The sequence below is a fragment of the Lolium rigidum genome, chromosome 6 (assembly GCF_022539505.1).
Source record: "Lolium rigidum isolate FL_2022 chromosome 6, APGP_CSIRO_Lrig_0.1, whole genome shotgun sequence".
Taxonomy (NCBI): Eukaryota; Viridiplantae; Streptophyta; class Magnoliopsida; order Poales; family Poaceae; genus Lolium; species Lolium rigidum.
In genome coordinates, this window is record NC_061513.1 from 179,747,351 (window position 1) to 179,819,439 (window position 72,089).

The 72,089-nt window shown below is 43.6% G+C and overlaps 3 protein-coding genes across 4 annotated transcripts; all 3 read left to right on the plus strand.

The window, feature by feature from the left end:
- The first annotated feature begins 10,673 nt into the window (after positions 1–10,673).
- Positions 10,674–16,786, plus strand: LOC124659739 (developmentally-regulated G-protein 1). Its single transcript, XM_047197557.1, has 12 exons — positions 10,674–10,799; positions 10,902–11,032; positions 11,688–11,755; positions 12,035–12,111; positions 12,706–12,886; positions 12,996–13,052; positions 14,492–14,566; positions 15,416–15,535; positions 15,608–15,778; positions 15,878–15,991; positions 16,089–16,259; positions 16,353–16,786. Exons 2-12 carry the CDS (start codon positions 10,963–10,965, stop codon positions 16,446–16,448), a joined length of 1,200 nt encoding a protein of 399 aa, XP_047053513.1. The 5' UTR covers positions 10,674–10,799; positions 10,902–10,962; the 3' UTR covers positions 16,449–16,786.
- Positions 16,787–16,973: 187 nt separating this feature from the next.
- On the plus strand, positions 16,974–20,438 carry LOC124659741 (reticulocalbin-2-like). The gene is made up of 7 exons (XM_047197558.1): positions 16,974–17,623; positions 17,771–17,870; positions 17,968–18,033; positions 18,796–18,960; positions 19,069–19,165; positions 19,719–19,856; positions 19,963–20,438. The coding sequence occupies exons 1-6, from the start codon at positions 16,996–16,998 to the stop codon at positions 19,836–19,838; spliced, it is 1,176 nt and encodes a 391-aa protein (XP_047053514.1). The 5' UTR covers positions 16,974–16,995; the 3' UTR covers positions 19,839–19,856; positions 19,963–20,438.
- A 1,856-nt stretch (positions 20,439–22,294) lies between these two features.
- Positions 22,295–25,797, plus strand: LOC124661394 (50S ribosomal protein L34, chloroplastic-like). Of its 2 annotated transcripts, XM_047199252.1 has the most exons (3): positions 22,295–22,576; positions 25,228–25,521; positions 25,755–25,797. In XM_047199252.1, the coding sequence occupies exons 1-2, from the start codon at positions 22,333–22,335 to the stop codon at positions 25,479–25,481; spliced, it is 498 nt and encodes a 165-aa protein (XP_047055208.1). In that variant the 5' UTR covers positions 22,295–22,332; the 3' UTR covers positions 25,482–25,521; positions 25,755–25,797. The 2 variants fall into 2 exon arrangements, with proteins under 2 accessions (XP_047055208.1, XP_047055207.1); XM_047199251.1 differs by lacking the exon at positions 25,755–25,797 and having other exon boundaries at positions 25,228–25,695.
- Positions 25,798–72,089: the final 46,292 nt, after the last annotated feature.

Consider the following 72,089-nt stretch of genomic DNA (forward strand, 5'->3'; position numbering starts at 1 on the left):
CAAAGAACCCTAGAGAGCAAGTATCTTGATGAATACAAGGGGCAACAAGATTTGGCTCGGTAGAACAGTAGATCAGGGCCTCCTCTAACTTTTCCCAGGAGGGATTTATGTTTGGGTGGAGGAGGAGGGAGATCTGAGGCTTTTGGTGTTTCTATCAATGGAGTATGAGAGAGAGAGAGAGAGCTCAAGAACAGCTTGTAGTGTAGTGCTTAACTGTTCAGAGGTAGGAGAAGGGGTATTTATAGTGTCACTTGAAATTTGGCCGTTGCAACTTGTCCACCTCAGCATTTCTTCGAGGAACCCGGTCAACCGGGCCTGTGGTCGGGCCACCCGGTGCACGGGCCGGTCCAACCGGGCCACATACCGGATCGTCCGGTCCAGACCGGAACTGGCGCCGGACCGTGACCGGGGCCAAACTTGTCGCGCAGTACATGGCCCTCGGTTGCCACCAGAGCTGAGGCCGGTCCGCGTTGGGACAGCCGATCCACAACCCAGTCAGACCGGGCGTGGGACCGGACGATGCCGGTCCAAACCGGGCGGCCAGCCAGGCAGGCACCGGGCGAAGGGAAAAGTTCCCTGGGCTGTTGATGTCTACGTTCCCCCTCCTTTCCTGTAGACAGTGTTGGGCCTCCAAGTGCAGAGGTTTGTAGAACAGCAGCAAGTTTCCCTTAAGTGGATACCCAAGGTTTATCGAACTCAGGGAGGAAGAGGTCAAAGATATCCCTCTCATGCAACCACCGCAACCACAAAGCAAGAAGTCTCTTGTGTCCCCAACACACCTAATAGGTGCACTAGTTCGGCGAAGAGATAGTGAAATACAGGTGGTATAAATAAGTATGAGCAAGTAGCAACGGTGCCGGAAAATAGCTTGCCGGCGTGTAGTTGATGGTGGTAGTATTGCAGCAGTAGTAACACAAGAAACAAGTAAACAAGCAGTAGTAACTCAGCAGTATTTAGGAACAAGGCCTAGGGATTACACTTTCACTAGTGGACACTCTCAACATTGATCACATAACAGAATAGATAAATGCATACTCTACACTTTTGTTGGATGATGAACACATTGCGTAGGATTACACGAACCCTCAATGCCGGAGTTAACAAGCTCCACAATAATGCTCATATTTTAGTAACCTTTAGTGTAAGATAGATCAAGAGACTAAACCAAGTACTAGCATAGCATGCACACTGTCACCTTCATGCATATGTAGGAGGAATAGATCACATCAATATTATCATAGCAATAGTTAACTTCGCAATCTCCAAGAGATCATGATCATAGCATAAACCAAGTACTAACACGGTGCACGCACTCGTCACCTTTACACACGTGTAGGAGGAATAAAACTACTTTAATAACACATCACTAGAGTAGCACATAGATAGTAGTGATACAAACTCATATGAATCTCAATGAGATCATTGTATTGAAGTACATGGAAGAGAGATGAACCACATAGCTACCGGTACAGCCCCGAGCCTCGATGGAGAACTACTCCCTCCTCATGGGAGCAACGAGCGGTGATGAAGATGGCGGTGGAGATGGCAGCGGTGTCGATGGAGAAGCCTTCCGGGGCACTTCCCCGCTCCGGCAGGGTGCCGGAACAGAGATCCTGTCCCCGGATCTTGGCTTCGCGATGGCGGCGGCTCCGGCAGGTTTCGTGGGTTTCGTCAATTGGTCTCGGGTTTTCTGATCCGGGGGCTCTTTATAGGCGGAGAGGCGGCGCAGGAAGGTCACTGGGGTGCCCTCACCACCAGGTGGCGCGGCCGGGCCCTGGCCCGCGCCCGTGTGTGGTGTGGGGCCCCCTGGCCCATCTCTCGGCAGCTCTCGGGTGTTCTGGATGGTTCCGGGAAAAATAGGAACCTGGGCGTTGATTTCGTCCGATTCCGAGAATATTTCGTTACTAGGATTTCTGAAACCAAAAACAGTAGAAAACAGGAACTGGCACTTCGGCATCTTGTTAATAGGTTAGTTCCAGAAAATGCACGAATATGACATAAAGTGTGCATAAAACATGTAGATAACATCAATAATGTGGCATGGAACACAAGAAATTATCGATACGTTGGAGACGTATCAGCATCCCCAAGCTTAGTTCTCGCTCGTCCCGAGCAGGTAAAACGATAACAAGGATAATTTCCGGAGTGACATGCCATCATAATCTTGATCATACTATTTGTAAAGCATATGTAGTGAATGCAGCGATCAAAACAATGTGTATGACATGAGTAAACAACCGAATCATAAAGCAAAGACTTTTCATGAATAGCACTTCAAGACAAGCATCAATAAGTCTTGCATAAGAGTTAACTCATAAAGCAATAATTCAAAGTAAAGGTATTGAAGCAACACAAAAGAAGATTAAGTTTCAGCGGTTGCTTTCAACTTGTAACATGTATATCTCATGGATATTGTCAACATAGAGTAATATAATAAGTGCAATAAGCAAGTATGTAGGAATCAATGCACAGTTCACACAAGTGTTTGCTTCTTGAGGTGGAGAGAAATAGGTGAACTGACTCAACATTGAAAGTAAAAGAATGGTCCTTCAAAGAGGAAAGCATCGATTGCTATATTTGTGCTAGAGCTTTGATTTTGAAAACATGAAACAATTTTGTCAACGGTAGTAATAAAGCATATGCATCATGTAAATTATATCTTATAAGTTGAAAGCCTCATGCATAGTGTACCAATAGTGCCCGCACCTTGTCCTAATTAGCTTGGGTTAACACTGATCATCATTGCATAACATATGTTTCAACCAAGTGTCACAAAGGGGTACCTCTATGCTGCATGTACAAGGGTCTAAGGAGAAAGTTCGCATTGGATTTCTCGCTTTTGATCATTCTTCAACTTAGACACCCATACCGGGACAACATAGACAACAGATAATGGACTCCTCTTTTAATGCTTAAGCATTCAACAACAGTTAATATTCTCATAAGAGATTGAGGTTTTATGTCCAAACTGAAACTTCCACCATGATTCATGGCTTTAGTTAGCGGCCCAATGTTCTTCTCTAACAGTATGCATACTCAAACCATTTGATTGTGAAAACCGCCCTTACTTCAGACAAGACGAACATGCATAGCAACTCACATGATATTCAACAAAGATAAAAAGTTGATGGCGTCCCCAGGAGCATGGTTATCGCACAACAAGCAACTTAATAAGAGGTAAAGTGCATAATTACATATTCAATACCACAATAGTTTTTAAGCTATTTGTCCCATGAGCTATATATTGCAAAGGTGAATGATGGAATTTTAAAGGTAGCACTCAAGCAATTTACTTTGGAATGGCGGGAAAATACCATGTAGTATAGGTAGGTATGGTGGACACAAATGGCATAGTGGTTGGCTCAAGTATTTTGGATGCATGAGAAGTATTCCCTCTCGATACAAGGTTTAGGCTAGCAAGGCTTATTTGAAACAAACACAAGGATGAACCGGTGCAGCAAAACTCACATAAAAGACATATTGTAAACATTATAAGACTCTACACCGTCTTCCTTGTTGTTCAAACTCAATACTAGAAATTATCTAGACCTTAGAGAAACCAAATATGCAAACCAAATTTTAGCATGCTCTATGTATTTCTTCATTAATGGGTGCAAAGCATATGATGCAAGAGCTTAAACATGAGCACAACAATTGCCAAGTATCACATTACCCAAGACATTATAGAAATTACTACATGTATCATTTTCCAATTCCAACCATATAACAATTTAACGAAGAGGAAACTTCGCCATGAATATTATGAGCTAAGAACACATGTGTTCATATGAACCAGCGGAGCGTGTCTCTCTCCCACACAAGCATGATGTAATCCAATTTATTCAAACAAAAACAAAAACAAAAGCACACAGACGCTCCAAGTAAAGCACATAAGATGTGGCCGAATAAAAATGTAGTTTAGGGGAGGAACCTGATAATTCGTCGATGAAGAAGGGGATGCCTTGGGCATCCCCAAGCTTAGACGCTTGAGTCTTCTTGATATATGCAGGGATGAACCACCGGGTGCATCCCCAAGCTTAGAGCTTTCACTCTCCTTGATCATAGTATATCATCCTCCTCTCTTGACCCTTGAAAACTTCCTCCACACCAAACTCGAAACAACTCATTAGAGGGTTAGTGGACAATAAAAATTAACATGTTCAGAGGTGACACAATCATTTTTAACACTTCTGGACATTGCATAAAGCTACTGGACATTAATGGATCAAAGAAATTCATCCAACATAGCAAAAGAGGCAATGCGAAATAAAAGGCAGAATCTGTCAAAACAGAACAGTCCGTAAAGATGGATTTTATTAGGCCACCAGACTTGCTCAAACGAAAATGCTCAAATTTAATGAAAGTTGCGTACATATCTGAGGATCACTCACGTAAATTTGCATAATTTTCTGAGTTACCTACAGAGAATTAGACCCAGATTCGTGACAAGCAAAGAAATCTGTTTCTGCGCAGTAATCCAAATCTAGTACTTACTTTACTATCAAAGACTTTACTTGGCACAACAAAACACAAAACTAAGATAAGGAGAGGTTGCTACAGTAGTAAACAACTTCCAAGACACAAATATAAAACAAAGTACTGTAGCAAAATAACACATGGGTTATCTCCCAAGAAGTTCTTTCTTTTTAGCCATTAAGATGGGCTCAAGCAGCTTTAATGATGCACTCGCAAGAAATAGTATTTGAAGCAAAAGAGAGCATCAAGAGGCAAATTCAAAACACATTTAAGTCTAACATGCTTCCTATGCATAAGAATCTTGTAAATAAACAAGTTCATGAAGAGCAAAGTAACAAGCATAGGAAGATAAAACAAGTGTAGCTTCAAAAATTTCAGCACATAGAGAGGCATTTTAGTAACATGAAAATTTCTACAACTATATTTTCCTCTCTCATAATAATATCCAGTGGTATCATGAGCAAACTCAACAATATAACTATCACATAAAGCATTCTTATCATGAGTCTCATGCATAAAATAGTTACTCTCCACATAGGCATAGTCAATTTTATTAGTTGTAGTGGGAGCAAATTCAACAAAGTAGCTATCATTATTATTCTCATCATCAAATATAGGAGGCATATTGTAATCATAATCAAATTCACTCTCCATAGTAGGTGGCACCAAAAGACCACTATCATTATAATCATCATAAATAGGAGGCAAAGTATCATCAAAGAAAATTTTCTCCTCAATGCTTGGGGGACTAAAAATATCATGAAAACCAGCTTCCCCAAGCTTAGAACTTTCTATATCATTGTCAACAATGGTGTTCAAAGCGTTCATACTAATATTACTACCAAGCATGCAAAGAAGATTTTATAGGTTTTTTAATTTTCGCATCAAACAATCCAAGTTTTAGATCGTGAAATAGAATAAGAAGCTCACTCTTGTACATTATGCCAAACTAGTGTAAACAAGAAACAACAAGATGCAATTGCAGGATCTAAAGGAAATAGCTTTGAGCACACACACAACGGCGCCGGAAAAATACTTTACCCGGGACCGTAGTATGAGTGCCTTTTTACCTTTCCTCCCCGGCAACGGCGCCGTAAAAGTGCTTGATGTCTACGTTCCCCCTCCTTTCCTGTAGACGAGTGTTGGGCCTCCAAGTGCGAGAGGTTTGTAGAACAGCAGACAAGTTTCCCTTAAGTGGATACCCAAGGTTTATCGAACTCGGGGAGGAAGAGGTCAAAGATATCCCTCTCATGCAACCCCGCAACCACAAAGCAAGAAGTCTCTTGTGTCCCCAACACACCTAATAGGTGCACTAGTTCGGCGAAGAGATAGTGAAATACAGGTGGTATAAATAAGTATGAGCAAGAGCAACGGTGCCGTGAAAATAGCTTGCCGGCGTGTAGTTGATGGTGGTAGTATTGCGAGCAGTAGTAACACAAGTAAAACAAGTAAACAAGCAAGTAGTAACTCAGCAGTATTTAGGAACAAGGCCTAGGGATTACACTTTCACTAGTGGACACTCTCAACATTGATCACATAACAGAATAGATAAATGCATACTCTACACTTTTGTTGGATGATGAACACATTGCGTAGGATTACACGAACCCTCAATGCCGGAGTTAACAAGCTCCACAATAATGCTCATATTTTAGTAACCTTTAGTGTAAGATAGATCAACAGACTAAACCAAGTACTAGCATAGCATGCACACTCGTCACCTTCATGCATATGTAGGAGGAATAGATCACATCAATATTATCATAGCAATAGTTAACTTCGCAATCTCCAAGAGATCATGATCATAGCATAAACCAAGTACTAACACGGTGCACGCACTATCACCTTTACACACGTGTAGGAGGAATAAAACTACTTTAATAACACATCACTAGAGTAGCACATAGATAGTAGTGATACAAACTCATATGAATCTCAATGAGATCATTGTATTGAAGTACATGGAAGAGAGATGAACCACATAGCTACCGGTACAGCCCCGAGCCTCAATGGAGAACTACTCCCTCCTCATGGGAGCAACGAGCGGTGATGAAGATGGCGGTGGAGATGGCAGCGGTGTCGATGGAGAAGCCTTCCGGGGCACTTCCCCGCTCCGGCAGGGTGCCGGAACAGAGATCCTGTCCCCCGGATCTTGGCTTCGCGATGGCGGCGGCTCCGGCAGGTTTACGTGGGTTTCGTCAATTGGTCTCGGGTTTTCCGATCCAGGGGCTCTTTATAGGCGGAGAGGCGGCGCAGGAAGGTCACCGGGGTGCCCTCACCACCGGGTGGCGCGGCCGGGCCCCGGCACGCGCCCGGGTGTGGTGTGGGGCCCCCCGGCCCATCTCTCGGCAGCTCTCGAGTGTTCCGGATGGTTCCGGGAAAAATAGGAACCCGGGCGTTGATTTCGTCCGATTCCGAGAATATTTTGTTACTAGGATTTCTGAAACCAAAAACAGCGGAAAACGAGAACCGGCACTTCGGCATCTTGTTAATAGGTTAGTTCCGAGAAAATGCACGAATATGACATAAAGTGTGCATAAAACATGTAGATAACATCAATAATGTGGCATGGAACACAAGAAATTATCGATATGTTGGAGACGTATCAGCTGTGCCCGGTGTGCACCGGTCCAGGAGCCGGTCGGCGCGGGGCTAGCCGGTGCCACGACCGATCTGACCAGGCATGTGACCGGTCATGTGCTAAGTAGACCTTCTTCATTTTTGTCGAAATGGGGGGTCTCCCTTTACCTTCTTGTTCCATTGATACACCGGTGCTAAGTAGACCTTCTTCATTTTTGTCGAAGTGGGGGGTCTCCCTTTACCTTCTTGTTCCATTGATACACCATTATGCCTATTTGGCTAATACATGGAAATAATCTCATAGACATGTATTAGACCAAATACTCTAGCAACGGTGTCATGGTTACCAAAATAATGGATAAGGGTAAAATACCCCTACAGAAAGGATAAGAGACCTGCTAAGAAGGATCTTAGGCCCTCCACTACAAGGAAAGGTACGTATTTACCTTCTAGACCACATTTTTCGCCTCAAGATGCTACTACTCCTGCTACTAAAAAGAAAGCTATTGTTCAAACTAGTTCACCGTTATCTATCATGTCAACTAGTAATGAAAAATATTTGTTGGATGTTGACAAGGATAAAGAGGTCACACCTGATTTATCTAAGTCTATGTCTGATGAACATATGGAATCTGAATTTGAAGATAATGAACTTTACAATGAAAATGTTAAATCTCTGAGTCCTAAAATATCAAATGCTAAAGAAGATGGTATCTTTACTGAAGTTTTTATGAATGTTGAGCTAGATGATTTGGATGAATTTGAAGCTAGCTTGAGTTCTTGCTTACATGATTTATTTCCTAATGCTAGAAAAACTGAAGCACTTGTGATATACATTAAAGATAAAGACTATGAATTTAATGTTGAGCCTGCGAATTTAATGTAGAGAGAGATGAATCTATTAATTTTAATGGTAGAGAGGATGAACTTCCTTGGGAACACTTAATAAGTCTCTCTGAGCTAGCAAATGTGTTTGGTAATACCGAAATATTCTCGGGACTCCAAGGAATCTACGATATTCGACTCAGCTATTTACACCCTATACATGAGTACTTCATAGGCATCCACATGCTCGGGGGCTACTCCCATCGGGAGCGCTGGCCGCACACCCGTTAAAAGGTTGGAAGCCCCGTCGATAATAATCATCCAAGAAAGAACATACCGAAGGTTCTAATAATCCAGGTTCGAGCCCGAGGTCTCGAATCTGTGTAGGGTAACATTGTTTTGCTCCGACAGTTAACCAGTCTCGATCTATCGAGTGAAACTGGGCTCGTTACTATATCCCTTACGTACGCTCAATTCTTCGGCGTCTCTCGAGCCTATACCTTTTTTGAAGACCTGGTAGATTTAAAAGCATCGCATGATGGGAAGGATTTGAAAACATCGACATCAACATCAGATTTCCCGAGTAGTACAACTTGAGTCTACGCACGGTTGCAAGCACCCGTCCATAGACTCGGGGGCTACTCCCATCGGGAGTGCTGGTCGCGCACCTAATAAAAAAAGACTTCAACTCTACATCAAGCACAAGATTCAACATTCTTCGGATGATGACAACTTTAGTCCCTGGCAGTCACTCGGGGGCTACTGATGTGGGCATTACCCTTCGAGTACCCGACATTGGCCTACCACCTCTGGCCAAACAAGGGGCACATGAGATTCACCGCAGCCCAAGATGGACCAATACATCGGTTGCAACGGTGGAAAGATAGAAGGAGACGGATTTTTTTTTGCACAAGGGAAGGGCCTAGAAGGCCCCGGAGAACATCTCATTCCATACGTGGCAGGTAAAAGTTACAAAGAGGACCTTGTACATCTCTTGCCCGGAGAAACCAAATATTTGAAGAAAGGCCCTCTAGATTTACAGAAAGCACCCTAGAACTAATGAAGAAACCGCGATCAGGTCCCTGGGTGCCGCCGCCACCAATCGCCGACGTCCTCAAGGCGTCACCGCCGAGGATCCGGAGCAGAGCGCTCGACAGCTCCATTTCCGACGAGAAGACGATGCCACTGGCCACCTTCAGATCACCGGGGATGGACCACTTGATGAAGAGAAGGCGCCGAGCTCCAGCAGCCTCGTCGATGAAGGCCTCCGCAGTGGAGGTTTAAGTATCGCCGCCATGCCGACAAAAGATCGCAGGAGCCATGATGACTCGCGCGTGGTTGAGCTCGAAAAAGTAGCACCTCGCAGGCAGGAGCATGCGTCGTCCAGAGATCACCGCTCCACCTCCATCTCTATCAGCACCTCCATGGCGAGACAGCGAAGGAGAGAGGGGACAGATCAACTCCATCCGGCCACACACCCAGACTAACATGGATCTCATCGGAGAAGCGAGCCACAAGCATCTGACTAACTCCCCCTCGCCTCCAAGGCCGGCCAGGAGAAGGTCGTCATGCCAGCTTACCAAGAAATCACCGTTCTCCTCCTCGCCGCCACGGCCGGCCGGGAGAACAGCTTCTTCATGGCCTCGAAGCAACCTGCAGAGATCCGCCGCCACCTTATTGGAGAAGATGGCTCTGCTCCTCCTCCCGCCCTTCTCCGACCGCCGGAGACCAAGCAGAAGCAGCAGCTGCCCTACAAGGCCATGGATCTGGTGGAGATCCAGGCCGCCACCATCACTACCGGGCATACGCCCAAAACGCGGCATAACGCCGAAGAACACGAAGAAACCTAGCAGATCTACTCCTAGACTACTCCGGCGCCCATCCAAGACCTACTCCGACCGGCTATTCCGGCGGAGCGGCGCTCGGCGGCCCGGTCAACGGCGAGGAACCCTCAAAGCTACTGTAGCTGGACGAGAGCTGTGGAGGGGGGAAATGCCTTGCTAACACTCACATCAAAGGAGACGGATTTTTGATGGACAAGGCAATGATACATCAAATAAGGAAATGATAGATTAGATGTTGTTGTAACATAGTCGAATTCGTGCAAGACTCTCGGGACCTGGCCTCCTACATAAAGGCCAGTAGAGGGCATGTTGGATCCTACCCTCCCAATCGCATACACCAAACCCTAGAAACCTTACTTCTCGGCGAGATCACCACCACGCGGTCTATCGGCTGCACCATTGTAATCGATTTCATCCCATAATCAAGATCAAACAAGCAGTAGCAAGGGTTTGGTATTCGACGTCTTGTGCTAACCTTCAGAATTCCGTCAACCCTAAGCCCGTTATGGTGGATATTGCCGAGGGCCCCCCTCATCACTTACATTTTTACGTAATTTTTTTTTACGAAGCGTAGTACATAGGCAGATGCTGACAAAGATGTACATACATACACTAACACCAATGAAGGCAAACACATACATTCTACCATATGAACACACGGCACACTGGAGAGACTGAATCTAAGAAAGTGTATAAATTGATAACCTTTCTCATAGGAAAATAGTTATGTCAGTAGCAGTAAAACCGATTATGAACGGTGATTAATTATTTTTTCCGCGCACCAGGAATGCAAAAAATCTGACTATGAGCCGGGTGCGTGTCTTGGAAATATAGACGTGCAGGATTAAATCAAGGCCATCCAATCCAGCAGAGGTTATCGAAATGCGATCCCTGTCCCGAACCACCCTTTGTCATCGCAAACCCAAATTCGCCTCACCCGTGCCGTGCTCCTCTTCCGGCCCAAAGCCCCCGCGCCGCCGAAACCCCTCTCTACTCCTCCTCGCACACCTCGGAGCCCCGCTACTGGACTGGCCGCGGATTGGAGATCCGTCCCCGCCGCGCTTCCTTCCGCCGGTGAGGAAGCCCTAGCTTGCTTCTACTGTTCTCCTTCTTCCCATGGCCTTTTATTCGCTGCGAGCAATAGAATCCAACAGATCTTCCTTCTTCTCGTGTAAGATCGATCTCAGTCTCAGTCTGTCTACTCGGGGAGCAAGCTGCGTACCTCACGAGGTGAAAGATGGGTATCCTCGAGAGGATCAAGGAGATTGAGGCCGAGATGGCTCGGACGCAGAAGAATAAAGCAACAGGTTGTTGTGTTGCCTTCACCGCCCCTTGAAATCATTGCCATTCACTGCCTGTTGTTTGTTCATTTCTAGTTTTGGTGGAATTGTTCTACTGTAACTGGTCCACTTATCTCGTGATGAATGCAAGATGCTGGTTTGGACTTTGGACCACCAGTTGCTAATTTGATTTGCTTTCTATGTTCTCGGACCTCTGATAGAAAATATAGTCATACATTTTGTTCTGCAGCTACAATTTCTTATCATATGCCTGTTCAATGTCATAGACATACATGTAAACTGGACCGGCTGTATGCTTCTTTGTGCATCCATTCGTGAAACTATAACGATTCTAAATTTCCAGAGAAATGGTTTTACCATACTGTATATACACAAAGTTACAAGCTGGTGCGGCTTTTGCTGCACTATGTATGCCATCAGATGTCTGCCATAAAATTTCTACAAAACATTAGCTAGCGAGGAACTGCATGCACATTCATATGCGCGCAATTTATGTCCTCAGTCTGCAACTTCTAAGTTTTCACTAATAAGGTTGTCTAAGACACGACTATCTGTGGTTTATCCTGATTTTGCAATGGGTCATTGTGGTTTGTTATGTTATTATATGTTAAAGGTTCTTTTCCATATTGTAGGCACTAAACTTTCTTTGTTTGTGACACAGAATATCATCTTGGACAACTCAAGGCAAAAATTGCAAAACTGAGGACACAATTATTGGAGCCTCCAAAGGTATTCATAAGTTATAGCGCTGATGATCATACAAAACTATTGTTTTCTTTATTCTTAGTCAATTCTCACTAAATTCTTTCTCTCCTGTCGACTTCAAAGATATTTATTATCACTCTGTTCCATAATATAAGCCGTTTTGACGAACTAAATTTTAGTTTGTCAAAATGGCTTATATTATGGAACGGAGGTAGTTTTATACTCCAAAAAGGAGAATGGACTTCACTTGTAAGTTACTTGAGTTTGTGTGGTCACATCAGCTATCTCACTTTGTTGATATAGGGTGCCAGCGCAGGAGGAGAAGGTTTTGAAGTCACAAAGTTTGGCCATGGTCGTGTTGCGCTTATAGGGTTTCCCAGGTCTCTTTCTTATGCCTACAAGCTGATTACTATGGCTTTAGGTCTCAAGCCTTTCAGTTTGTAGCAGTGGATTTTTAACATTTTGTGCTTTATTATAATTAATAGGAGAATCGTTTGCGTATCCAGATACATCATTTGTTTCCTTGCATTCTTGCCCTGTGCCTATCTGTCAATCTAATTCAACTGTCGGCTTACATATGATGGAGATTTGATGTCTGAATTATCTGATGACCCAACTCATGCTATAGTATATGCGCCTCTATCTTCTTCCCTTGCAAAAATGCTACTCCCTCCGTCCATAAATAAGTGACTCAACTTTGTCTAGATGCAGATGTATCTAGATGTATTTTAGTTATAGATACCTCCGTATCTACAAAAAGTTGAGTCACTTTTTTTGGATGGAGGGAGTACAATATATGCCTTACTTTTGTATTACCCAATATTAATCTCATGCCCTTATGTATGTGGTTGCTAACTTAAGATGAAAGTTTCTTGCTTCTTTGTATTGCAATGCATATAAGGCTCAATGTAGATATCAGCTCAGGTATATAATTTCAATATGGCTCATCATGTGTTTGAGAATTCTTATTGCAGTGTTGGAAAGTCAACTCTTTTGACTATGCTGACTGGGACACATTCTGAGGCTGCATCATATGAGTTCACAACCCTCACTTGCATTCCTGGTATTATCCACTACAATGATACCAAAATCCAGCTTCTTGATCTTCCTGGTATCATTGAAGGAGCCTCGGAAGGCAAGGGGCGTGGAAGACAGGTAAGTACTCTTTTTGGTTTAACTATTGTGATACATCATACATGCTTAAGATATAGGCATAAATACTTGAGGATATACTTTTGATGTTACATCTTGTTGCTGTTTTCAGGTTATTGCTGTTGCCAAGTCATCAGATCTTGTGCTTATGGTTTTGGATGCCTCAAAAGTACGTAGTGCGGCCGTATTAGCTTTGCTTCATTGCTTGCACATCCCTATTTGCTCCAGTTTCAGAAAATATGAAGTTTTCTAAGTGCATTGAATAGTTTATTATTAGAAAGAAGGGGGAATGGTAAGAGAATGAATCAATGAATATATCAATTTATGTCTTGGACTCTGTTGTTTTTTGGTACTGTGTTTCATGCTTCTTCGACAGAATAGGCATCAAAGTTTCCATCTAATCCCTTCAGCTACCATGTTGTAAAGTAATATTGTGCGGGAGAATTTTTTAGTCTACAAAAATTGATAATCTGAAGGAGAATTGGAGACAAGATAAAGAAAACGGTTTAAATAAGTGATGGCTAGAAAATTAAGACAAAAAGAGGGGATAGTCTTAAGAGAAAATCGCAATGGAGCTCTTGAAACTATCACCGCTTTCTCATTGCTCTCCCTTGCCGTTAGACTAACAGAAATGAGTAACTTAGGAATCTAACAGTGAAAGGATTTATGTTTGAAACAAAGGCAACTGACAAGTTTAGAGAATCCTAACACAGAAAAAACAAGTTAAGAGAGGCAATTGAGAAGGTTTAGGGAGTCCTAACACAGAGAAACAAGTCGAGAGAGGCAATTAAGAAGGTTTAGGGAGTCCTAACACAAGAAGCAAGTTGAGAGAGGCAATTGAGAAGGTGGTGATCATTCAAGGAGTTCTAATGCAACTTTTTGTAGTCTTAAAAAGTGATAAGATCAGGAACCCAAAATGTTAAAAGGGACACTATGGTATTGCTAGCACAGACTTGGCTGATTAATATTAACCACGCGTCCTCACTGATATCGCGCCCTTGCCTGCCCGTGCTGAACCAAGTCCTCCCCAAACTCTTTCGCCCCATAGCTGTTAGCTGTCAAGAAAAATACGATGTCAATCTGTTACAATCTGAAAAATTTACGGCTCGTCCATGACTGCAAGACGGGTGTTGTGTGGAAGGGGCAGAAATGGAAGAAAGCAAAGCACAAAAAAAAACACTTGTAACATAATGGGAGTTAGTGGAAAAGCCAATACACTTTAGATATTGGGAAGGAGGGAGTGATTGGGATGCATGTTCTCAATTAGATTTTTCGTTGTGTCTAGAGCAAAAGCCTGTAATATTTAATAGCATGTTAAATTCCCAGTTCAGTTAAATTCATCATGTTTGTATATCTGCTGAAATATTGCCAAATTCTAGAATAGAGTTTATTTGCCATATTTATTAGATAAGTAATGGTACAGGTACTTGAAACTTCTCAAAATCTTTATGTAGATGAAGAGTTTGGGTGCTAATGTTCTTTAAAAAACTATATGAAATAAAATCTATATAGGTGAAGCTTTCTCTTGTTATGGGATGATTGCACATGACCAGGCTTTACCTGAGTTCCAAATGCTTTATTTGATTTTTGTTCTATATTTCTTTTCAGAGTGAAGGGCATCGCCAAATATTAACTAGAGAACTGGAAGCTGTTGGTCTCCGCCTTAACAAAAGGCCTCCTCAGGTATACATTAGTTTGGTCACGTGGTGTGATTGTGAAATAGGACAAGCCCAAGAAGACATAAAACAACTATCCAAAAAGATAATCTATGCAACATTGAAGTTATTTGTTGTGCTCAACTCAATTTTCACATAGATCTGATTATCTGATTGGATGTATAATTGAGCTTTAATCCAAAAATTGAATTGACTCTTTTTTGTGTGTGTGGGTGATGGGAAAGTCTTTCCAAGCACAAAGCTCAAGGAATGCGCAAAGTTTGTATGTCTAATGCGTACACCTTCCTCCTTGTATCCTTGATACAACAGGGACATCTGTTAATTCGCGAACTTCAGAATCGATTATTATTTAGAAAAAAGTACACTGTTTAAAGGAGTTGCAAGCATGTATTCAAATGATCGTACATAAAGCTCATAATGTATCATCAACAAACTCTGATTTTATTTGCTGAAGTTATCCCATCTTTTATTAGAAATGACAGTGTATTTATTATAAATGTGTACAAAACTTACACAAAATTTAGTTGGATTGTGGAGATGAAGGAAGAGTAGGCTAAAAAAGCGGTTGGGGCATAGTACGGACAGTTGTTGAGGTTCTGGATCGCCTTTTTTAAACATCCAACACAACTAGTTAGGTATGTGATAATTTTTTGTTACTGTTTAACCTGAAGTATGTTACTCGACTAACCAGCTGTATGAGTTAGTCTTACGACACGTCCAATAGCTTTCTCCTAATTAAGGTCTGAGAGTCTCGGTAGTTTCTGTTAATCACTTTCTGCTGATTACAAAGAACTTTATATATGCACTCATTCTTTCTTTTTCTTGGATGATGAATCACTTCTTTGTGTACAAACAGATATACTTCAAGAGGAAGAAGACTGGTGGGATTAGTTTCAACAGCACGGCTCCTTTAACTCATATTGATGAAAAACTCTGCTATCAGATATTGCATGAGTATAAAATTCATAATGCAGAGGTCCGTGCGTGTGTGCTAGCGTGTCATGTGCTCGCCTTTTCAATTAACTCAAATCATTTGGCTTACTTTTAGGTGCTATTCCGTGAGGATGCTACCGTGGATGATTTCATTGATGTCATTGAAGGAAACCGAAAGTATATCAAGTGTGTTTATGTATACAACAAGATTGATGTTGTCGGTATCGATGATGTGGATAACCTCGCTAGGCAACCAAATTCACTTGTGATCAGCTGCAATATGCAGGTATGCTCCATCCTTGACGAAACTTCCATATGCTCCTTTGATTATTTGTGTTGTGTATGTGCACGCCATTGTAACACTGAAACTATTCCTTGTTTACAGTTGAACTTGGACAGGCTATTAGCGAGAATGTGGGAGGAAATGGGTCTGGTGAGAGTGTACACAAAGCCACAGGGTCAGCAGCCTGATTTCGGAGATCCAGTTGTTCTTTCTACCGTATGTCTTTTATCTCTCTTTCTCGTGCCTTACACTGACTGCTGCATCTAAGAAGTAGCACAGACTGTTTGATGGCTCTGGTTTTGTGATACCTCAGGACAGGGGTGGTTGCACAGTTGAAGACTTCTGTAATCATATCCATAGGAGCTTGCTTAAGGATGTGAAGTATGTGCTTGTGTGGGGAGTCAGCGCTAGGCACTATCCACAGCATTGTGGTCTTAGCCATGGTCTGCAAGATGAGGATGTGGTCCAGATAGTAAAGAAGAAGGTTATTACCTGCTACGCAGAGTTTCAGTAGAAGTGTATTTCGACGCCTAACAATTGCTGCAGTGATGCTAAACATGTGATTTGCAACTTGCAGGAAACGGATGAAGGCGGGCGAGGCCGTTTCAAGTCGCACACCAATGCACCTGATCGGATATCTGACAGGGTGAAGAAAGCTCCACTGAAAACATGATCTGATCAGGCCGCTATGCCTGGGGCGTCTCCGAATGGACCAAACAATTTGAGGACCAGATCGTGATGTGGAACTAGTTGAACCCAATGCTACTTTTCGCAGCCCTGTTTTGTGGCAGAAGGGCCATATTTGAGCACCTAACCAATCCATCTTATGAGAAATGTTGCTTTTATTCAGACAGTAGCTCGTGCTATATATGAGGAGGCTTGTGTTGCCATACGAATGTTTTTGCCAGGAAACTTCGCCAAGAGTTACATATGCTACCTGTTGTTATTATTGTACTGTGTTTGGAACAAGCAAGTATTAGCAGTAACATTAATTAATGGTTAACTAGCACACATCGTGAGTCCATGTCAAAGACGTGCAAATGCTCATGCAGTACACGTGTCGGGAGGCGATTGGCACAGCCAGCGCTTTCGCGTCATCGCGAAGTGGCTAGCTAATTTATTATCCTCACGCGACCCGTTATGGACCAGCACTTAAGCGGGGCTAAATCTCCGACCCGTAAACCGACCGACCCCTCGCTCGTCCCCCCTCGTCTCCGGCGATGACACCGGCGGCGGCCGCCGCGCCGGGGCGGAAGTCTACGGTCGCGGTCCTCCTCCTCTGCGTGGCCACCATTTCATTACTCATGTTCATACTCCTGGCATCTTACTCCCCCCGCCTCCAGCCCCACGGCCGCAGCCCCCACCGCCGCCTCAAGCTCCACCCCAAGAACTCCGCCGCTGTCGCTTCTTCCTACGGAACCGGTGAATCCGGAGGAAGCGGGGCGCAGAACCGCCATGCGGCGCCCTTCGACCCGGCCATCGCCGAGCTGGAGCGGCGGCTGGAGGACAAGGAATGGGAGCGCGAGCACTACCGCCTCCTCCACGGCGACGGAGACGAGAAGGACGACCACATGAAGGACTGGGAGGAGTTCCTCAAGGAGGAGGAGGACTTCATCAATGACGACGATCGCTTCAACGTCTCTGACCGCATCCGCGCGCTTTTCCCCAAGATCGACCTCGACCCGCAAGACGGTTTCGTCTCCCTCGACGAGCTCATCAGGTGGAATCTCGAGCAGGCCAGGGGTGACCAGCTCCATCGCTCTGCCAGGGAGATGGAGCTCTACGACAAGAACGGCGACGGGATCGTCTCCTTTGGGGACTTTCAGACGCTGCGCAAAGAGTCCCATGGTAATGTGCCAACAATTACTCAACCATTCCTTCATTTATTTGCACAGCAACTCAGCAAGACCAAAAATTTAGTAATGTCAAAATAACAACACAATACTACTAGTACCGAATTACTACAGTACTAGCTTACCAATTGATGATTTCCAGGAGAGGGCAATTCATTGGGGTTTCCGTGGTGGAAAGAGGAGCACTTCAATGCTTCAGATGCCAACGAAGATGGTTTCCTGAATAAAGCGGAGTTTCACGAGTATGCATTCATTTCAGCTGTACTACTGTACCAAAGATCAATTTTTTCTTATGGTTCTTGATTGTTCATTAATGTTTCCTGCATTGTTGTACTGCAGCTTCCTTAATCCAAGTGATTCAGATAATCCTAAAGTGATCAACTTGCTCTGCAGACAAGAACTAAGGTAAATTCTTCCTCGTGGCAATCTTGATTTCCTGGTGCTAGCTACTAGATAGTAGATACTGGAATGATGCTTCTAGAGGATTTTTGTGTTTAAACTAGGAACCTACTACAACATTCAGTAATTGGTAATCCTCTTTTCCTGCTTAATGCAGATTAAAACAGTAGCATTGATAAGTATCTCATGACTGTCCTCATTTCCTGGCAGTACATTAATGCAGATTAAATCATCTATATAGATCACTTGAATCATTCATTGGATGGTGTAACAGTTAAACATCAAGGGCTGTTTGGTTCACTGATGCCCATGTCTCATGAATATCATGATATCTCGTTTTCGGTGGTCCGGTAACCTCAGCTGATGCATTGTTTGTCCCTCAAATAAGTCATTTGAGACTACTGAAACCAAATAACTCTACCGCACCTGTGTCACAAACATAGACTTTGTCCTTTTAAATTAAGTGCTAAAGAAGTACACTGTAGACCTATAAGCATACACCACATCATCTAATAACAGTAGGTCACACGGTTAAGTTAAAACCACTTCAAGACGGGGCAACTCCATGTTAGATGTAAAGACTAAAGAACCTATTGAATGACCATTCATATTTTCTGTTGTGTCTGAAATGTTGTGAATCTTGTATCACAAGTGTTTTTTTGGGAGGTGAACATTCCTTTCATATTTCATTAGCTATGTAATTATAAGGGAGCACTCACAGGTCCTAAAGTTACCATTTGTCATTCCTTACCCATATGCCATGTCCAGGCAGAGGGATAAAGATGGTGATGGAAAGCTAACCTTCGAAGAGTACTTTCATGGGCTACATGACCATATTCATGGTTATGATGACGAGAACGCAGAGATTTCTCATATTGGGAACATGACAATCGCAAAGGAGCGGTTTTCCAAACTTGACAAAGATAATGACGGGTAATGATGTGGAACTTTGATTAAAGAGTTCAAGTGATGAAATTTCTCACCGAAGTTATCACCAACTTCTTTTTCTATGCATTTGAACGTAACTCTTTGCTCATGTAGGTTTATTTCAGAGCGTGAACTAGAACCGATTCTTGATAAGCTCCATCTGTCAGAACGCTATTATGCCAGACAGCAAGCCACCCATGCTATATCAGAGGTTTGATTTGGCTTTTGGCCCTGGAGCTCTTCATTTCTGTTGTCTTTTGAGACCTTGGAATATCTCTGTTTATTATACTACATGTTTTGTGTAAGATACTAGGTGAAGACTTGTAGGTACATTAGAAGGCTGCTGTTATATCTTTATGTGCATAATTAATGATATTGAAGGGTCTCTGAAGTTCTTCCAAGTGCTAATTTGTTAGATTAGGAAGTAAACTTACATGGTGAAGCAGCGGTTTGTTTTCTTATATGTTTATGTTGCCAACCCCCTAGAGGTTCTCGACCAGGGGTGGTCACTGTTGTGAAGTGTATAAGCGGATTGTACTAGCCCTTTCCATCAGTTCGGGCTTTTGGTTGTGTTGTCTAGAGTGCATGAAGTTTAACAGTCACAATCCTATGGTAGCTAGTAACTGCAGCTATCAGATTTTTTCCTTTCGTGCGTAATACACGGTCAGGCAAAAGGACAATTCTATTCCTTTTATGAACATGCAATAGGTCTTTTCTGACCTGGAGATGGCAGCACTAATGATTGCTTTATCCAAAATATGTAGGCTGACAAAGATCATGATGGAAGGCTAACGTTGGAAGAGATGATTGAGAACCCCTATGCATTTTATGGTAGTGTTTACTTTAGCGACGACGAGGACTACTTCCATGAAGAGTTCCGCTAAGGCAGCTGCAGCCTGCAGGCAAGGCAACTGCACACATCTTATTCTAGCTAATCCAGTTCTCCTGACTGTCGCTGACTCCCTGTGCACAGCAACTAAAATTGCCATGCTCCCTTTGTTTTGGCAGATTGTAGGTATCCTAACCACGAAAAGTGACAAACAACCTAGCAGGAAGGATTCCGAAGTGCATCTGTACCAGTCAAGATGTCGTGTGGATACTTGCAATTGCAAGAATCAATGTGTTGCGGCATCTCTGTATCCTTGCTGTGCCTCGGCATTGCTGTATCTGGGCAGCACAGCTTTGAGTTGGCATCAGACGGGGGTGCAGGTGCTGCTTGGGTCTCTGAATTGTTTTGTACAATGAAATTGCATTTTCCTGGTGATAGAAAGTCAGACTCCACGTGCTAGTTTTCTTGCTCTATATAGTTTAGATTAAGCTGAGCTGACTGTCTCAGTTTTGTAAAACTCATGGTGTATTAGTGAAGAATGAGATACTGGCATTTGTTGATAAACAGATGCAAATTCGCTAACATATTATGCTGTTAAGTTTATGTGAAATGAATCCAATCAGTTCTCTCCTGCCTGTCCTCTGGCAGAGCTAAATTCTTTCTTAAGTTTCCTTAGTGGAGTATGATTTGTATTGCCTATGTTCAAGACAATAAGTATGATACCTTTTGCTCTGTTTAATAATAATAATAATAAATATACTTTTTGAATAATTTTAATGATATATGCAGATATAGGACATGGTAGACATTATTTGGGCACTTCCTGGGATGGTCATGAGTACTGTTCTTTCTTTGTTTGGCAAGGTGAATATTTCTCCTGGAATGTTCTGCAGCTACAACTAAACTGTTGTACTACCTCCGTTCTGTATTTCAAACATCATTCATAGGCGTTGTTCTACCTTTTTTTTTTTTTTGAGAGAGCAGTTGCTCTACCTTTTTATGCAGCAATATGCATACTAATCAGAAAAACAAAACCAAAAGCAAGGTTGATAAAATGCGCACGCGTCTTATCATTATCAACGAGCAGTATAAAAGTGCAAAGCAATGTTGACGAAGAGAACTGCAACTAATACATGTAGAGAACACAACCCATTATTTCAAAGAAAAAAAGTTATGCCAAATTCGGCATAAAGGCAGGCCACGTCCAAGGTCCAACTAGATGTGCCTATGGAGACGGATGACGACGGTGTATGTTGCTTCGTTGATGCAGTAGAGCATGTCGGCAGAAGCCGGTGAGAGATAGGGAATTGGTGTGCGTACCCTTTCCGATGTCCATCGAGCAAAATACACACGGCTTTGATTTTGGTGTCGTACATGCAGTAGAGCAGAATGTTCGTCTTGTAAGTTTTCTGTTTCGACGGTTATAGACGAATGTTTGTCTATGACCGTAGAAATGGAAAACTTACAACATGAAAGTCGTGTGAAACAATAAGATAAAGCTACTTGTTAAAGGAAATTTCAAACGGTCGATTATGTGCAATGAATTTGATAACATTTGTCTAAAAGGCCTTGAAACGTGAACACTAGAATTGAGCAGTCAATGGAACTAGGAACCGATCACAAAAATGAAATCACAACGTTCGATGTGCATCATTTATGTGTATAACTTATCTCAAATATGTGCACCGGGAGATTAAGGTGAAGGAGATTAGATGGAGACAAGAGAGGTCGTGTGTTTCTTGCATGGGATCTCGCGTGCACGAAATCACTCAGGTTTCATCGCGTGCCAATTTATTTGAGATTCCCGAAACTCGACAAAGCTGAATGAAACATGGCAGTACTCTCAAAGCATGAAACTAGGTGAATCCGATGACACAAACAAGCTCCCCGTGCACATGATAAAAGCATTTCTCCCAAGTACACCACTTACAAAGTCTCGTGTTACATGCAACGTAACCAAACACCCTTACTGCGTTTCTGGCCTGCTTGAAGGCGATGCAGGTGACCAGATGATGTGGAGAAGGTGGCTCTCCCATCAAGACTACATAAAGCTATGGTGCCCAAAATTCATGCGAGCAACTAAGCATGCCATGTAAATCAGATTGTAAAAGACATGTTAAGAGATGTTATTATATGGAACCAGGGATGATATCCGATGTTATGCGAAGTTCAACAATTACTAGACAAGCTTACACATGTTCCCAAGCCATTATTTGAAAGGAATTGCGAAAACAAGCAAGGGTGTCTATGTTTTTCCATGAAAATCTATTTGTTCCTTTATATAAATCCATTCTTCTTATAATCAACTCCATTTTGTTTTGAGGGTCACATAAAAAGGGCCAGTTTAAAAAACATTAAAAAGGACCAGCTTAAAAAAACATAAAAAAGGGCCACCAAAAATAGGAAGGCCCACTAATGGGCTAACCATTGGCCTAAAGAGGGCCTGCAGGCCCAATCAACTCATCTAGACATGGATAAGATTATCATCATATCATAAGATAAAGGAAAACATCGGGACTGAGAGGCTCCGCACTCCGACATCCCCAGTCATGGCGCTTGCCCTGGCCTCTCCAATGGCGTCCCTCTCGCTCCACTACGGGAGGATCTCGGCCGCGGCTATCGGCGGCGGCCTCCGTCCTCGCAAGGAGTCCCCGGTGGGCGCTTCCTCCTCCTCGTTTCTCCGGAGCTCCTTCGTCTCCTCCTCCTCCACGTCGTCCATTTCCACCTCCCGCACGTCGCTCTCGGCTGCGGTCTCGGCGTCGCTAGCCTTCACTTCCGTATCCTCATTCGCAGGTGAGTGAGCCTATTCCCTTTTTCTGTGTTTGATTTCTTCGTGTTGTTATTCTAGCTCTGCGTTGGGTTGGGGGACTAGGGGTAGTGGGAAGTGACCTGCGAATCTGCGATGAAATATGGAACTCTGAGTGTTGCATTACGGGATGTACATGTAGTATCGTCCTAAGCTTCTGTTGTCATTTTCCCTACAAAATTTGTCTAAACATTTCCAAACTCAAGAGGAAGTAGCCTAGAAAATTTGTTTAAGCATTTCCAACTCCAAGAGGAAGTAGCCTACAAATTTGTTTAAGGGATTTGCTAGTTCTTAGCTAGCTGAGAACTAAGTTTGTGCTCAGTCAAGTCCTACATTGTTAGATTTGCTTCGTGATTCGTGCTAGTTATCAGTTGCAACTAAGATTTAATGACACCATCTGACTGAGAAATAACCACACCCTTTGTTTAAACATTTCCAACTCGAAGAGAAAGTAACTGAATTTGTATACTTACTTCTTGACGTCTCGCAATCTCACTTGCTGAACCAGAAGAAATTAGGATTTTCTGTTTTTGGTTTAGATTGTTGAGGGAAAATGCACGCAGCCGAAAATCATAATTTCACCAACATTTCTCTGACAAGTGTAAATTCCTAAAATGCTGGCCCTGTTGGTTGATGTACATGAGCCTAAAATCATAATTCACCAGCATTTTTGTGACAAGTGTAAAATCCTAAACTGCTGGCTCTGTTTGGTCGATGTACATGATTTGACGAAATCTAGGATATCCGATCCTAGAGTACGACCACTCTTGCCAGTAACCACTGGATATTCCATGGATGGAGATTAGCGGAACATGGTAAAATGAAAATTAGGTTGACAGGGCCCAGCCATGGTTCCACCTTTCCATTGAAAGGAGAAACCAAGTTTTGCTGCAGTTCAGGCCTTAGCGTTTACAGCACCAAAATAAATAGGGACCCACACATCAGGATATGGTATTACCATTTCCCCTAACATCCTTTAACCCACTGTGAAAATATCAAAATTTGTGGAATCCAGGAGGTGCTCCACATAATCTTTCCTGGATCTTCAACTGACAACCGCGCATCCGGGAACGAAAAAGCATGTGGCGATCGTCAGTCCATCTTGCTGACCAGATAATTGAACTCTTTGATCTTCTGCTTCTTTGGCACCAAGCAATATGGAAAGCTTCTGTTGCTTTGATCTCCAAAGCCACGTTGCACCTCCGTAATTGCTCCTTCCCAGAACTGGGCAAGAAGCACCCAACGGCTCTGCTACTAATACTCCTTATTTGGTTTGTTAGGCAAGTTATCATTTTTATTTGCCCAACTTGTAAGCAGACGTTAAAAGTCTGGCAGTCAATCAATAAAGGATGGCAATGAGAATTTTAGTTTCCCCCCAAAGTTGTCCATCCTTAGTCCCCTCCCTTCTCCTTATGCCGACTCCACCTGGCAATCCTCCTGGTGGTGTTTACCTTGTAGTCAGATAAGATTTAAGAGACTAGGTATGTAACAAAATTCTACACAAATCAAACTGCAATCTTTGCTAATCAACCCCTCACGAGGACTCCAAGGTTTCCGACTTAGCTCCCACCGTCATCCACCTGTTTTACCAGATGAATTCTTTAGAAAGATTCCCGGATAAAGTTCAGCATATTTTTTAGTTATGATCTAAATACAGGCGCATATGTGGGCAGGCAGGCGCTCCACTACTCCACAGGCAAAATTAGATCAAGTTGTTCGTATGAGACACATTTAACTTATAGATGCGGAGCTTGTTTTTCGGTTTTGGAACATGAAACTGATATCGTTACTGAAAATGTTTAGTGACCAGTTTGAGTAAATGAAACTTAGTATGATATTCGAGGTCAAAGTATTATTTTTGTAGTCTATGTCCTGTGATTCTCAACAATACCATATGATATGTAAACCATAGTATATGCATCTGAGTTCCAGATCTTAGAGCCCTGAATCAGATAGAAATTAATTGTAATATCTCAAAACTTCTACTACTACATTTAACTGGAATATTGTTTTCTTTACCTAAGATTTACGAAGCAAATCACACAGTTGAAACCATAGGACCTATTTTTGTGTGGGCGGCTGAACAGAAAGCTTAGATACCACTTCAATCACAACCAATTTGTGTACCACCTAATGCAAACCTGAAATGTTTCTCGAACAGCACAATAGTGTTACATAAGAATATTAGATGAACCAATTAAATATATAGTTGGACCTTTGCAAGCGCAAAAAAAAACCCTTCACGGCAGGGGCGTATCCAGTGGGGGTGCCATGGGGGCCATGGCAGCCCCCTCCACTTCTTTTAGCTAGTACTCCCTCCATCCAGATTTAATGGACGCGAGTGGATGTCGTTTCCGGCTAGCATCGTTCAGAAACATAGATCAGATCGCGTCGATTAAAAACGTCCAGAGGTAGTATTATTTAGACTAATAGTGACTAAATACAAAGCATAAAATGGCACCCCTACTAATATTGTTCTAGATTCGCCACTGCTTCACGGCAAACAGAGCCAAATACTTCCGTTAGAACGTACAACAAATAACTTATACTATGCATTGTTCTCGTTATCAAATTCACGAAGCTATATCCAGTCTATGGGACATTATGTATGTTCATATTTCATCACTATGTATACCAGGTTCATCTTTGGGAATTGAGTTCAGCTACAACAGATTGACAACCGGAAGATCGCGTGGCCTGCAGATCAGGGCTGGAAAGGCTGCCCTCTGCTTGACCAAAAGATCAAGGTCTAGGAAGTCACTTGCCCGCGTGCATGGTTTCCGCAGGCGGATGCGGACTACTGCTGGAAGGAAGGTCCTCAAGCGTAGACGTGACAGAGGAAGGAAGATTCTCTGCACAAAGACGAACTCACCCACTGGGACGAAATTTTGATTGCACTGCAATTTAAGGCACCCTATATTCCAGTTGTAAGTTTTGCCTTTTGCATCCCATGTTCCGAGCCATGCTCAGCTGTAACTATTTCTGAACATTCTTGTTTTCCTTTGGTTCATAACTTAACATCTGAAATCACATTCAGTTCTCAACTATGGTGCTATTCAACCTTTTTGTTGTGGCGGTCTTTAATTCATTATCATCTTTGCTACCATGCCCTACGATCTCCTTGTTCGTTTATTGAGTGAACATTATCTGCTTCTCTGTGTTCTCTTTTATGCCGATCTCTTCAGTTTTAGCACCTATCTTTGAAACATCACCTACTTCTGTGCGAACAAGTCAAATGAATGACCATTTGATTAGTTCCAGCGAATGTGAAATCAAGCATGTTCTTCTTGCTGACTTCACAAGAATGATATTTCCCACCAGAAATTCCTTGGTGGATGGCTGAATCGAAAGGAGTTTCCTACTGAAGCTCAAAGCACACTGATAACCATGCTGTCGAGCATAGTCCATTTTAACCGAGCATAGTTGTTTTTTACTGTAGAAATCCTCATTACTATCCCATGAAAATAATCCGCATCGATAGTTCCAGCCCCTAGCCTTAGGACACCCTCACTCATTAAGGTTGTCTAAGAGCATTTCTGGCGGACCCCTTATTCCTCGGTCCTTAAAATCACGTATGGAAGACATGGTAAACGCGATTTTGGGGTTTAAAGTGTGTCGCGTGGAGTAGGAACTCGCAAAAGGAAACGGGTAAAACAACATATATTTTTAAATATTCCACTAATAGGCTCACATGTCAGCGTTTTCTTAATTTTTTTATTCTTTATTCTTTTTTCCTCCTACCTACCTTCTTCTTTCCACACAACTCCCTCGTCCCTTGGCCGTCCGCCACCTCCTCGACCGACGCCAGCCGCTCGCTGCCTCCCCCAAGGCCGCCGCTGGCCTCACATGTGGCCACTCACCATCGGCATGTTGGGTTACGCAGCAGAAAACAAAAAAAATCTAACTTTAATACGAACCCTAATACGCCCAAGATCTATCAATGTAGTAATGCAGTAACGAAGGTGATATCAGTGACGTACCCTCGATAGCGGTTAACGTTTCGGTAGAGGATGGTTGATGTAGACGAACGGTCATCGCCGACCTTAGGGTCGTGAAGAAATCTTCTCCCCAACGTTGAGTGCCGCAGGTGCAACACCTCGTAGTCTCGCACACATCCGGTGCTCAATGATGCTCCCGACTCTGATCCAGCGAAGTTGCGGAAGTAGATCTTCTGAATCCGGATCCCGGCAGCGCTCCCATGTACCGGGTGAAGTTGTCTCCCTCTCTATGCAGTTCTTCGTGGAACCGCACAGAGAAGAAACTAGAGAGATATTTCTCTATTTTATTGTGTATTTAATTGGCCCCTATGGGTCTCTTTATATAGGGGGCAAAGGGGGGAGGCAACATAAGGAGGCAAGGTGGGACTAAAGAGGAGGAGGTGGGGAAGCCGGCCGGCCGGCCGCGCGGCGACCCTCCCTTCGATAGGCCCATGGTGGGCCGGCCTACTTCGCTGGCCGGTCCACCCCCTCCCCTCTCCCTCATGGGCCCATTCCATATGGGGCCCAATAAAGGTAGGGACGCTTTTTAATTAATAAAAATCATATTTTATTAAATTAAAAATATTTTAATTCATTTAATAAATACATTAAATATATCCTTTAGTTTCCTTTTGTCCGAGACACCTCCCGAACTATTCCGAACAACTTTCGGACATCTCCGGAACCCTATTCCGGATTTCCGGATATATCTCTCAACTCCGATGAATCCAAAACTATCTCGAATTTCGTTGAACCCTTAAGTGTGTTACCCTAAGGTTCAGGAATATCATAGCCATTATCGGGGACCAAGTCACCGACCATATGATCACTAGGGGGGTCTGGATAACCATTGCGGTCCCTATGTATTCCACGAAGATATGATCGTCATTTGAACCTTTGCATTGAGTCTTATTCCTTTTGTTCATTTGATACTGGAACTTGTCGGAGACATGATCGGTATCTCGATACCTAGTTCGGTCTCGTTACCAACAAGGCTATTTTAGCTCGTTCACATATGATTACATCTCCATGACCTAGTCATACGCTGCACAACTTTCATGGATGTAATCTCACCGAGTGAGACCTTATATATTTATCTTTCCGTCACACGGACGAAACAAATCCCGCTCTTGATTCATAGGACTCAATCATTCCATTGATATACCTAACTACACCTTTATGACCATCCTGTTATGGAATGGCGATTGATGCAGCCAAAGCAACCTCCGGAGATGATGATTAAATATGACCTCACGGTCTAAGGATTAAGTTAATATACACTATAATAAACATGGCAACATTGAACTCGATGCGACTTGATCACGCAACAATATTTATGTTATAGGTATGTCCATCATATCATACATCCAATTGATACGATCCTATTATCAATGATGTGCGTGTCCATGATCGGGAAAACCTCGATCAACTATTGACCTCAATGAACTAGTTATGCACATGTGTGCTTACTAGGGACTTTTGTTTGTTTACAATACCACAACTGTATTAATGATTTCCTTTTAATAAAGTTATATCATGTCATGAAACTAATTATAAACATTTGACATATAATAAATATGTATTATTATTTGTCTATAGACCACTATCTCCAACATGGCCTGCCCCAGCATCTGAGTGTCTGTCACGTTGAGGTAATGCTGGTGCCTGAACATGGAGGTCGAGCGCGCCTCCCTCGATCACCGGGACGAGCGCGTCGAGAGGCCTTCATCTTGGGCGCGTTGGACGGGGTTAGGATCAACACAGAACTCACCGGCGGCCGATGGGGGCGATGAGGAAGAAGTTTTTTTTTTTGAGATTAAAGAGCATATATTCATTCAAACAAGAACAAGTACAAATTTAGCACAAGATCGAACACAGGAACAAGCAAGAAGGAAGAACAGAACACCAGGAAGAACCACACATCTAAACCAACAGAAGGAGCAGCAAGAGCCCCTAGCCAAAGGCGTTTTGAACCGCTGCAACCACCAGCTACAAAGCTGGATCTAAGACGATGAACGATCATCGGTCGGCACGACGCGCCGAGCTCGCGCCACTCCAGGTCCAGGCCTCCAAACAGGCGCCCGAGACCACCACCATCAAGCCACCATCCCGCTCCTGGGTCACCTTCTCCTCCCGGCATCCAGCATCCAAGCACCCTCCAGAACACGTACCTCAGCAGCCTCGCGTCGTCGGTGGAGGAAACGGCGGCGCGTCGACCGAAGGCCCGAGGACATGATCCCCACCAGGCGAAGACGGCGCCGTCGCTACGCCATCCACGCGGAGGAACTCCGACAGATCCATCACCGCTACACACAGCACCGGCGAGGAGGAGCTGGATCCGCGGAGACCAAATGGCTGACCACGCCGACGCCGCTCCTACTCGGACGCCGCCGCCAGCCACCAACGTCCACGCCCTATTTACCAGCCGGACACCAGATCCGCGGTTCCCCCCCTCTCCCACCGCCACAGCGGATGGAGGAGAGGAGGAGAACCGACGGCGGCGCCAGAGAAACGGGGGGGAACAACCGATGACTCTCAAAATCGCCTCTCTCGACTGTAGCACAGGAGAGGGGATTGGAATCTGTGCGTGCCCAACCTATGAGGAAGAAGTTGACTTGTGGGCATATGCTTGGTCCAATTCCTTCAACGAGGAGGTCTAGGACAACGAGGCGCTCATTCCGGTGGTGTTGGCCAGATTCAAGGTGGTCGCAAGCGACGATACGGTCAAGTACTTCGGCAAGTTTATTGACGGGAAGCCGTCAGACACGAAATAAAATTTCCTAACCGCTAGCTTTGACTAGAGGCCCCTGCAGGTTTTGCCTCTGAAAAGTTACATACAAGTGTTGCGGTTGGGAATTTTCCATGCCCTTTAGAAAAAAATATAATTCCGATGTTTTTAAGAAATTTGTTCGGGTTCCTTTTTTCGGCTAAAATTGTAAAAGTTAGTTGTTTTTGTTAGATGTATATATCTGTATATTGTAGTTTCCCCATATGTTAGGGGGCTTTCTGCATATGTGCACCTGTACATGTACTATATATTGTGGCCTTTGGCCCCCTGGTAATACAACAAACATATTGCCCTAACATGGTATCAGAGCTAATTTTGGTCCTCCTTTTCTTCTAGTTTTGGCTTGTTCCGGCCGACGCCCCGCCTTTCCCGCCGGCCGCCGCCCCGCCTCTCCTCCGCCGGCTGCTGCCGCCGCGCCGGTCGCTGCCCCTCCGCCGGTCGCCTGCCTCTCCCGCCGGCCGCCGCCCCTCCGCCGGTCGCCTCTCCTGCCGCCGGCCCGCCTTACGGCCGCCGCCCCTCCGCCGGTCGCCTCTCCTGCCGCCGGCCCGCCTTACGGCCGCCGCCCCTCCGCCGACCGCCCTGCCTCTCCCGCCGGCCGCCGCCCCTCCGCCGGCCGTCCCGCCTCTCCCGCTGGCCGCCGCCCTTCGCTGGCCGCGTGCGCTGCTCTCGTCCCCGTCGGGTAGTCGGTCTGTTTCCCGTCGGGTAGTCGATCTGTTTTTCTGATCTGAAAAAAGCGAAAAAAAACTATGTCTTCCTCGGGCTATGTTGCGATCCCTCGCTGCCCGGTGATCTTTGATAGTGCGAATTACCCTGATTTTGCTGCCTTCATGCGCGTCCACATGCGCGGTCTTCGTCTTTGGGGCATGCTCTCTGGCGAGGTTTCCTGTCCGCTGCGCCCTGTTGCTCCTACGGTGCCTGTTGCACCGCCACCTGTTGCCCTTGCCCCTGATGCTACCCAGGAGGATAAGGATGCAGCCAAGAGTGCTGATGACACTGCTCTGGCTGATTATGACCGAAAGGTCCAGGACCACTCTACTGCCGTTGCGACTTACCAGCTGGATCTGACCGAGTACACTCGGTGGATAGATGAGGATGCTCGTGCTGCTGCTGTTCTTACCTCCAGTGTTCTGCCTCAGTATGCAGCTGAGTTTATGGTCTTCCCACTGCTGCTGCTCAGTGGGTTTTTCTTCGTTAGCGATATCAGCCGTTTGGGGATGCTCTCTACCTATCTGTGGTCCGCCAGGAGCATGCCCTTCAGCAGGGTGATTCTACTATTGATGAGTTCTACACTCAGAGTGCTGCTATTTGGCGTCAGCTTGATTCTCTCCGTACAGCTGTGTGTGCCACCTATCCCTGCTGTGTGACTGTGCGCGTGGATCTGGAGTTTCAACGCGTTTTTGAGTTCTTGTCGCGGCTCTGTAAGGAGTTTGAGCCGCGCCGGGCCCAGCTGCTTGCCCGTGGTTGTGTTCCGCTCTCTGAGGTACTTGCTGAGCTTCGTGCTGAGGAGACTAGTCTTCGTGGTGTTGGTCTTCTTGAGGTTCCCTCTGTTCTTGCTGCTCGTGGCCCTCTTGTGTCGTCTGCTCGTGGACCTCCTATACCGCCGGCTTCGTTGCGGTCTCCGGCACAGCCGATACTTCCTACTCCTCCATTCCAGGGCCAGCGTCAGCCCCAGCAGCCTCGTGGTTCGACATCACCTCCTTGCACCTACTTGTGGCGGGACTCGGCCACACTATCTCTACTTGCCGGCGAGAGGGATCCCAGCTTACGTCCGCCGCAGCATACTCGTCGTCGAGCTGGTTCTTCAGGATCTTCTGCTGTTGCGCTATCTCGATCGGGACATTATCCGTGGTCTTCGTGGTCCGCTCGCTGGTACAGGCTCTTCCTCGACGGGTACTGCTGGTTCTGTGCCTGGCTCTTCTGGCACCGCGCGACCACCACCTTTCACACAGTCAGGTACGTCATCCCCGTGGTATCTGGATTCTGGAGGTTCTTTTCATATGACCTCTGCGTCTTCTATTCTTTTTTCTCTTCGCTCTCTTGTTTCTCATGTTCGTGTTATCACGGCTGATGGTACCTCTCTCCATGTTTCCAGTCGAGGCACCCTTTCTACTTCCTCTTTCTCTGTTCCTGATGTTTCGCATTGATGAGGACATCCCTACCTCACTACTACCTCCGTCATTAGCAAATGAAGATGAACCTGTTGTGAAGCTCAAGTCCAATGAAGTTCGGATTGGACCAATTACAAGAGCTCGTGCGAAGCTACTTAAACAACAGGTGAACTTGTTCCTAAACGATACTTTGATTGATGAGAACTTTATACTGCCTAAGTCCTATTACTTATGTATCATCAGGTATCAAGAGGAGGCAAGCATCACACGAGGAGAGGAGCAGCTGGACATGAAGACGGACGTCAAGAGGGCCGTGAAGCTGGACATGGAGCTGGACATGAAGATATCTCATGGACGCGTGAGGGAGGAGCGGGAGGAATGCGCGAGAGGAGAAGAAGAAGTCCAGGCCGGTCCAGAACCCGGTCAGACCGGCCCCCAGACCGGACCGCCCGGTCCTCGGCCCGGTCGACCGGTCGTAAACCGGCCACCAACCGGAGGAAATTTATCGTACCGGGGCAAGACCGGAAACTTCGCAGTTTCCCGGTTTCCGACCGGTTGACCGGACCACCGACCGGACCGCCCGGTTGACCGGACCACAAACCGGACATCCCGGTCCACAGCCTGGTTGACCGGATCCCAGACCGGACCAGTCCGAGTCTGTCTCGACCAGATCTATTCTGGGTCGGTTATTTTTGTATCTTTTCGACCAGAACTCGTCCCGTACACCTATATAAGTGCCCAGGACGCCCCCCTAGCTGCTTTAGACCACGTTTAAGATAAACCCTAGTTCATAGTTGTTTGCTAAGCAAAACTATTGTTCCCCAACTCTCCAATTCGTTGCGGTCTGGAGTTTTATGTTACTGAAAGTTTGTGTGATCTGCTGTTCCATTGGGGATTAGAAGATTGCAACCTACCGCTTCGTGGTCGGCGGCTACGTGCGCAAGTGTGTGGAGTTGCGAATATCTTGCAGGGTTGAGAGGCTGTTGCATTGGCATCGTGAATCAATCGAGAGACTTCGTCGCGTCATACAAGTTATCCTCCTCATCATCATCGATTTCATCCGTCGCTACCATCACGTGTTCATCAACACCCGTCGCTATCGAGAAGATCGGGCCACCCCTTATCATCTTGGTATCAGATTTCCTGTTTTCCTCGGTAAGCCATCCACAATCCACCCCATAGTTGAGTTGTGAGTGTTTTCCTATCCAGAAAAAGCCATAAAAAGTTAGGGTTAGGGTTTGCCATAGCCTTAGATTGCACTAATTTCGAGTTTTAGTTGCTTTTCGTAGTTGTTTTTGCGTATCTTTCTTTTTCATCTAGTAGAATTGTTAGGGTTTGTGTTTTCTCCATCATCTAGATTATCATAGTGTGTCAGTTTTGTTATTCCGAGTCCACATAGCGTACAGTGTGCTTGTTCCCAACCATAGACACAGCCTATCGATATAAAGTGACTAGGAACTTCCCCAGAAGAGACTAGTTTTACCGCTCGACAGGCTGCTCGTTAGGGTTTTGGTGCTTTGCAATTTCTGTTGGCCATGTTATCAAGGAGTTGTGTCAGAAAATCAAAAAAAAAAGAGAAAATTGAAAAGAAGCAAAAAAAAAAAAAGCTACATAGCTGCGTGTGTTCTACAAAAAGAAAATTCCAAAAAAGAAAAGTGTTGTGCTAGTTGAATCAAGTGAAGGCCTAAGTTTACTTTACTGCACCCGTAGTTGAGCAATCTTGTGCCTGTCTCGTTGAGCTTTGCTAGCGTCTCTCTAGTGCATTGCAACGTTTCCCACATATAGTTGCATTGCCCCATTATATCGCCTTGTGTGAGTATCATTGGTTGTCTACGGTCGCGTCGCTGGAGCTTGTTATTGGTGCAAATAGGTAGCCTACCTACAGCCCCACATATATCCTGCTTTGTCGTGTGATTGTTCTTATACCCTTGATATTCGCTTCGCTACATCCGTGCACTAGTCCGTCAATCCAAGTTGGTAAGCAATACTAATTCACTTTGGAGCGGTAAGATTTACCTTTCTTATCAGTTTTGAGTAAGTTGTGAGAGTACCACCACAGATTTTTGTTTAGTGCACTAACCTACTAATCATGTCTTCTTCTGAGTTTGACGTGATGCAGAAAAAGCCCGATGACACACCAGTCACTTGGCGTGACTATGAGGGTCTTCGTGATCATTTGCAACGTGAAATCCGAGTTGCTAGTGATGTGTTGGACAAGGAAATGCAAGGTGTCCACTTGAAGGTTGATGAGGCGACTGCAGCGGTTAACACCGTTCAAACATCAATGACGACTCTTCAAACATCCATGAATACTTTGACGCAAGCTGTCCATGATATCCGTACTATGGTACAACAACAACCACAACAACCACTTGATGAAGATGGCAGTGTCAATGGTGACAATGCGGATGCTGCTGCTCAAGGCATGGGACGTGGTGTTGGTCGTGGTCTTCCACGTGGCGTCAATCGTGGTTTTGCTGAGCTTGGAGCCCGCCGTGTTCCTCTACAACAAGACGATGGTTTGGGTAAGCCCAAGTTCTCAATTCCCAGATTTGAAGGAGGTACTGATGTTGAAGAATATCTTACATGGGAGCTGAAAATTGAGAGACTATGGCGTTTACATCCTGATTATACCGAAGATAGGAAGATCAAACTTGCTTCCTCTGAATTTGATGGCTACGCATTGCGTTGGTGGGATACTTTTGTTCAAAATCGAGAAGAAGATGGTGAGCTGCCTATTATCACATGGCGTGCTATGAAGGCGGCAATGAGAGCTCGTTTTGTGCCTACCAATTACTTGCGTTCCGTCTTTGACAAGTTGACCCAATTGAAACAATGTGTGTTGACAGTTGATGATTATTACATGGAGATGGAGATGCTTATGCAGCGTGCCCGTGTCCGAGAATCCCTTGAGATGACACTACAGCGATTTCTGAATGGTCTCAGATTTAACATCAAGGGTATTGTGCGTCATCACACTTATGCTACTATGAATGAGTTGCTACATCATGCAAGAGAAGCCGAGTCACAGTTGGTCGAAGAACCGCAAATGAAGGGCCGTGCTACGTGCGCCGGGCGTTACACACCCGCGCGCCGCCCTCCATGGCGCCATCTACGCGCCCTCGCGGATGTTCCTTCTTCGTCTAGCAAGCCGGTCTCTAGTGTCACCAACACAAAGAAGCCCGCTCCTGCAGCAAGTGGAACTAGTTCTAACATGTCGACAACGCGCAACCGTGATATGGTTTGTCATACATGTGGTGGCAAGGGTCACTTCAAGAAAGATTGTCCTAATCGCAAAGTTATGATCATTAATGAGGACAATGAGTATGAAACTGGAGATGATGTTGATCCAAATGCTCCAGATGAGGATGATTATGATAGTGATGGTTATGATGCTTTTCCTTCTGAAGCTCAAACTATTGTTGTCTCGCAGCGTGTTCTTAATGTGCAGTCAAGTGCATCTACACAGCGGCTGTAATTTGTTCCAAACAAAGGCACTAGTTGGTCCTGATAAAGCTTGCAAGGTCATTATTGATGGCGGAAGTTGTCGCAATCTAGCAAGCAAAGAGTTATGTGCCAAACTGAAACTGAAGTATCTACCGCACCCGCATCCATATTATATTCAGTGGTTGAGCAATAATGGTGAGATGAAGGTGAGCCACATGGTGCGAGTTGATTTTGAGATTGGACCGTATAAGGATTCCATTGATTTTGATGTGGTTCCTATGACGGTTTGTCACCTCGTCGTTGGGCCGGCCATGGCTCTATGACCGTTCCGTGCAACACAATGGCCGCGCCAATACATATCACTTGGAGTTCAAGGGCAAGAAAATTAACTTACAGCCTATGTCACCACAAAGCAAATTGTCAATGAGTCTCGTCAGAAGATTGAAATAAACTTGGAGGATGCATCCATAGATAGGCGAGAGAATTGTAATGCCGTGAGTGATATAACGAAAAGTGAGAGAGTGAATTCCTTAGTCTCATTAGCCACCAAACAAGATATGAGAGAATTTTGTGAGGATCCTACAGCCCATGCCTATTGTGCTCATGTACAAGGGTACGGTTTTGGTTTCTAACGACATGACCCCTCTTCCTTTTGGTGTTTCTAATGTTTTGCGGGAATTCAGCGACGTGTTTCCTGAAGAGGTACCCGCAGGACTTCCACCATTGCGAGGTATTGAGCATCAAATTGACTTGATCCCCGGAGCATCGCTGCCCAATAGGGCGCCATATAGAACGAATCCCGAAGAGACGAAGGAGATACGGAATCAAGTACAAGCGCTACTCGACAAAGGTTATATCCGCATAAGCCTTAGTCCTTGTGCTGTTCCTCGTTATTCTTGTTCCTAAGAAAGATGGTACTCTGGCGTATGTGTGTAGATTGTAGAGCGATAAACAACATTACTATTCGATATCGTCATCCTATTCCCCGTTTAGAGGATATGCTAGATGAATTGAGTGGTGCTGCTGTTTTCACTAAAATTGATTTGCGTAGTGGTTATCATCAAATTAGGATGAAAGAAGGGGATGAGTGGAAAACCGCCTTTAAAACAAAATTTGGTTTATATGAGTGGTTAGTAATGCCTTTTGGTTTAACTAATGCACCTAGCACTTTCATGAGACTGATGAACCATGTTTTGCGTGATTTTATTGGCAAGTTTGTGGTTGTGTATTTTGATGACATATTAATCTACAGCCGCAATGAATCTGATCATATTATCCATATTCGACATGTTTTGCAAGTGTTGCGTGATAGTAAACTCTATGGTAATCTTGAAAAGTGCACATTTTGCAAAGATAAGGTCATATTTCTGGGTTATGTTGTCTCTAAGCAAGGAGTAGAAGTAGATGTGTCTAAAATTGAAGCTATTCAAAATTGGCCTACTCCCATGAATGTGAGTCAAGTTAGAAGTTTTCATGGTCTAGCTGGGTTTTATCGCCGTTTTGTGCCCAATTTTTCTACTATTGCTGCACCTCTGAATGAATTGACTAAAAAGGGTGTTGTCTTTGAGTGGGGCGTTGCCCAAGATCATGCTTTTGATGAACTCGAAACGATTGTTAACTTCCGCACCGTTGCTTGCACTTCCTGATTTCAATAAGCAATTTGAGATTGAATGTGATGCTAGTGGTATTGGAATTGGTGGTGTGTTGATGCAAGAGGGTCGCCCAATTGCACATTTTTCTCGAGAAATTATCTCGGTGCTAAGTTGAACTATCCTATATATGATAAAGAATTGTATGCTTTAATTCGAGTTCTTGAGGTTTGGCAACATTATTTGTGGCCAAAAGAATTTATCATACATTCTGATCATGAAGCTTTAAAATACCTGAAAGCCCAATCTACTTTGCATAAGCGTCTAGCTAAGTGGGTTGAGTTCATTGAGTCTTTTCCATACATCATTAAACATAAGAAGGGAAAAGATAACATTGTTGCTGATGCTCTATCTAGGAAGAATATGCTATTAACTCAACTTGATGTTAAAATTCCTGGTTTAGAGATACTATGTGATTTGTATGCTACCGATCATGATTTTGCTTGAACCATATCGCTTATGTGCTATTGGTAAAGCATGGGAAAAATATCACATACATGATGGGTTCTTGTTTAGAGCTAACAAACTATGTGTTCCAGAATCGTCTGTGCGTTTGCTCTTATTGCAGGAATCTCATGCTGGAGGTTTGATGGGTCACTTTGGGCGTGAGAAGACGCTACTCATGCTCGCTGACCACTTTTATTGGCCAAAGATGAGGCGGGACGTGGACAGGTATGTGAAGAGGTGCATTACTTGCAACAAGTCCAAGTCCAAGCTGAAGCGTCACGGTTTGTATTCTCCTTTACCGGCACCTACTACACCTTGGGAAGATATTAGTATGGATTTTGTGTTGGGTTTGCCGCGTACTAAAAGAGGCCATGATTCTATATTTGTGGTAGTGGACAGATTTTCTAAAATGTCACACTTTATTGCCTGCCACAAAAGCGACGATGCGTCGCATGTTGCTAACCTGTTTTTCAGGGAGATTGTTCGACTACATGGAGTCCCGAAGACTATTGTTTCTGATCGTGATGTGAAGTTCATGAGCTACTTCTGGAAGACACTTTGGGGAAAGCTGGGGACAAAGCTACTGTTCAGTACTACTTGTCATCCCCAAACTGATGGTCAAACTGAGGTGGTGAATCGAACCTTGTCACAATTGTTGAGATCCATGATCAAGAAGAACCCGAAGGAGTGGGAAGAGTGTTTGCCGCATGTGGAGTTTGCTTACAACAGGGCGGTACATTCTACCACGGAGCTGTGTCCTTTTGAGGTGGTGTATGGTTTCAAACCCATTACTCCACTTGACTTGTTGCCTTTGCCCATACATGAGAGAGTTAATATGGAGGCATCCAAGAGGGCAGATTTTGTGCGTAAGATCCATGTGAAGACTAAAGAGTTGATCGAGAAGAAAGGCAAGAGCAATGCTGCAAGAATGAACAAGAAGCGCAAAGAGATGTTGTTCAAGCCTGGTGATATGGTCTGGATACATTTTCGCAAGGATAGGTTCCCGAAGCTGCGGAAGTCTAAGTTGAAGCCTCGTGGTGCTGGTCCTTACAAAGTGCTTGCCAAGATCAATGATAATGCATACTCGATAGATCTTCCAGATGATGAGTTTGGTGTCGGTAATTCTTTCAATGTTGCTGATTTGACACCATATGACGGAGAAGACCTTGGAGCGTCGGGGTCGACGCCTTTTGAAGGGGGGAGATGATGAGGACATCCCTACCTCACTACTACCTCCGTCATTAGCAAATGAAGATGAACCTTCTGTGAAGCTCAAGTCCAATGAAGTTCGGATTGGACCAATTACAAGAGCTCGTGCGAAGCTACTTAAACAACAGGTGAACTTGTTCCTAAACGATACTTTGATTGATGAGAACTTTATACTCGCCTAAGTCCTATTACTTATGTATCATCGGTATCAAGAGGAGGCAAGCATCGCACGAGGAGAGGAGCAGCTGGACATGAAGACGGACGTCAAGAGGGCCGTGAAGCCGGACATGGAGCCGGACATGAAGATATCTCATGGACGCGCGAGGGAGGAGCGGGAGGAATGCGCGAGAGGAGAAGAAGAAGTCCAGGCCGGTCCGGAACCCGGTCGGACCGGCCCTCGGACCGGACCGCCCGGTCCCGGCCCGGCCGACCGGACGTAAACCGGCCACCAACCGGAGGAAATTTATCGTACGGGCGAGACCGGAAACCTCGCAGCTTCCGGTTTCCGACCGGTTGACCGGACCACCGACCGGACCGCCCGGTCCACAGCCCGGTTGACCGGACCACAAACCGGACAGCCCGGTCCACAGCCCGGTTGACCGGATCCCGACCGGACCAGTCCGAGTCTGTCTCGACCGGATCTATTCCGGGTCGGTTATTTTTGTATCTTTTCGACTGTAACTCATCCCGTACACCTATATAAGTGCCCAGGACGCCCCCTAGCTGCTTTAGACCACGTTTAAGATAAACCCTAGTTCATAGTTGTTTGCTAAGCAAAACTATTGTTCCCCAACTCTCCAATTCGTTGCGATCTGGAGTTTTATGTTACTGAAAGTTTGTGTGATCTGCTGTTCCATTGGGGATTAGAAGATTGCAACCTACCGCTTCGTGGTCGGCGGCTACGTGCGCAAGTGTGTGGAGTTGCGAATATCTTGCAGGGTTGAGAGCTGTTGCATTGGCATCAGGAATCAATCGAGAGACTTCGTCGCGTCATACAAGTTATCCTCCTCATCATCATCGATTTCATCCGCTGCTACCATCACGTGTTCATCAACACCCGTCGCTTACTGAGAAGATCGGGCCACCCCTTATCACTCATGTTCCTAGTTTTAAGATGAACCTGTTTTCTGCTAGTCAGCTTACTGATTCTGTTTGTCGCATCATTCTTGATGCTGATTTTTGTGCTGTTCAGGACCGCCGTACTCAGGCCCTGGTTGGAGCTGGCCCTCGCAGCCTTGAGTCCCCGGGGCTCTGGGAGTTAGACTGGCTTCACGTTCCTTCTGCTGCCACTTCATCTGCCAGTTCTTCTGCGGTTGCTACTTCTGTCATTGGATCTTTTCAGCAGTGGCATCATTGGTTGGGTCACCTCTGTGGCTCCCGTTTATCGTCATTAGTTCGTCGTGGTCTTCTGGGGTCTGTCTCAGGAGATGTGTCTTTGCATTCGTGTCAGGGTTGTAGGCTAGGCAAACAGATTCAGCTTCCCTATCCTACTAGTGCATCTGTATCTCAGCGACCTTTTGATTTAGTTCATTCGGATGTTTGTGGTCCGGCTCCCTTTCCTTCGAAAGGGGGTCATCGATACTATATATTGTTTATTGATGAATTTTCGCGATACACTTGGTTGCTTCTTATGCACTCTCGCAGTGAGGTGCTTTCTATTTATCAGCGTTTTGCAGCCATGGTTCGTACTCAATATTCCACGCCTATTCGTGTGTTTCGTGCCGACTCTGCAGTGTAGGAGAACGTTGCATAGAAAACAAAAAATTTCCTACCGCAAACACGCAATCCAAGACAAGATGCAATCTAGAAGACGGTAGCAACGAGGGGATTATCGAGTCTCACCCTTGAAGAGATTCCAAAGCCTACAAGATGAGGCTCTTGTTACTGCGGTAGACGTTCACTTGCCGCTTGCAAAAGCGCGTAGAAGATCTTGATCACGGCGCTACGAACGGGCAGCACCTCCGTACTCGGTCACACGTTCGGTTGTTGATGAAGACGACGTCCACCTCCCCGTTCCAGCGGGCAGCGGAAGTAGTAGCTCCTCTTGAATCCGACAGCACGACGGCGTGGTGTCGGTGGCGGTGGAGAATCCCGGTGGAGCTTCGCTAAGCGTGCGGGGAAGAAGGAGGAGTGGGGCGGCTAGGGTTTGGGGAGAGGGGGGCGCCGGCCATCTAGGTGGTGCGGCCACCTTGTGGTCTTAGGGTGGCCGGCCCCCTCCCCTTGTCCCTTGGAAGCCCCAAGGGTTGGACTACAAGTCTCCGAATAAGACCCGAACCCAAAACCTTCCATATGATAGGGAAACCTACCCAAGCTAGGACTCCCACTAGAGGTGGGAGTTCCACCTTCCATGGAGGGGGTGGCCGGCCCCCTTTGGGGGAGTCCACTTGGGACTCCTCCCCTCTAGGGTTGGCTGGCCATGGAGGTGGAGTCCCTCCGGACTCCACCTTCCTTGGTGGTTTCTTCCGGACTTTTCTAGAACCTTCTAGAACCTTCCATAGAACCTTCCGCATCATTTTAAATCACATAAAATGACATCCTATATATGAATCTTATTGTCCGGACCATTCCGAACTCCTCGTGATGTCCGGGATCTCATCCGGGACTCCGAACAAATATTCGAACTCCATTCCATATTCAAGTTCTACCATTTCAACATCCAACTTTAAGTGTGTCACCCTACGGTTCGCGAACTATGTGGACATGGTTGAGTATTCACTCCGACCAATAACTAATAGCGGGATCTGGAGATCCATAATATCTCCCACATATTCAACGATGACTTTAGTGATCGAATGAACCATTCACATACGATACCAATTCCCTTTGTCACGCGATATTTTACTTGTCCGAGGTTTGATCATCGGTATCACTCTATACCTTGTTCAACCTCGTCTCCCGACAAGTACTCTTTACTCGTACCGTGGTATGTGGTCTCTTATGAACTTATTCATATGCTTGCAAGACATTAGACGACATTCCACCGAGAGGGTCCGGAGTATATCTATCCGTCATCGGGATGGAAAAATCCCACTCGTTGATCCATATGCCTCAACTCATACTTTCCGGATACTTAACCCCACCTTTATAACCACCCATTTACGCAAAGTGGCGTTTGGTGTAATCAAAGTACCTTTCCGGTATAAGTGATTTACATGATCTCATGGTCATAAGGACTAGGTAACTATGTATTGAAAGCTTATAGCAAATAACTTAATGACGTGATCTTATGCTACGCTTAATTGGGTGTGTCCATTACATCATTCATATAATGACATAACCTTGTTATTAATAACATCCAATGTTCATGATCATGAAACCATGATCATCTATTAATCAACAAGCTAGTTATACAAGAGGCTTACTAGGGACTCCTTGTTGTTCACATAACACACATGTATCAATGTTTCGGTTAATACAATTATAGCATGGTATGTAAACATTATCATAAACACAAAGATATATAATAATAACCATTTTATTATTGCCTCTTGGGCATATCTCCAACAGTCTCCCACTTGCACTAGAGTCAATAATCTAGTTTACATTTGTAAAGATATAACACCTTGGTCTTCCAGTGCTTTATCATGTTTTGCTCACAGGAGAGGTTTTGGTCAACGGATCTGACTTGCTCAGAAACGTATGTATTTTGTATTCATTTGCGTCTCAACGCATCACTCATTTCCAAATGAGTCGGCATTAAATATGTTTGGTCTTCTGGTGAAACCTTAATTCCGCGGTCTGAAATATGTCACTAATATTGTCACACACAATATAGCTTCAAAGTTCGACTCGTCGGAACTACACCAAGTTCTCAAAGAACCTCTTGACTTAACATCCTATGTTATTGTCAAAACAATGATATACTCTGCCTTCTTTTGTAGAATCCGTCACAATATTTAGAACTCTTCTAAATCTAGCATGGACAACTTCTATCTCATTGTGCTACCTTTTTAAATAACACTTAGCCTAATTGAGATTGAAATTTATTTTTATATGTGACCAAACCAATATCGGTGCAACACCTTACAGCGATTTGTTTGTCATTACCTTATATAAAACTATATATGTATCCTTGGTTCTTCTAAAGCACACAGGGATATTCTTACTCGTTTGTCCAATGATCATCACATGAATCATTCCGGTATATGCTCCTAACATTTTAGAGCACAGGACATCTGATTGTGTACATATTAATTGTGATCTAAAATCACTCATGTGTTTTTACTCATTGAGTGTCAGATACACTCAAGTCTTGTTAAAACTTCATATGACAAGAACATTTTCTTCATATTTCTATATTGAACTACTTCAATATCCTTTCTATGTACTTTGACTTAAACTTATTATGTGTTTCAATCTATCTTCATAGATCTTGACACTAAATATGTTTCAGTCCATATTCTTTCATTGAAATTAATTCTCAATGAAACCTTTTAATCAAGTATATAATTATATTATTTATAACCAACTATATGTCATCTACATAAAGTATTAAAAATATGTCTCAGCGCTCCCACTTAATTTCTTGCAAATGCAAGCCTCTTCATCGTCTCCGATGAAATCAAAAAAATCTTTGACTATTTCATCCGGTGAAGATTCCAACTCCGCGATACTTACTTCATCCAATTGAAGTTTGTATACCTATCTAGTATTCCACGGACCAGCAAAACTCTTGGTTGTATCTTGTATACACCTTTAATACACACTTCTGATAAGTAATGTATTTTGCCATCCTACTAGCATATCTCATAAAAGAAATATGTAGTGATTACTAGAATAATCCACATAGACTATAAGCATTGCTACGAAAGATCTAATCTTATCGTAGTCAACTCTTTGAACTTTGTCGTAAACAACTTTTCGACAAGTCGAGCTTTTTCAAGGATATTTCTTTCAAGTCCATCAATTTTATAGATCCATTTACTTTCAAAAAGTATTCATCTATCTTGGATTTTATGGCGTATAGCCATTTTAACGGAGTCAGGGCCCATCACAACTTCTTTGTTTGTAGTTGGTTTATCATTGTTCAAAATCAATCCTTTGTCCACAAATCATTTATTTGATCACAAAGTAAACCATACCTAAAAGGTTCAATGTGTACTTTGATCTCCATGGCTAAAACACTTTGTAGTCATGAGAGCCATGATTGTCGTGGTCGCTTCCGGAACCAATTCCGATGCTGCGCTACTCTGATCATTATGCTCAGGTTCATAAACCTTTATCAAGTTCTATTGTCCTCCCACTCAAATACTTCGCTAGAAATAATTTCTTGGAAATAAATAAGAAACATTGACAAACACTTTTGTCTTTGTATCCATAGTGGAAAGAATTCCCAATCAAATCTCTGGGATAACCAACAAAGATATTCATCCGATTTTGGTTGTAAACTTATTTACTTATGCTATGCATACCAAAATTTAAGAAAAAACTATCAGGGTTCATACCCATGCCATAACTCGTATGGTGTCATTTCAACGGATCATGATGATGCTCTATTCAGTGTAAAAGCGGTAGTCACTAAAGCATAATCCACAAAAATATAATGGCGTCAATATCTTATCTCATCATTGATCCAACAAGGTTTGGATACATCTCTTGGATATTTCATCATCACTATGATACTCGAAGAAACGTGAGTTGTAGAACAATTTCATAACTCTCTTAGATGTTCGCTAAAACTCGTAATTCAAATATTTCCACCATGATCCAATCATAGATATTTGATTTTTCTATTACGATGATTTCCACTTCATGCTGAAATTTATTTGAATCCATTCAAATGTTTCAAACTTCTTCCTTATTGAATATATCCACATATATATTCAATTCATTGTTGGAAGTTTTCATGAAGTAGAAGAATCTCTCGCACACAACTATGCCCAGTGAACCACATATATCAATATGTATGTTTTCACTAAGTTAGTTGCCCGTTCAACTCTCGGCCTATGAACGGTATTTCAGTCATTACTTTTTAGAAAAGATTTTGCAAGCGCCAAACGATTCAAAAAATCAAATGACTCCAAAAATCCATTTGCATGGAGTTCCTTCATGCGTTCCTTTCTAACATGACCTAAATGGAGGTTCCACAAATAAGTGAAATTCAAATCATTTGCCTTATGGCATTTTAGCGTCAGTATTATGTGTATGTGTTTCACCATTAAGATTTATAATAACTTATCCATCGTACATGGAGTAATGTCATAATTTGAACAACTCATTGTTTTTATTTGACCAGAGCAAAATAACAATTTATTAAGCTCTTTATTATAAATTCTAAGGGTTAGGTAGAATGCCAACGACAAACATAATAACACTTTATTATGTTCCGGACGTGCATTATTACCATATTCCTTATCGATCACTTAGGCCATAGTATTCTTGTATTGCGTTGTTTTTGTATGACACTTCATACCAACCAATATATTACTAATACCCAAGAATTTCATAGTGTGACTTAACTAGGAATACAACCATAACATGTATATCATTTATATACACCTGAGCTAGACTTTCTAGTCTTTTCTTTTCTTTTTGCCAATAATCTTTTTGTAGTTTCTCTTTTAGCTTTCCTCATTATTCAGAAAAACACTTCAACATCAATAACTTCTAGGTTTGTTGGTCAAATACCAATAACCTTGAGGTTCTTACTTTTGAAGTTGATCATCATATGACAAGTGTTCCGGATTTCACTATTAGTAACCTTTTAATATGATGAACAATTTCACTCATAATATTATCATATCATGAAGACTTTTCGAGACCATGTCTGTACATGCTAGGCTCATAAAGTATAACCTCAGTATTCGTATGTGCAAATCTGGCTTGCACCTGTTGTATGCACACGTAGAATCTATAACACCCGATCATCACGTGATGCTTCGAAACGACGAGTCTTAGCAACAGTGCATACTAAGGAAGATCACTTCATGGATATGCCAATATTGTTAGTGCCCCAATAGTTGGAGGATTGAGACGTCTTGCATCTTCAACCTTCGTATATTCCCATAAAACTTATGATTTTATGTAGTCTCACCAAATTATATTCTATCATCTTGCAATAAGGTCTTAGATATCATATATATCTCATACCTTGATTATTTCTGAAAACTAAATTTTCAGCTCCTTACTTTTCAAACAGATTTGAACTTCAAGTTTCACGGAGACAAGATAACTTTAGGTACTAATTGAAACTATAGCTCTCTAAATCAACAATGTGAGGTTTACTAAAAGTTTTCAATAGGACTTAATTATTTCTTGATTCTTTAACAATACGGTTCCAATCCGTAAAGTTACTTGTAAGATTTTAACAATATTTCTATCTCAATAACAAGACTAGCGCATGGTAGAAAAACGGATGTCAATACTACAAAATTAATTCAAAATACTACTCAGACTATGTTCATGATAATTAGTTCATGTTTTAATCTAATTACTAATGAACTCCCACTTAATACAACATCCCTCATAGTTGTTAAGTGGTACACGATCCAAATCCACTACACCAAAACCGACCATCACGTGAGATGATGTAGCTTCAATGGTGAACATCAACATGTTGATCATATCATCCATATGACTCGTGTTCAACCTTTCGGTTTCCGTTGTCCCGAGGCCATGTCTGTACATGCTAGGCTCGTCAAGCAAACCCTAGTATTCCGCGTGTGCAACATGGCTTACACCCGTTGTATGTGAACGTTGAGTCTATCACATCCGATCATCACGAGATGCTTCGAAACGACGAACTGTGCAACGGTGCATACGAGGGGAGAACACTTTATTATCTTGATATTAATGTGAGGGATCATCTTATAATGCTACCATCGCGATCTAAGCAAAATAAGATGCATAAAGGATTAACATCACATGCAATTCATATGTGATATGATATGGCCCTTTAATCTTTGCGCCTTCGATCTTCATCTCCAAAGCACGGACATGATCTCCATCATCAACGGGCATGATCTCCATCATCGTCGGCATAGCGTCAAGGTCCATGGTGCCGTCTTCATGGTTGTTCACCTCATGTAGCAACTATTACAACTACTTTGAAATACTACTCAACATGAAATTTAAAGACAACCATAAGGCTCCTGCCGGTTGCCACAATACAATACTGATCATCTCATACATATTCATCATCACATCATGGCCATATCACATCACCAAACCCTGCAAAAACAAGTTAGACGTCTCTAATTTGGTTTGCATATTTTACGTGGTTTAGGGTTTTCGAGTAAGATCTAATCTACCTATGAACATGAACCACAACGGTGATACTAGTGTTGTCAATAGAAGAGTAAATTGAATCTTCACTATAGTAGGAGAGATAGACACCCGCAAAGCCACTTATGCAATACAAGTTGCATGTCGAGCGTGGAGCAAATCTCATGAACGCGGTCATGTAAAGTTAGCCCGAGCCGCTTCATCCCACTATGCCACAAAGATGCAAAGTACTCAAACTAAAGATAACAAAAGCATCAACGCCCACAAAACCATTGTGTTCTACTCGTGCAACCATCTATGCATAGACACGGCTCTGATACCACTGTAGGAGAACGCTGCATAGAAAACAAAAAATTTCCTACCACAAACACGCAATCCAAGCCAAGATGCAATCTAGAAGACGGTAGCAACGAGGGGATTATCGAGTCTCACCCTTGAAGAGATTCCAAAGCCTACAAGATGAGGCTCTTGTTGCTGCGGTAGACGTTCACTTGCCGCTTGCAAAAGCTCGTAGAAGATCTTGATCACGGCGCTACGAACGGGCAGCACCTCCGTACTCGGTCACACGTTCGGTTGTTGATGAAGACGACGTCCACCTCCCCGTTCCAGCGGGCAGAGGAAGTAGTAGCTCCTCTTGAATCCGACAGTACGACGGCGTGGTGTCGGTGGCGGTGGAGAATCCCGGCGGAGCTTCGCTAAGCGTGCGGGGAAGAAGGAGGAGTGGGGCGGCTAGGGTTTGGGGATAGGGGGGCGCCGGCCATCTAGGTGGTGCGGCCACCTTGTGGTCTTAGGGTGGCCGGCCCCCTCCCCTTGTCCCTCATTATATAGGTGGAAGCCCCAAGGGTTGGACTACAAGTCTCCGAATAAGACCCGAACCCAAAACCTTCCATATGATAGGGAAACCTACCCAAGCTAGGACTCCCACTAGAGGTGGGAGTTCCACCTTCCATGGAGGGGGTGGCCGGCCCCCTTTAGGGGAGTCCACTTGGGACTCCTCCCCCTCTAGGGTTGGCTGGCCATGGAGGTGGAGTCCCTCCGGGACTCCACCTTCCTTGGTGGTTTCTTCCGGACTTTTCTAGAACCTTCTAGAACCTTCCATAGAACCTTCCGCATCATTTTAAATCACATAAAATGACATCCTATATATGAATCTTATTGTCCGGACCATTCCGGAACTCCTCGTGATGTCCGGGATCTCATCCGGGACTCCGAACAAATATTCGAACTCCATTCCATATTCAAGTTCTACCATTTCAACATCCAACTTTAAGTGTGTCACCCTACGGTTCGCGAACTATGTGGACATGGTTGAGTACTCACTCCGACCAATAACTAATAGCGGGATCTGGAGATCCATAATAGATCCCACATATTCAACGATGACTTTAGTGATCGAATGAACCATTCACATACGATACCAATTCCCTTTGTCACGCGATATTTTACTTGTCCGAGGTTTGATCATCGGTATCACTCTATACCTTGTTCAACCTCGTCTCTCGACAAGTAATCTTTACTCGTACCGTGGTATGTGGTCTCTTATGAACTTATTCATATGCTTGCAAGACATTAGACGACATTCCACCTAGAGGGCCCAGAGTATATCTATCCGTCATCGGGATGGACAAATCCCACTCGTTGATCCATATGCCTCAACTCATACTTTCCGGATACTTAATCCCACCTTTATAACCACCCATTTACGCAGTGGCGTTTGGTGTAATCAAAGTACCTTTCCGGTATAAGTGATTTACATGATCTCATGGTCATAAGGACTAGGTAACTATGTATTGAAAGCTTATAGCAAATAACTTAATGACGTGATCTTATGCTACGATTAATTGGGTGTGTCCATTACATCATTCATATAATGAAATAACCTTGTTATTAATAGCATCCAATGTTCATGATCATGAAACCATGATCATCTATTAATCAACAAGCTAGTTATACAAGAGGCTTACTAGGGACTCCTTGTTGTTCACATAACACACATGTATCAATGTTTCGGTTAATACAATTATAGCATGGTATGTAAACATTATCATAAACACAAAGATATATAATAATAACCATTTTATTATTGCCTCTTGGGCATATCTCCAACATGCAGGAGAGTATATCTCCCAGCACATGCGTGGTGTTCTTGCTGAGCAGGGCACCCTTGCCCAGTTCTCGTGTCCCGACGCCCATGCTCAAAATGGTGTCGCCGAGCGTAAGCATCTTCATATTCTTGAGACTACCCGTGCTATGATGATTGCTTCCTCTCTTCCGCCACATTTCTGGGCTGAGGCTTTCGCTACGTCGACTTACCTCATTAACATTCAGCCTTCTACTGCCCTTCAAGGTGGCATTCCTCTCGAGCGTTTTTCTGGTTGCTCTCCAGATTACTCGGCACTTCGTTTATTTGGTTGTGTTTGCTATGTTCTTCTCCCTCCCCGCGATCGCACCAAGCTGACCGCTCAGTCTGTTGAGTGTGTTTTTCTCGGATACAGTAATGAGCCTAAGGGCTATCGCTGTTGGGACCCTGTTGGTCGTCGGATGCGCATCTCTCATGATGTCACGTTTGATGAGACGCGTCCCTTCTATCCTCGTCCCACCTCGGGTACTTACCCGGTGGATGATATCTCTTTTCTTCTTTTCCCGGATGCACCCTCTGCTATCCCGTCTCCTCCCCCTCCTAGTCCTGATGCGCCCCCTTCGGGGCCATCCTCTCCTCCGTCTAGTCCACCTAGTACTCCTCGTTCTCCGGCTTTGGATCCTTCTGATGCTGTCCCTTCTTCCTCTTCTTCTGATGAGTTATCCTCCGCTGATGACCTTCCCCCTTCACGGCCTGTCCGTCAGCGTCGTGCTACAGCTCGTTACTCTCCTAGTCAGTATGGTCTCTCTGTCGTTTCCGAGCCAACTTCTTATCGGGATGCCGAGCATCATCCTGAATGGCAGCTTGCCATGGTTGAGGAGATTGCTGCGCTTGAGCGCACTGGCACTTGGGATCTTGTTTCTCCCCCTTCTGGTGTCCGTCCTATCACGTGTAAGTGGGTCTATAAAATTGAGACTCGCTCTGATGGATCTCTTGAGCGCTATAAAGCGCGTCTTGTGGCTCGTGGCTTTCAGCATGAGCACCGCCGTGACTATGATGAGACTTTTGCCCCTGTGGCTCATATGACTACTGTGCGTACCCTTCTTGATGTTGCTTCTGTTCGCCGCTGGTCTGTCTCCCAGCTTGATGTTCAGAATGCTTTTCTTAATGGCGAGTTAAGTGAGGAGGTTTACATGCAGCCTCCTTCTGGGTATTCTGTTCCCGATGGGATGGTTTGTCGTCTTCGACGTTCTCTCTATGGTCTCAAACAGGCCCCTCGTGCCTGGTTTGAGCGCTTCGCCTCTGTGGTGACTGCTGCTGGTTTCTCTCCTAGTCTTCATGATCCAGCACTTTTCGTTCATACTTCTCCTCGTGGACGTACTCTTCTTATTCTCCTCTATGTTGATGATATGATCATTACTGGTGATGATCCTGAGTATATTGCCTTCGTCAAGGATCGTCTTCGTGATCAGTTTCTTATGACTGATCTTGGTCCTCTTCGCTATTTTCTTGGCATTGAGGTTTCCTCCACTTCTGACGGCTTTTCTATCTCTCAGGAAAAGTACATTCAGGATCTTCTTGCTCGTGCTGCTCTTGGGGATGAGCGCATAGTCGATACTCCTATGGAGCTTAATGTTAAGCTTCATCCTACTGATGGTGATCCTCTTCCTGATCCCACCCGTTATCACCATCTTGTTGGGAGTCTTGTTTATCTTGCTGCCACTCGTCCTGATATTTCTTATCCTGTTCATATTCTGAGTCAGTTTGTCTCAGCTCCTACCACTGTTCACTATAGTCATCTCCTCCGTGTTCTTCGTTATCTCCGTGGCACGATCACTCGTCGCCTTTTCTTTCCCCATTCCAGCTCTCTCCAGCTCCAGTGCTATTCGGATGCTACGTGGGCGAGTGATCCTACGGATCGTCGTTCGCTTTCTGCTTACTGTGTGTTTTTTGGTGGTTCGCTTGTTGCTTGGAAGACGAAGAAACAAGTCGCAGTTTCCCGTTCGAGTGTTGAGGCTGAGTTGCGGGCTATGACTTTGTTGATTGCTGAGGTGACTTGGTTACGGTGGTTGCTTGCAGATTTTGGGGTCTCTGTTACGACACCCACTCCACTTTTGTCCGACGAGTACAGGTGCTATCAGTATTGCACGTGATCCGGTCAAGCATGAGCTGACCAAGCATATCGGTGTTGATGCCTTTTTACACACGTGCACATGTACAGGATGATGTTGTTGCGGTTCATTATGTGCCTTCAGATTTGGGATACGTCCAAAACATATCTACTTTCCCGAACACTTTTGCTATTGTTTTGCCTCTAATTTGTGTATTTTGGATACAACTAACACGGACTAACGCTGTTTTCAGCAGAATTGTCCTGGAGTCTCGTTTTTGTGCAGAAACTCAACTTTCAGGAAAATCCCCGGGATTAATTCCAATGGGCCTATTTTCACAGAAGAATAACGGAGCCAGAAGACCAGAAGGAGGGGGGCCACGAGGCAGCCACCCCACCAGGCGGCGCGGCAGGCCCCTGGGCCGCGCCGGCCTATGGTGGCAGCGCCTCGGGCAGCCCCAGGTGCCCCCTTTGGACTACTTAAGGGCTTGGACCTAAAAACGCACGGGGGTTAGACGAAATCGCCAGAAGACATCCAGAACACCGCCGCCATCGCGAAACTCCGTCTCGGGACCAGAAACTCCGTTCTGGCACTCCGCCGGGACGGGGAATTGGAGGAGATCTTCGCCATCATCACCACCGACGCCTCTCCATCGAACAACCATGTTTCCCCCATCCATGTGTGAGTAATTCCCCCGATGTAGGCTGAAGGGGATGGTAGGGATTGGATGAGATTGGTCATGTAATAGCATAATATTGTTAGGGCATAGTGCCTAGTATCCGTAATTGGTACTTTTATGATATTGTTGCAACTTGTTATGCTTAATGCTTGTCACTAGGGCCCGAGTGCCATGATCTCAGATCTGAACATGTTATTGTTTCATGATAATATGCATTGTTTTATGATCTTACCTGCAAGTTGTATACACATATTGCTGTCTGGAACCCGAGGCCCCAAAGTGACAGAAATTGGGATAACCAGAGGGGAAGGCGGTGATATGAGGATCACATGTGTTCAATAAGTGTTAATGCTTTGCTCCGGTGCTCTATTAAAAGGAGTACCTTAATTTCCAGTAGATTCCCTAGAGGCCCGGCTGCCACCGGCTGGTAGGACAAAAGATGTTGTGCAAAGTTTCTCATTGCGAGCACGTACGACTATATATGGAACACATGCCTATGGATTGTTTAGTACTTGGATACCGTTTTATTATTATCTGCAAATGCCCTACCTTGATTGTTACATGATTTCTCTCATCCATGCAACGCCCGTTCATCCATCCCTGTGCCTACAATATTTTAATCCTGTTGTTTACTATAATCACTAATGCTGTCTTTGTTACACTGCTGCTGATATTTCACTACTGCTACTGCTATAAAACTGTTGCTACTGATAAACTTTTGCGAGCAAGTCTGTTTCCAGGTGCAGCTGAATTGACAACTCCGCTGTTAAGGCTTACAAATATTCTTTGGCTCCCCTTGTGTCGAATCAATAAATTGGGTTTTACTTCCCTCGAAGACTGTTGCGATCCCCTATACTTGTGGGTTATCAAGACTATTTTCTGGCGCCGTTGCCGGGGAGCATAGCTTTATTTGCAAGTTCACTTGGATTGATATTGTTCACTACAAATTCTCCATGATGGGTAAACCTCGCGATACTAAAGTCGCCATATTACCATCCACTACAAGAAAAGGTACAACTCTGAGTACCTCTCGTTGCTCTTGATTCACCATCTCGTGATAAGTAAACTTGTTTCACCACCACAAGTTTCAAATGCTCGGTACTTCGCTGAATCTGAAAATTCCTCTTATAATTTTGATGATGCTTCGCTGTGCTTGATAATGATGGTTCATTAGGATCTTTTCTAGATGCTACGATTGCTAGGTCTAGACAAATTGAAAGTACTCGAAATTCCTAATGAAAATGCTGCTACACCTGTTGATTCACCCGAGTCTCGTTGAATACTCTAGTGATGATCTTGATGAAGATTATGTAGAACTTGATGATGATTTTATTGATAAATGCAATGCTACTACTGGTACAAGTAATATTAAAAAGCTTCTTGCACAACATATTGTTAGATATAAACTGTCTCCTGATCCTAAATTTGCCACATCTCCTATAAATATTAAGGATAAGGATTATGATTTTTCTCTTGATTTATCTCATATATCTATTGTTGAGAAAACAGTTTTTTGTGGTATTGAAAAAGAATGTGCTGTAGAACACATGAATGAGTTTTCTACTTTGAGTAGCTTATTTTCTGATGATATTAAGAAGCGTACTTATTTTGTTGCTAAATTTTTTTCCTTTCTCATTAAAGGATGATGCTAAAACTTGGTATAATAGTTTGCCTCCTGATTCTATTGATAGTCCAAGTGATTTGCTTGATGTTTTCTTTTGGAAATACTTTCCTGCTAGTTCTCAACATATTGCTTTGCAGAAAATTTATAGTTTTGACCAGGAAGATGGAGAGAAATTGCCTGAAGCTTGGGCAAGGGTTTGCTCTCTTATCAGAGCTCGGCCTGGACATGATTTGGAAAAGCATGATTTACTTGATATATTTTATAGTGGACTAACCATTGAGTCTAGGGCATACCTGGATAGTTGTGCTGGTTGTGTTTTCAGGAAAAGAACTCCAGACGACGCTGAAGAATTATTGGCTAGAATAGGCCGAAATCATGATGATTGGAATACACCTGAACCAACCCCAACACCAATATTGAAGAAGAGGGGTATGATTAAATTAAATGATGAAGATATGTGGGAAGCCAAGAAATCTCTTAAAGAGAAGGGTATTAAATCCAAAGATGTGAAGAATTTACCTCCCATAGAAGATTTATGTAAGATAACTCCCCCTTCATCCATGATTGAGGTACACTCTCTTCAACGCTTTAGTAGGGAAGATATTCCGTACTCAAAACCTCCTGATCAATGCTTAGATGAGTTTGATAATTATATTGTTAAGCAAGATAATTTTAATATGAGAATAGAGAATCATTTAATGGAAAATTCTCGAGCTATTAGTGAATTGCATGGTATTGTGGAGAGAACCTCCAATGATGTTAAGATGCTTGTTAAACATTTTCATATGGTTCAAAATCAAATTGATCAACTTACTAAAGTGCAAAATGACTTGTTAAAAAATAGTTCTAAATAAAAACATGCTTATGAAGTAACAACTAGAGGTGGTGTTTCTACTCAGGATCCTCTATATCCCGAGGGGCATCCCAAAAGAGTTGAACAAGATTCTCAACAAACTGAAACTAGTGCTCCTTCTAAGAAAAAGAAGAAGAAACATAAAACTGTTGTAGAATCCTCTGAGCCTGCTAATGATCCTAATAATATTTCTATTTCTCATGCTGAAACTGAAAGTGGTAATGAACATGATAAAGATAATGATAATAATGCTGCTTCTGATAAAGAGGAGGTTGAAGATGAACCTGAAAAGCTTGCTAAAAATAAAAAGTATACTAAAGAAGATTTTATTGCTAAGAAACATGGTAATGAAAAGGAATCTTGGGTTCAAAAGCAAATGCCTTTTCCTGCTAAGAAACTAAAATCAAAGGAAGAAGAACACTATAATAAATTTTGTGATTGGATGAAACCTTTGTTCCTGCAAATCCCTTTGACTGATGCTATTAAACTGCCTCCGTATTCAAAGTATATGAAACATATTGTCTCTAACAAAAGGAAAATTCCTAATGAGGAGATTTCCACTATGCTTGCTAATTACTCTTTCAATGGCAAAGTTCAAAGAAGCTGGGCGACCCAGGTATACTGACTATTCCTTGTTCCATCAAGAATAATTATGTTAGAACTGCTCTATGTGATTTGGGAGCAAGTATTAGTGTTATGCCTTTTTCTCTTTATAAGAGACTTTATTTAGATAAGTTGATACCAACTGATATATCTTTGCAAATGGCTGATAAATCTACTGTTATTCCTGTTGGTATATGTGGGGATGTTCATGTTCAAGTTACTAATAATATCTTAATATTAACCGATTTTGTTGTGTTGGAAATGTCTGAGGATGACAATATGTCTATTATTCTTGGGAGACCTTTTTTTAACACCGCAGGGGCTGTTATTGATTGGAATAAAGGAAAAGTTACTTTCAATGTCGATGACAAGGAGCATACTGTTTATTTTCCCAAGAGGATTGATAAAGTATGTGGAGTTAATACAATTTATAATGTGAGAACTATCAAAGTGGGAACTATTGATTGTCCTATATATGAGCCTAAGCAAGGATATCAAAGTATTATGATTGGATCCATATCAATTCAATACAAGGTAACATGATTGATTTGAGGTTTATTTCTTCTTATGTCATGTAAGATTTATTTGGTAGCAAGACTTGATAAACCTTGTTAACAATTACATTTTATATGCATAGAAGAGCTAAACAACATTTCTTTCCTTCTCCACTTGCTTTACTTGCTGTAGCACTACTTGTTTTGCAAAATGCTTTAATTGTTTAGAGGTTTGAAAATCTTTTTCTGCCCTGTAATAATAATTTTAACACCCAGAAATGTGCGTTTTTCAAGGTTCTCAAAAATTTACAAAAATTATACCGTTGGTCTTATTTTTCGAAGAGCTACCTGGGAGCACCAGGTGCTGACCAGTGGGGCACCCTGGGGCTGGACCCCATGGGCCAGTGCGGCCAGCAAGGGGGGCACGCCACCCTGTGGTGTGGGCCCCTCCTTGCCCCACTAACTCATCTCTTCCTCCCATTCTACTCTCTCTCCCGAAAAAACTCGTACTCACTTTCTCTCACTCGCGTTTCGCTCAAGAGCTCAAGATTTCTCGATCTCTTTGCTCAGCCTAGATTTACTGTACGAAATTTGGCACATTTGCTCTCCGGTATGTGACTCCTCCGATTATCCAAATAGAATTTTGTTTGGTTGAGTATATCTTGAATATTTTGCTGCTGTAGGTAACATGTTAAGTGAGCTTGCATGCTTGTTCTAAGTTGTAAAAATTAGTTTTGATGCATGTTTAGTACTCTACCAAGTTCCTATAGTAGTTTCCCTCAATGATATGTCTCCAAATCAACTTTTATAATGTTTGTTGAAAAATTTCAGAAAAATGAAGTGGAATAGGCACCAACTCAACCAACAAGAATTGGAGGTGAAACAAGTTATGAGAGTTCACCGCGAAGAGGGAGTATACCCCTCGTACTACCCATGCACTGATTTTATGAGGAGTGCAGGAATCTTGCGAGATGTTCAAAATCTGATTTCCAATGCAGGGTTGGAAAGTTTTGTTGTTGGTGAACCTTACCAATATGCAAAACTAACCATGTCGGTGGTGCAGGATTTTGAATTCTATTGGTCCCAACCTAACCCCATGGTTCGATATAAAATTTATAATAAAACCATCGACTTGCCTTTTGCTGATTTTTGTGCAGCTATTAGAGTACCACAATGGGGATCTTGTGAGAAGATTAGGGGGTTGCCGCAGGAACTCTTGAGTCTATACAAGATGATCTGTGAAGGGAGAAGCTTCTCAAAAGAGAGTGGTAAAATTCGTAGCATTCAACTCCCAGCTATTTGCTACTTTGCTTATTTCATCACCAAGTGCGTTCTTGCTAGACAGAATGCAAATAAGTTATTTATCCAGGATTTGGCTTTCCTAGCTGCTGCATTGCAAAATGATAGGTCTTATAATTTGGGTGCTTTGATAGCCTTTAGACTTGCTACTAACCGTGAGAAGGGAGGAATTTGTGGAGGTCTCATCGCCTCTCGTTTATTAGCTATGCATGGTGTAGAACCTCACCCTCTTGATGTTCAGCTTTCTGTAGAGAAACTCGATATTGTTTCAATGATAAAATATTACTTTGTTTCTAACCGATCTAATCTGAGTAACCTGTCTTATGAGATAACATTTTACAAGAAAAATTGGAGAACAACTAAAAGAACTGAAAAACTAGTAGGATTGCCTGCACCTGCTTTGTTTAACCTTGCTTCCAGGGAAAATTGGTCGGTCACGGAAGAGGAACTAAATGCATACATAGAGGGGGATGGCCATCATGCAGGGGACATCGCGGAGGAGGCCGAGGAACACCTCGACTTGTCATCCGATGCAGCGAGCTCTTCACATCAACATTTTGGGAATGTGGAGACTTCACCCTTTTCTTCTGCACAGGGACCTTATTATGACTACACCATGTACGATCCACTGGCGTGGAACCCTGACCCTCGCTGGGATTGATATCCACTTAGGCCAAAAGCCTAAGCTTGGGGGGAGGTATACCGGCATCACTCATTCATTGCATATTATAATTGCTGGATACTTGTACATACTTGTTTAGCTTCTTAAAGTGGTTTCTAATAAAAGGGAGATGATATTTGGGGAAGTGCTGTTTGAAAACAGATTCTGGACTGATACCAAAAAAATCTCAAAAACAGCCAGAACATTATTTTACGAAGCCAATTTTTGTGCATGTTCCCCAGGTTATTATCTAACTTTCATTAGTTGAGCACTTTTCGAGCTGAGCAGCGGAAGATTTTTGTAAAAATCGATTACTGTACTGCTGTCAAGTTTGACGAATTTCTGCTGCTTTGTGTTTATGTGGCTCTTTTAGTTTTCATTTTCTTGTTTTTGCTTTGTTTCTTTCCTAAAACACAAAAAGACCAAAAATATTTCTGTTGTCTCTCTTTACCATTTGCTTATTTTGGTTTCGTGTTCCTACTTTGCTTTATTTGCTATCGTTGGTTTGCTATAAGAAAATCCAAAAAGATTTTGCTTTGTTTGCTTATTTTCTTTCGTTCTTGTTTCCAATTCAAAAACACCAAAAATATTTGTTGTTATTCTCTGGTTTTGTAAAAGTTCATTATGGAGTTCAGTGGTCTTCGGTGGTTGGAGCTTGGCTTTCATTTCATATTATTCAAGCTACACAAGTGAAAGGCAATAATGACGATCTACGACAATTCGACTGTGGTGAGAGGCTGGTATGAACTCTATTTGTTTTCATTTTTGTACATATACTCATCCATGTGAGCATGCTTAGTTGGTTCATGATCTCTCATGTTTAGCGCCAATTTATTAATATGAGTAGCATATCATAAATATTTGCTTGCATTGTTTTATTCATAGATAGGTATGACATTGTGGTATCCTCCTCTGAATAATTCACTTGAACCAACTTGGCACATGCTCACGCATGCATATGACTGAACAAAAGTCAATTAAGCCTCGATGATTTACTTTGCCTCAGGGTTCTTGTATCACTTTTATGCCTCCGTTAATTTATTTTGCCGCAAGCATGATTATGACAGTTATTGCTCTCTTGATTGTCGCTTCCTAGTCTACTGCTAGCCTTCACTTGTACTGAGCGGGAACGCTGCTCGTGCTTCCAAACCCCTGAAAACCAAGTTATTCTAAAGTGTCCACCATAAATACCTATGCATGGCATTTCAAACCATTCCAAGTAAATTCTCATGTGCTACCTTTAAACCTTCAAAATACTTCTCAATTTGTGTCGATGTTTTATAGCTCATGAGGAAGTATGTGGTGTTTATCTTTCAACCTTGTCATTTACTCCTGACAGACTTTCACCAATGGACTAGTGGCACATCCGCTTATCCAATAATTTTGCAAAAAGAGCTGGCAACGGGGTTCCCAGCCCCAATTAATTAACTTTCATCAATAATTCTCTTCACATGTTTTGCCCTGATTTATCGAGTAAGCAACTTAATTTGCAAATAGACACTCCTCCATGGTATGTGAATGTTGGAAGGCACCCGAGGATTCGGTTAGCCATGGATTGTGTAAGCAAAGGTTGGGGGGAGTGTCATCCATAATGAAACTAAAATATATGTGTAAACAAAAGAGAAGAGGGATGATTTACCTTGCTGGTAGAAATAACGTCCTTCATGGGAGCCGCTCTTGAAAGTCTGGTTGACGAGGTAGTTAGAGTACCCACTATCATTCGTTGACAACAACAAACACCTCTCAAAATAATTTTACTCCTGTTTTACAAATGAAAAGCTCTAGCACATGTTAATCCCTGCTTCCCTTTGCGAAGGGTCAATCTTTTACTTTTACATTGAGTCTCCATCCTTTCTTTGAGCACCTTCTTGAGAGCACAACTGTCATTCTTAGTATAATATGCTTGTCCTAAAATGTGATTAACTGTGGTATAACCTTGATGCTTTTATCTTTGATAGTCTCTACTTCCAGTCTTCCCATGAACTTCGAAGGTGCCCGAGCATTTATGTTTTGCTGTACAAATACGGGCAAGCGAGATACCACTTCATCATATCCTTTTATGAACATTGCAATCTTGCTGATAGACATGATTCATGATGCTTATTATTAATTTGTTGGTACATTTTCCATGATTGACATAGCTATTAGATGACTTTATTTCCATGTATCTTATTATGAATTGCCTAAGTACTTGTCTATATCATGAGAATATTTACATCATATGAACAAATGTGTTCGTGAAAGTTCTTTTATCGCACTCAGTTGTTAACTGAATTGCTTGAGGACAAACAATAAGCTAAGCTTGGGGGGAGTTGATACGTCCAAAACGTATCTACTTTCCCGAACACTTTTGCTATTGTCTTGCCTCTAATTTGTGTATTTTGGATACAACTAACACGGACTAACGCTGTTTTCAGCAGAATAGCCCTGGTGTCTCGTTTTTGTGCAGAAACTCAACTTTCAGGAAAACCCCCGGGATTAATTCCAATGGGCCTATTTTCACAGAAGAATAACGGAGCCAGAAGACCAGAAGGAGGGGGGCCACGAGGCAGCCACCCCACCAGGCGGTGCGGCAGGCCCCTGGGCCGCGCCGGCCTATGGTGGAGGCGCCTTGGGCAGCCCCAGGTGCCCCCCTCTGGACTACTTAAGGGCTTCGACCTAAAAACGCATGGGGGTTAGACGAAATCGCCAGAAGACATCCAGAACACCACCGCCATCGCGAAACTCCGTCTCGGGACCAGAAACTCCGTTCTGGCACTCCGCTGGGACGGGGAATTGGAGGAGATCTTCGCCATCATCACCACCGACGCCTCTCCATCGACCAGCCATGTTTCCCCATCCATGTGTGAGTAATTCCCCCGCTGTTGGCTGAAGGGGATGGTAGGGATTGGATGAGATTGGTCATGTAATAGCATAAGATTGTTAGGGCATAGTGCCTAGTATCCGTAATTGGTACTTTTATGATATTGTTGCAACTTGTTATGCTTAATGCTTGTCACTAGGGCCCGAGTGCCATGATCTCAGATCTGAACATGTTATTGTTTCATGATAATATGCATTGTTTTATGATCTTACCTCGCAAGTTGTATACACATATTGCTGTCCGGAACCCGAGGCCCCAAAGTGACAGAAATTGGGATAACCGGAGGGGAAGGCGGTGATATGAGGATCACATGTGTTCACGGAGTGTTAATGCTTTGCTCCGGTGCTCTATTAAAAGGAGTACCTTAATTTCCAGTAGATTCCCTAGAGGCACGGCTGCCACCGGCTGGTAGGACAAAAGATGTTGTGCAAAGTTTCTCATTGCGAGCACGTACGACTATATATGGAACACACGCCTATGGATTGTTTAGTACTTGGATACTATTTTATTATTATCTGCAAATGCCCTACCTTGATTGTTACATGATTTCTCTCATCCATGCAGCGCCCGTTCATCCATCCCTGTGCCTACAGTATTTTAATCCTGCTGTTTACTATAATCACTACTGCTGTCTTTGTTACACTGCTGCTGATATTTCACTACTGCTACTGCTATAAAACTATTGCTACTGATAAACTCTTGCGAGCAAGTCTATTTCCAGGTGCAGCTGAATTGACAACTCCGTTGTTAAGGCTTACAAATATTCTTTGGCTCCCCTTGTGTCGAATCAATAAATTGGGTTTTACTTCCCTCGAAGACTGTTGCGATCCCCTATACTTGTGGGTTATCAATTTGCAGTTGGCGGATTTCTTTACGAATGCCCAGACTCGAGCGCAGCATGATTTCTTACTCTCCAAACTCAGTTTGAGGGGATTGTTGTTTCCCATATGTTAGGGGGCTTTCTGCATATGTGCACCTGTACATGTACTATATATTGTGGCCTTTGGTCCCCTGGTAATACAACAAGCATATTGCCCTAACAGTTTTAAGGCGTGTTAGAGTTGCTCTAACCATATCCTAATGGTTAGGTTAAAATAGCCAAGAGCCCAAATCATCTCAAAGAAAAGCCAAGAGCCCAAATCATATCCTAATGCGTGTTCGCTGCCAGTCGGGCCCGTGGGGGAAGCGAGGGCTCAAAGAAAAGCCAAGATCACCTCGAACTAAAGCACATCAAGCATGCGAATGTCAACCGCCGGAGTGGCAACCGCGCCGATCAACCCGCCAACTGCCGGAATGGACCGCCGAACCGCCGCGGAAGAGCAACCGCATGCCTCTTTGTTATACGCGCTGCCGTTAACCCCACAGAATATAACCCCTACGTGTACTATATTTCACGTCGAACCGCCTGCTTCTTGTTCTTCTTCTTCTCCAACACCGGCTAGCCAGACGCCATGAGCGACTACACCCTGCCATCAGACTCGGAGAGAGAGAGGGCAAGTCGCCGGGATGGCTGCATTGGTGGGAAAGCCCTGCAACGCCAAGCGATCCGGGCTCCACGCCCAGCGACCCTGCCTCCACGCCGAGTGAGGACGGAGGTGCCGATGCCAACGATAGCCAGGAGGAAGACGGAGGCGCCGCTGGCAGCGACGGCGAGGACGAGGAGGAGGAGGACTCCGGCGCTAGGTTCGTCCGGCTGGAGGCACAGGAGGCGGCGGACGACAAGGGGGCGGCAAGGAAGGAGGCCAGGCCCGGGCAAGGGCGCAGCGCGGGCGGCGCGTCATCGTCCGTTCACCGATGACGACGACGGCGTCCCTTCGTCAGACTCGAAGTCCTCCATGGACGCGTCGTCCGGCAGTTCCTCTTCCGACGAGGAGGTGACAAGCAAGAGGCGCAGGAGTGAGGACGACGAAGCAGGACCTTCTGATAAGAAGGCCAAGAATTAGCTTATAGTTTCTTTGTTTTTAAATTTATTCTATAGTTTGTATGCTAAATATGTTTGAATTTGTTCGATTCGAGTAATCAGTACTAGTTGTTTTCGCGCTAGTTGTCTACGAGTAATCATTCATACAAATTGGGTAGTTCTTCAATAAAAAGGAAAAGAATGCAAAAAAAAAAAAATCACACTAGGATGTCCAAAATGCGTCGGATCGCTGGGAGGCCTCCGACGCAAACGGATAATTCGCGTCTCGCGCTTATTTTCGTGTCCGTCAGACGATGTAAACGGACGCTCGCAGATATCGATTTACATCGCGCCGCTGGAGATACCCTGAGTAAGCGAGATGTGCCTGTACGCGCGGGGGGACGCACACGCAGCCGCTGTTGTATGGTCGCTGTTTTACCCGTGCGTGCGTGTGCAGAGAGGGAGGGGAGGCGGCATCGAGGAAGTAGCAAGGATGGCTGCCATGTTTCGTGCAGAGAGGGAGGGCTGACTGCCATGTTTCGTGTATAGCCCAACCTACACTTCAGTTCAGACCAGAATTTGTATTCCTAGAGAGTTATTGCGGCCTTGGGTTGTAATTTGATTTTTGTTTAGCAAACTGCCGACATGTCGATTATGACACTTTATTCTCTTCGCATTATGTGCAAGTTTTACTGGAGAGACAATCTTAAAACGACTGTCGGACATGCCAAAGACAACATTTACGTGGTTGATTTCTCGAAGAAGACCATCCAATTTAAAACAAGTACAATAAAGTCTAGTCAGCTGACTACAAGATATTAAATAATATATTTTAGATGATTTGGAAGAGAGAGAAGAGGAGAAGGAAGGTGGGTTCTTATGCAATAGCCAACTTTTGGACGTGCTTCTAGACACTTTGTGAGAGTGAAAGGTGGACCATATGTTAGTAAAGTATTTCATTCTTATAGCCAAATATTGCACATATTAGCTATATGGTGACTAAAAATAACATTGCATCTTGTTATAGTCAGCAGTTGGCTACTACCTCCGTCCCAAGGAATAAGGCGCACGCGTATTCCAAGATGTACTTTGATCATAAAAATTGAGCAACAAAATCTTGGTTATATTATATGTAATTAGTATCGTTGGATTCGTATTGAAAAGCACTTTCTAATGATGTTAATTTCATACAAACAATCTTTATATATTTGAAGTAATACTTAGTCAAACGAAAAACACGTAAAACTAGGACGTCTTATTCCTTGAATCGGAGGTAGTATATTATTGGAATTGCTCTTAATACATGTTTAACGACATGACATAAGTAGGATGGCTATGCCATACTAGTAGACTAGCCCATGCTGATATGGGAAATCTTAAAGATCTTCAGAAGGATGAGTATATTGTTGGACCAGCCGATACATCCTTTGAGAAAGACATCGAAAACTGGAAAGGATACAAGAAATTTTCATGTATATTATCACAATGACTAGGCCATTAGAGCTCCTTCGTATGGATCTCTTTGGCGTACATCATCGGTGAGTAGTATGGACTTATAAGTGTTGATGATTATAAGGGATACATGCATGTATTTCTTCGACAATGATGAGACCCAATAGGCATTCATCACCTACGACAAGCAACCTCAGCGAATGATGGATCAAGAGATCAAGGCGATAAAGAGTGACAATAGTTCATAATAAGTTTCATGACATGCTATAATTGTATTAATCAGAAACATTGATACACGTGTGATATGTAAACAACCAGGGTCTCTAGTGCGTTTTTATGCGGACTAGCTCATTGGTTATCCGATGATCAAGGTTTCCCGATCATGGACATTCTTGTCAAATGGCAATGGGATCATACCATTGGGTGAATCATATGATGGATATACCCAATATATATTTATCTAGTGACAACTAAGATAATCTTGTTTGTTCAAGGTAGCATATTTGTTACTCAAACATCATGTCAAAGTACCCAAGGCTATTGAAAGAACATCTCTCACATATTATATTTTGGTGTGTTTGATGTCAATATATGAGATACACCAATGTTTGATGAAGTGGTGCAGAGATTACATGCATACATGTTTGTGAGTGTCTTGTGTGGAAACACAAGTCAAAAGGAAGTTGAAACAGATTCACCAGGCCGGATAATCCGGGCCGGATATTTGCAAAATATCCGGCCCCCAAATTTTGGCTAAGTACTCAACGCATTTCAGCTCAGTACTGCCCCGGACTTTTGGCCGGATTTTTGACCGGAAATTCCTCAAGGCCGGATTTTCGCACCAGATAACCCGGGCCGGATATTTGCAAAATATCCGGCCCCCAAGATTTGGCTAAGGACCAGAGGCGACGCGGCTCAGTACTCCCCTGGCATGAGGCCGGATTTTTCCCCGGATATTTGACCGGAATTTCCACCAGGCCGGATTTTTTGGGGGGCCGGATTATCCGGCCCCAACTTAGGCCGGATTATCCGGCCCTCGAAAGCTCCCAACGGCTGGATTTTGAGAGGGGGTATTTATACCCCCTTCTTCTTCCTTCCAACCTGCTCAATCATTGAAGAAATTCTGCCAAGTCTCGCAACCATTAGAGCCACCTCAAGAACACAAGATTTGCAAGATCTCCTTCCTCCCCCAACCAAAGCTCTTGATCTTTGGAGATTCGAAGGAGAAGACACCGATCTACATCCTCACCGAAGCGATTTACATTCCCCCTCATTTGTTTGAGGGCCCTCTTGCTAGTGTTCCTCTTTGGATCACTAGTTGATTTGTGTTGATGTATTGTTGTTGATTGTTGTGTTGTTACAGATTTGGGAGCCTCCAATTCGGTTGTGGATGTGTGCCCCAAGAACCTTGTAAAGGCCCGGTTTCCGCCTCGAGGAAATCCCTTAGTGGAAGTGGGCTAGGCCTTCGTGGCGTTGCTCACAGGAGATCTGAGTGAAGCCTTCGTGGCTGTTGGTTTGGCTTTCGTAGCAACCACACTCCTCCAAATGTAGATGTACCTTCTTGCAAAGGAAGGGAACTACGGGAATCATCTCCGCGTCATCGCGTGCTCCACTCTCGGTTACCTCTATCCCATTCTATCTCCTATATATATTGCGTAGATATATCGTGCTTAGTTGTTAGTATTGTCATATAGGTAAATTCACTTAGTTGCATATCTAGAGAATTTACCTTTGTGTCAAGCCTAAATTGAAAAAGAACTAAAAATTGGTTAGCACCTATTCACCCCCCCTCTAGGTGCGGCATACGATCCTTTCAATTGGTATCAGAGCCTCGGCTCTTATTTCGGGCTTAACCGCCTAAGAGTATGCCGGATGATGAACCCTCGGAGGGGGCCGCAAAGCCGGTCTCCATGGATGATCTCAAGTCGGTGGAAACATCCTTGAGGTCCGCCATGCAAACCCAAATGGAAACATTGATGAAAATGTTTAACGACAGATTTCCCGCGGCTCCCCCATCATCCCCACCGTAGAGGTAAAGTGTAACACCTCAATTTTCAAATAAAGGAAGAAGAACAAATCCAATTATCCAAATTTGAGAACCAACAAAAACTTTTCAAAATTCATATAGTGCCCTGCATAGGACTTGTGCATTTTGAGTGCTATGCCATGATGAGTGTTAATTTGTGTATGTGATAAACTCCACAACCCTAGAGTGATCCCATGATGATCACCAAACAAATAAATGAAAGAGAGAAAGAAATCAAATAAGAATAAAACCCTAAAAACCCTAACATATGACATATGATATTTTTATAAACTTTGATCCTAGACCCCAATTAGCCTTCACCACTAGTGGTAATATGTTATTAATTAGTTGTTACAACTTTGAGAATCAAAGAAACTTCAATTAAATCAAAGCCAAGAATTAAAACTTGCTCACATAAGATAATGGTCACTTTTGACAATTACAATCTGGTCATCACTTTGAGCCTCTCTATTTCAAAATTTCTAAACTAAACACCTCCAACTCTTTGCATGTCATCCAAGTATACAACAAAATGAACAACTTTTGTAAAGTGGACCATACCAAATTCATCTTGAATCAAGAGCTAGGATCAAGCAAAGTAGAGACTTTTTAATAAAAACAAGATCATCACATTTTTGAAATTGATCAAACCAGACCACTCCTTGGTCAATTCTTGGCTCAATCCAGTGCCTTGGATCTTCCTCTACCTAGCCCAGGCAAAAACACGCCATGGACACGACCAGAACATGGCCAGCCATGGCCATGCCGACCACGTCGCCCCTCGACATGCACCCCCTCTCTCCCTGCCTCTCCAGCCTAAGCAACCTTGCCAAACGCGTTGCCCATGATCCCAGAAGATCGCCCGTACCCGCCGTTGAACGCGAGGACGACGCCACGACCCGCCATCGCCGCGCCCAGTACGCTCCAGGTACGCCGCCAACGGCATGGCGACGTCACCAGTGCACGGACGCGCACGGACACGTCCACGCGGCACTCGCCAAATCCCGCCGTACCCGACCATATCCACGCGCCGTAGTACTTCTCTCGCCACGCGGAGCTTGCCGGACATGCTCGCGTCACCCCCTAGCGCCTACCGCCGCCGGAGAGGAAGCTTCCTTCCGCCACGGCCGCGACGATGCGCGCACGGCCCCGACCATCGTACGCCTCGCATTAACTCGCCATGGACGCTCGCGGATTCGCCGTACCCTCGCGATCGTCGCTGCGTCATCGCCTAGCCCTCTAGCTCGCCGGAGACGTCGCGCCCACGACGACTTGCTCACTGCCCCGCAGCACCCCCTCCCTCCTATAAATAGAGCACTCCCCGGACCAAACCAAGCACACCACCATGACCACCTCTCACCACCACTTCGCCTCGCACCGCTAGACACCTCAATCGTCGCCGGAGCAAGCTCAATCGAGCGATCGGAGCCGCGGAAGCCCTGGTGAAATCGCCGTCGATCCAAGCAGTCTCGAGCTTCGCCACTGCTACAGGCTGCATCGCCGTCGTCTACACCTTCGTCAAGCCCACTGCCAACCCTAGCTGGAGCCACGGTGAGCTCTCCGACCCCCTACTGCCGCCGCCGCACGTCGGGTTCTCGTCGGAGACGACGATGAACGCGAGCCGTTGATCCGTGTTCTAATCCAACGCACCACCTCGCCCCATACCGTTTCGGTGTTTAAACGTCGCTGACGAACGGACCCCACCCTGTCAGCACGCCGCGCATCTGTGGACCGTGGTTGGGCTAGACTGGGCTGGTTTGGGCCGTCCGTTTTGAATCTGGCCCAGTTAGTCTTCCCGCCGGCCTATTTAGTTCAAACCTCATTTAACAATTTTAGTTTGAATTCAATACTGAACTTAACTTTGGAAATTCATAGAATCTGTTTGGATTGGCCAAATTGAACAAACTTTATATGTTTAGAAAGCTTAAGAAATTATCTACACAATGCCACTAGTCTCACCTCGAGATCTATTGTGGAAATAAAATGATAAAAAGAAGAAGGCATGAACTTTTTCATATTCAAATAATTATTAAAAATTAGTTAAAAGAGATATTGAACTAATTCCAATTCCTATAGCTCACATTTGACTTACACTAATTGATTATGCAATAAGATGGTGTGGTCACTTTGCATGATCATGCCCTAGAGTAATTAATGGACAATATGGCTAGTTTAGTAAGTAATATTGTCCCAAAATTATTATGTAAATCATATGGAGGATTTCCCTTCATTTAAATCTTGTCCAAATGAGTTCATGAGATGTTTGTACCACTGGTCCAAACACTCCTATATGAATCTTTGGAGAATTAAATCATTTTAGGAATTATAAAATAGTATGAGGTGATTTATCTCATTTAAATCACTTTCTCAAATAATTATAATGAGTGTTTGACTTAGGTCAATCTAAATTCATACATGATTATTTGAGAAGTTAAATCTTAAGAAGATTTCAATGAGAAGAAATTATTTTCTCAAGAACTAAATAGAGATTATTATTTACACATGTAATGAGAAGAAAGTACCTCCTTCAACAAAGAAAACCACTGCACCAAATTACTTTATGAGTGTGCCTAGCATAGTTTGTGTGAGACAATGATGTGCTTAGCATAGACTTTGAGTTTGTTTAGTGATTATACCTTGTATTTAAATTTAGACGCTAGCACCGGAAACTACCAAGAGGAAGGAGAATACTACCGGGAAGAGGAAGAAGAGAACCTTGAGAACTACCAAGGCAAGATAATATTCTTGTAAAGTGCAAAGCTCACCTTGAGCAAGGCACCATGATTCTTACCTTTCCTCATACTTGCCTAGTTGTTATTTACACCATACAAGTCTTACTTGTTGAGTTTTCAAAGGATGAATTTAAATGGGTTTAGAGAATCATATTAGTGAATTAGCAAAGATAGCCTTCTAGAGAGCAAAGCAATGTAGCACCCCTCATGATTAGTGCTAATGCTAAAATACTAAAACTTTGACTACTCTAGATGGGAATATGTGACTTGATGAAATTGAAACTTTGGAATGATGAAGCATTCCATTGAGGGTTTGTTGTGAACAAGAGAAGATAGTGATTTTTGATAAAACCACGATATTGGTTTGAATGCGATACCTTTCCAAATACAAGTACCCCCACAATACCTGATTATGGGTAGGGCTTAACTGGAAGTTTATACATCTTAGTATGGGTTCCCTCTGAACACACATCATAGGGGTTATGCTGAGGCTGCCTCCGTTGTTAAGAAAGATGTGAATTGAGGTGAAATTGTATGGCCAAGCCTCGTGCGGTTCCCGAGGTTAACGAGTTGGTTTTCATCTGGGAGGCCAAGCTCATGGGGAGAGGTGCTCATACTAGGATATGTAAGTGAAAGGTTAGGGTTGATGATCCGCGTACTTGTGTTACGGTGACTCGGAGTTATTCCGACGGATGAAATCAAATGTTGTGGCACAAGTGTGCAACCTCTGCAGAGTGTAAATCTATTCGAATAGCCGTGTCCACGGTTACGGACGGTTGGAAAGGCCATTGATACGTCTCCAACGTATCGATAATTTCTTGTGTTCCATGCCACATTATTGATGTTATCTACATGTTTTATGCACACTTTATGTCATATTCGTGCATTTTCTGGAACTAACCTATTAACAAGATGCCGAAGTGCCGGTTCCTGTTTTCTGCTGTTTTTGGTTTCGAAATCCTAGTAACGAAATATTCTCGGAATCGGACGAAATCAACGCCAAAGATCTTAGAATCCCCGGAAGCATCCAGAACACACGAGAGGGACCGGAGGGGGGCACGGGCCCACCACACCATAGCCTGGCGCGGCCTAGGGGGGGCCCGCGCCCCCCTAGGGTTTGGCCAGCCCTTCGACCCCCTGGCGCCGCCTCTTCGCCTATAAGAAGCCCCTGGATCAGAAAACCCGATACCAATTGACGAAAACCACAGAAACCTTCCAGAGCCGCCGCCATCGCGAAGCCAAGATCTGGGGGACAGGATCTCTGTTCCGGCACCCTGCCGGAGCGGGGAAGTGCCCCGGAAGGCTTCTCCATCGACACCGCTGCCATCTCCACCGCCATCTTCATCACCGCTGCTGCTCCCATGAGGAGGGAGTAGTTCTCCATCGAGGCTCGGAGCTGTACCGGTAGCTATGTGGTTCATCTCTCTCCTATGTGCTACAATACAATAATCTCATGAGCTGCCTTACATGATTGAGATTCATATGATGATGCTTGTAATCTAGATGTCATTATGCTAGTCAAGTGAGTTTTACTTATGTGATCTCCGGAGACTCCTCGTCCCACGTGTGTAAAGGTGACGAGTGTGTGCACCATGTGGGTCTCTTAGGCTAGATTTCACGAGAATACTTATTCACTCGTTGAATGGCATAGTGAGGTGCTTATTTATATCTCTTGATGATTGCAATGTGTTTGTATCACAATTTATCTATGTGCTACTCTAGTGATGTGTTATTAAAGTAGTTTTATTCCTCCCGCATGTGTGCAAAGGTGACGATGCGTGCACCATGTTAGTACTTGGTTTATGCTATGATTATGATCTCTTGAAGATTATGAAGTTAACTATTGCTATGATAATATTGATGTGATCTATTCCTCCTACATATGCATGAAGGTGACAGTGTGCATGCTATGCTAGTACTTGGTTTAGTCTCGTTGATCTATCTTACACTAAAGGTTACTAAAACATGAGCATTATTGTGGAGCTTGTTAACTCCGGCATTGAGGGTTCGTGTAATCCTACGCAATGTGTTCATCATCCAACAAAAGTGTAGAGTATGCATTTATCTATTCTGTTATGTGATCAATGTTGAGAGTGTCCACTAGTGAAAGTGTAATCCCTAGGCCTTGTTCCTAAATACTCGCTGAGTTACTACTCGCTTGTTTACTTGTTTTACTTGCGTTACTCACTGCTGCAATACTACCACCATCAACTACACGCCAGACAAGCTATTTTCCGGCACCGTTGCTACTTGCTCATATATATTCATACCACCCGTATTTCACTATCTCTTCGCCGAACTAGTGCACCTATTAGGTGTGTTGGGGACACAAGAGACTTCTTGCTTTGTGGTTGCAGGGTTGCATGAGAGGGATATCTTTGACCTCTTCCTCCCCGAGTTCGATAAACCTTGGGTATCCACTTAAGGGAAACTTGCTGCTCGTTCTACAAACCTCTGCACTTGGAGGCCCAACACTGTCTACAGGAAAGGAGGGGGAACGTAGACATCAAGCACTTTTCTGGCGCCGTTGCCGGGGAGGAAAGGTAAAAAGGCACTCATACTACGGTCCCAGGTAAAGTATTTTTCCGACGCCGTTGTGTGTGTGCTCAAAGCTATTTCCTTTAGATCCTGCAATTGCATCTTGTTGTTTCTTGTTTACACTAGTTTGGCATAATGTACAAGAGTGAGCTTCTTATTCTGTTTCCTCATTTAAAACATGGATTGTTTGATGCGAAAATTAAAAAACCTTTGGAATCTTATTTGCATGCTGGTAGTAATATTAGTATGAACGCTTTGAACACCATTGTTGATAATGATATAGAAAGTTCTAAGCTTGGGGAAGCTGGTTTTCATGATATTTTTAGTCCCCCAAGCATTGAGGAGAAAATTTTCTTTGATGATACTTTGCCTCCTATTTATGATGATTATAATGATAGTGGTCTTTTGGTGCCACCTACTATGGAGAGTGAATTTGATTATGATTACAATATGGCTCCTATATTTGATGATGAGAATAATAATGATAGCTACTTTGTTGAATTTGCTCCCACTACAACTAATAAAATTAACTATGCCTATGTGGAGAGTAATTATTTTATGCATGAGACTCATGATAAGAATGCTTTATGTGATAGTTATATTGTTGAGTTTTCTCATGATACCACTGGATATTATTATGAGAGAGGAAAATATGGTTGTAGAAATTTTCATGTTACTAAAATGCCTCTCTATATGCTGAAATTTTTGAAGCTACACTTGTTTTATCTTCCTATGCTTGTTACTTTGCTCTTCATGAACTTGTTTATTTACAAGATTCCTATGCATAGGAAGCATGTTAGACTTAAATGTATTTTGAATTTGCCTCTTGATGCTCTCTTTTGCTTCAAATACTATTTCTTGCGAGTGCATCATTAAAACTGCTGAGCCCATCTTAATGGCTAAAAAGAAAGAACTTCTTGGGAGATAACCCGTGCGTTATTTTGCTACAGTACTTTGTTTTATATTTGTGTCTTGGAAGTTGTTTACTACTGTAGCAACCTCTCCTTATCTTAGTTTTGAGTTTTGTTGTGCCAAGTAAAGTCTTTGATAGTAAAGTAAGTACTAGATTTGGATTACTGCGCAGAAACAGATTTCTTTGCTGTCACGAATCTGGGTCTAATTCTCTGTAGGTAACTCAGAAAATTATGCCAATTTACGTGAGTGATCCTCAGATATGTACGCAACTTTCATTCAATTTGAGCATTTTCGTTTGAGCAAGTCTGGTGGCCTAATAAAATCCATCTTTACGGACTGTTCTGTTTTGACAGATTCTGCCTTTTATTTCGCATTGCCTCTTTCGCTATGTTGGATGAATTTCTTTGATCCACTAATGTCCAGTAGCATTATGCAATGTCCAGAAGTGTTAAGAATGATTGTGTCACCTCTGAACATGTTAATTTTTATTGTCCACTAACCCTCTAATGAGTTGTTTCGAGTTTGGTGTGGAGGAAGTTTTCAAGGGTCAAGAGAGGAGGATGATATACTATGATCAAGGAGAGTGAAAGCTCTAAGCTTGGGGATGCCCCGGTGGTTCATCCCTGCATATATCAAGAAGACTCAAGCGTCTAAGCTTGGGGATGCCCAAGGCATCCCCTTCTTCATCGACAACATTATCGAGTTCCTCCCCGAAACTATATTTTTATTCGGCCACATCTTATGTGCTTTACTTGGAGCGTCTGTGTGCTTTTGTTTTTGTTTGAATAAATTGGATTACATCATGCTTGTGTGGGAGAGAGA

Bases quoted from the DNA above. Each gene is read 5' to 3' on its own strand.
- LOC124659741 (XM_047197558.1), top strand. From the start codon at position 16,996: ATGACACCGGCGGCGGCCGCCGCGCCGGGGCGGAAGTCTACGGTCGCG. The intron at 17,624-17,770 runs GTAATGTGCCAA...GATGATTTCCAG, and splicing joins GCTGCGCAAAGAGTCCCATG to GAGAGGGCAATTCATTGGGG. The intron at 17,871-17,967 runs GTATGCATTCAT...GTTGTACTGCAG, and splicing joins AATAAAGCGGAGTTTCACGA to CTTCCTTAATCCAAGTGATT.
- LOC124661394 (XM_047199252.1), top strand. From the start codon at position 22,333: ATGGCGCTTGCCCTGGCCTCTCCAATGGCGTCCCTCTCGCTCCACTAC. The intron at 22,577-25,227 runs GTGAGTGAGCCT...TATGTATACCAG, and splicing joins TTCCGTATCCTCATTCGCAG to GTTCATCTTTGGGAATTGAG.
- LOC124659739 (XM_047197557.1), top strand. From the start codon at position 10,963: ATGGGTATCCTCGAGAGGATCAAGGAGATTGAGGCCGAGATGGCTCGG. The intron at 12,887-12,995 runs GTAAGTACTCTT...TGCTGTTTTCAG, and splicing joins GCAAGGGGCGTGGAAGACAG to GTTATTGCTGTTGCCAAGTC. The intron at 15,992-16,088 runs GTATGTCTTTTA...GTGATACCTCAG, and splicing joins ATCCAGTTGTTCTTTCTACC to GACAGGGGTGGTTGCACAGT.